This window comes from Erithacus rubecula (assembly GCF_903797595.1).
Source record: "Erithacus rubecula genome assembly, chromosome: 9".
Classification (NCBI taxonomy): domain Eukaryota; kingdom Metazoa; phylum Chordata; class Aves; order Passeriformes; family Muscicapidae; genus Erithacus; species Erithacus rubecula.
The window spans coordinates 5,341,049-5,393,657 of NC_136660.1; the positions used below are offsets into that span (position 1 = coordinate 5,341,049).

The 52,609-nt window shown below is 38.9% G+C and overlaps 1 protein-coding gene across 1 annotated transcript; it reads right to left on the reverse strand.

Annotated features, from left to right (window-relative positions):
* Positions 1–23,219: 23,219 nt before the first annotated feature.
* On the reverse strand, positions 23,220–49,440 carry REEP3 (receptor accessory protein 3). Its single transcript, XM_079312735.1, has 8 exons — positions 49,327–49,440; positions 41,019–41,091; positions 36,643–36,719; positions 36,030–36,150; positions 34,601–34,714; positions 27,785–27,932; positions 25,206–25,357; positions 23,220–24,450 (listed from the first exon to the last, which is right to left on the reverse strand). The coding sequence occupies exons 1-8, from the start codon at positions 49,356–49,358 to the stop codon at positions 24,394–24,396; spliced, it is 774 nt and encodes a 257-aa protein (XP_079168861.1). The 5' UTR covers positions 49,359–49,440; the 3' UTR covers positions 23,220–24,393.
* Positions 49,441–52,609: the final 3,169 nt, after the last annotated feature.

Consider the following 52,609-nt stretch of genomic DNA (forward strand, 5'->3'; position numbering starts at 1 on the left):
TCGCTCACCGTGTGTGTCCGGGGGATCAGCTGTGTCCGCAGAGGCAGGAGGCTGGAACGGGGCAGATGCAGGGCAGGTGATCACAGACCCTCTGGCTCTCCTGGGTTCCACAGCAGGGGCTGCAGATGGGGCGTCCTGCTCCGAGCTCACCAGAAACACGAGAGGCCCCTCTGGAAACACGAGAGGCCCCTCCGGGAGCCACTGCCACCGACCCCTTTTGTCCAGAGACATCAGAGACCCTGAGTGTAACCCAGCCAGCTCCATTGGCATGATAATGGGAAAAATTCTTTAAATTGACACAGTAATAGAAAAACACTCAACCCCCAACAACTCACACAGTGCACTCCTAGCGTACAAAAACCCATGATTAGCTATAAATCTATTACATTTTTAACATTGCTATTTTGTAGTGTTTTCTGGCAGTAGACATCTGAATAAACTTCCATTAGAGAAGGAACTGATCTCCCTTTAAGATGTACACCTCAGCACATAAAAACAAGAAAAAACATCTTTATCAGTATAAAATAAACCAGAAAATTTAAAAGCCTCATTAAAAATTACACATATATATATATATGTTCATTTTATTTCATTAATAATGATTAAATGAATGCTCACTGATGACTAAGGAGGAAAGGACATCATTTCTTACCCAGTATCACGATGCATTTCTAGTTGTTGCCTGATACTGCTGCAGTATTTCCAATGGGATGACCGTGAAACTGATTGCTGAGGGAAGAAATTAAGACACTTCATTTTTTAGATCCGTGCAGCCTTGACACGTGTGAATCCTCTTCTGGGCAGCAGGCTGCCACCCTGTGGGCCCGACTGCCATGTCATGCGCCCCCGGGGCACGCCGAGGGCCCGGGCCAGGGCAGCTACTCCCCGCCCTTTTAGACACAGATGGGAAAGAGGAGCAACTCGTGGTAACTCCCGCACCTCCCTTACTCAGTTCAGAGATTCTCCTTTCCTTTAGGGCACTGGCTTCGAGGGGAGAAGGTCTCTGCCCATCCCCTACCTCTGGCTGTGGCTGAAAGTCATCGGTCCCCACTGCACAGCCCGCTCTCCCCGTGAGGGAAGCGCAGCAAACGCTACAAGCCAGGCTGGCAAATGGTGCCCAGAGACTACTGAGGCTCCGGGACACACCCTCTCCCTCATGGATCTCCTGAGGAACCGCTCTTACAAACCACCTGCAGCTCCCCATAAACAGTGACCCCCACGGCGCTAAAACCCAGAGGAATTTAAGCACCAAACGACCACCAGCTGTTGCCAATCCACACAAGACTTACACCATTTGCTTAAAAACGTGGCACATGTGTAAGAATAAAGTAGTTTCTTACTAAGAGCAGACTTAGAAAATCTTATAAAACATTTTAAATACCACATCTATCTTGCATGCTGTGTACCATAAAGCCACTATGTGTAATTGCATATAATTAGTTGCATTTTTGTAAACTCAGTAGCTTAATCACGTTTTATTAACCAGACTGTAATAGGAACATTTGATAGTTAAATCTTGTCTTGCTAAACTAAGAACACCTGTAGCACACAATTAGCCTCACCATCAATAAATTAACTCAAATCTGCCATTAGTGATTACTTTCCTTCCTTACTTGTAGACCATTAGGATTAGCAATAATAGCCAAATCAGACCCTTAGCAATTTGTTAAAACCACAACTGCAGGATCCCTCTTGCTGATGCTTTTACTTTTCTCTGATGCATTCTTCAGCAGAGATTACCAGCTGTTGCAGAGGTCTTTGTTTTTCCTTCGTTTATTTCCAAACAAAAATTTTACCTGTGTTTGGGTGCTTTTGGTTTTGTTAAAGGCTTTTTAGGCCCCTTTGTTTTTGGTTTTGGGTTTTTTTGTTTGTTTTTTGTTGAGGGCTTTTTTTTTTTTTTGTGGGGTTTTTGGTTTTGTTTGTTTGTTTTGGGATTTTATGGGGGGAACAGAGGACAGAGGGGTGTGGCCTGGTATTTTTTAATAGCTACCATGTTTAATGTGGCAGAGGCCATGGCTGCTCTTTTATCAGCACAAGTGAAAAGTGTCCACATGTTGAGGGACTAACTCCACACAGGCACCTGGAACCACCTGCTTGCCTGTCTCAAGGCACACAGATATAATAGTGACAGACCTTGGAAAAGTGACCACTCAGAAAAATAACTGGTGCATTTTCAGAAAATGTACCAGCCAATACAAAATATATAGCACTAACTGCTGGGTGTATCTGTAGGTCAAGCACTCCTATCCACTGTCATTATTCCCCATCATTGACACCTGCTGTGGAGCCAAGAGGTAGGCAATCTAAAAGGATAAAATGGAAATAAACACAATGAAATGACAGACTGCTGGACTGTCACCATAGCCTTGAAATCATGGGATCAGGCAGCCTTAAAACAGGACCAGGCATCTGTATAAACAATACTGTTGTAAGGCTTTTTAAAATGGTTTGAAACAGATGCCACAACTCTGGAGTTGCAGCAGAAAGCTGGGAGAGGGAGCTAAATGTAACATCGCTGCTGCCAGGCTCCTTGCAGCAGCATTCTATTGACACCAGCACTTACAAACCTGGCCAGTCATGAGACACATCATGGTGAAAAGAGCATTTTCTTTCAACCCAGATATAATATATGGAGCAGTTCCGTTTTGTCTACAGAAGTTCCAGTTTCCTTAGCTGAGCTAGAAATAGAAACTGCAGTCCCTTTCTTTTTCTTCACACATTGGTATGCAGGAATGAGAATTCAATCAGGTTCTACATCACTATGGATAGGACAATAGTGAAAAAAAGTACAGGGAGGTAGGAAATTAGGTGAGTGAGGCTAAAGACAAAGACATGAGCTCCTGCAAATGCAGAATCCCTTTGAGTTTAAAAAAACCTGCATACTCACCAGTTTTTCCTTTTCAACATGCTGGCAGCACTCAAATGTTGGCAATACTGCTTCCTAGCAGACAGAGAGCAGTAGAGGAATTTTCAGCCCAAGTGACTGAAGTTGCTGAAAAAGTTACTTGCAGTCAGCCAAGCTATTCAACCTTCCTGTTATTACCATGACAGAGTTGCTATTCCATGCCTAAGTATTGTTTCACACACTCCTTCCTAACATGAAAAACCATAAGCTATACACTTTCAAGAGTCTTTGGACACTGTATGAACCCACCCTGTCAAACTGGACCAGGCAGAGCCATACTGTGCTTCCTAAATCTATCAAAATTGCTGCAACATCTCTGTCTTCTGGTTTATTCATCCGAATACTACCTACTCAGGGTGTACCAAGTAAAGAAAGGACTGTTGCTGCTCAATATCGAGTTAAAAGGAGCCTGACATAATTCAGGATCATAACACACATATACAGGAGTTTGATTCCCAAATCTCCTCTGCTACTCTTCAACTACATTCTTTTTCTCTCACAAACATCTGCAGCTACTGTGACCTATTAGTCTTGGTGCAAAGCAAAAGGGCTACTACAAGATTATCCCAGATTTACATACAGTTGGCCTGTAGCAGTGCCCACTATTTTCACAGATTTAACTCTAATGAAAGGATGGCTTCTCCCAAAACCATCTCTAGGAAATTTTACATCTCCTGTAGCAAGTGATACAACAAAAGACAACCTTTCCAGTGAGCTGCTGGTAATTCACTGCATGAAAAAGTTAGATCTCTTGCAAATAACTACACAAGAGTTATTTGCCCCAAGCAAACTGAAAACTGAATGTCAGAACTAGCTGATTACAGAAAAGTTTGCCTCCTCCTTTCTATACTGCATAGCTGCGAGAGCATGAATCAACTAAGCAAAAGATTATTTGTACTTCACTCAGATTTAAAAGGATAAAAGCTAAATATGACTCCACGGCCTTCACTTCAAGCAATAACCAAGTGCTCCAACAAAAGGAGAAACAATTCTGAGGAAACATCAATGGGATAATGAAAAAAATCACTGAGATGAGCTTGACATGAATATTGGGCAATGTTTGCTTTCCAGAAAAAGGAACTCAAGCTCTGCCTTTATACCTGAGCTGTTTTTCACCAAGGTGTATCATTGAAGATAAAAGCAAGCAGAGGATGGATTTGCCAGATGGTACATGGCAGATTCAGCTGCACTCCTGTTGCCTCTCCATGCTGAGTCAGTCACCAGGAGGGCTGTGGAATGACAGGCTGTGAGACAAAACAAAATAATGCAATGAACTGCAGGAGTAATAGAAACTGGGGCTTAAGCAAACCTAACCAAGAGTCAAAGGATAAATATTGCCCAATGACAGCCAAGTGACACTAAAAAGTAGGTGGCATTAATGAATGTTTGAAGCTTCACCTCTGCTCAGCACCCAAGTTAGGAAAAAGCCAGCCCAGCACACCTAAGGGAAAAGGACAGCAATATTAGAGATTAAATACAGCAAGTAAAAAAGCTGGAATCAGTTCTAACTTCCGTTCTGGACAATCTCTGAGCACCACAGATGTATTTAATGTAGTCAGATTTTTTTTTTTTTTTTTTTTTAATAACTAGATTTTCAGCTGAAACATAAAATCCAGAAAGCAGCAGAATTCTCTCAAATGCTGAAATAAAGACTTCAAATCAGTTTTAAAACAGATTAGGAAAGAAAGGCAGTTTCACAACCAAGTGCTAAAACACTGAAGACATTGTTCTAACAGAAACAGATGAACAGGGCAGGTGAAACGATACAATCAAATTTCTACACACAAATAAAGCATGGGGAAAGAGCAAGAAGTGATACCTAAGGATGGAGACTATGACCTAATATGTATACTTAGCCATGTGAATCAATTCAGCTCCCTTTGTTCTTTTTACAGAAAAAAGGAAAGCAACAGGTAATGGTCCCACAGTGAGTAAAGAATTTATTAGGACATTGCTTTGTCTTCATTAAACCCAGGGGAAGAAGAAGTGGCTCTACATGAAGAATTTCCAATTCTACAAAGTCAAAGCTTTAACAGAAGACACATACTCTGAAAAGCTATTTTTTGACCAAATATGCTGCCTCTTCTGATTTTTCTGTAACAGACAGTTATGAATGACATCCAGTTGTTTTTTAGGTTTAGGACCTTTTAAAATTTAATGCATTGATGGCATTACTTCAACTGAAAATATTCCTAATAAAGCTGCAAATAACTTCCTTATTTCCAAACTGGAAAAATACGTTCCTCCCCCCAAATACTATTATTTTATACAGCAAGTGCAGCAAGCATATCTAAAGTAAAATGCTAAATAATGTGTTAAATTGAACGGAAATCTTAAGAAGCAATAAAGGGAAGTCAATGTTTCTGTCTGTATTTTATTTTTTGTATCTCAGAGATGAAAAAAACAGCTTTCATGCTGGCCTAGGTTTATGAAAATAGCTCCAGGTAGCATTAGTCATGCCAGGGCTGCTGGGGAGATTAACTTCTCTCAGGACTCTCAGGACAGAGCTTTCTGGTCATCAATCCACCAAACTCACAAAGTCACCTCAGGCACAGAATTCATTCATTCCAGGTCAACATAAGCATGTTCAAAATACCAATTATATTTATTTCCCATTTTTCAGATATTTTTGAGTTAAAGGAAGAGGGAAAATGCACTCCCACTACACAGCAGTATCTTTATGATCCTTCTATCCCAGAGTCTTGTCTCTGCTTTGGGAACACAGCTTTATATCGTTCTATTTGTTATTAGACTTTATTTCCTGTAATAAAAACCTCGAGTCTACAGTAACAAAACTCAATCATATCCCTGCTGACCCAATTAAACATTTGAAGAGGTGTAATAGTTACTATGGTTACAAATGTCAATGCAAGAGAAGACATTAATATTAATCAGGAAAAAATGTATCTCAAACTCAGTTCTAATCCTCATGAAACAATAAATGATCAGAAGATAAAAGCTTGCAGCACATTCTATTGGGTGTCTGTGATCCAGCTTTACTGCTGGAGGTTAAGGCAATGCACATATGTAAGAAATGTAAGTGTAAGAAAACAGAACCTTTTTTTACCAGTACATTAAAGGGCCAAAATCTAAACAATACACAAATTGTTCAAAAACACCTGGGCAAACATCCTAGAAAAAAGCAGAATTCATAACACAGATGTTAAAATTGGAGGCTTTTTTTAAAAATAAAATTGTTTGGCCATCAATAAAACTTGTAACCTTTGTGATGCATCTACTCTAACAAAACTTCATTAACTGTTAGTCAACCACTATTCTCTTTGCAAGAATTTCCAATAGATTATGTGAACTATATTGGGTGATACATCACTACATATATCACACAATATATAATTAATCTTCAATTCTTTCTCACTGCAGATGTACGTGCAGAACTTAATAACCTTTCTCTGAAAGGTTACTCATCGTCTCCTTTACATGTACCTCTTCAAGTCCTGCCAGTTTTTCCAATACAGTATTATCTCCTGCTCAGGTTTCTTGTGCTAAACACAGTAATGCAAACAATCCCTACAAATCTTTGATCTCTTTGCAGCATGAGGCATATACTGTAATTTTGAGGCAAAAAACTTGTAGAGAAAATCAGCATATACAGGGCACTGTTCCTTTTCACAATCCCAGCTCGACAGAATATATAAGGCATCTAAATTTTAAACTGTACACATCACTTCAATTACAACATTTTAGCTTCATCTGAAGCTAGCAATTACATCTCGTGAAATAATACCTCACTTCAAGAAACTGTAGAGAAGTACAAATGTTTGAAGTATGCTTTTAAGTCATTAATGCACAGATTGTCAGCTCTTTTCTCACAAACTTTGATCAACTTATTCAATCTTTTCCATTTGATTCCACACAAAAAAATGTTGAGCATGCTACAAACAGCATTATGCATGAGTCTTCAAACGTTTCACATACCTGGGACAGGATTCTGCCCTTCTGTTTCTCAGCACAGGCTTCATTTTCCAGACAGGCATCCTCATATTCCAGTATTTCCTTCTAACTGGTTTGCCTGCCAGACAGAGGAGAAACAATTACTAAGCAATGCATTGCATATCATAATTTTATTGTCCTATTTTATAGCATAATATTAAATGTGAAAACCAGAAATCGTTGATTCTTTAAGAAATTATAAGTATAATATTATTTGAAGAAGCTCTGGGGTTTTTTTCTGTTTCAGCTGAATGGAGATCTGCTCTGTATTAGACAGAAAAAGAGAGCAGAATAGTGTGTGTAACATGATTAAACTGATTAAGCACAATAATTACCAGATAATTAACAAGACAGCATACCAAGAAAAAACATAAGGAAACCATATATTCTTTTACTTCTACACTAAGCCTGCTTAATTCGAAGCTAACAATTCCTTTCTTATATAAATCCTCTCCCTGTTCCTCCTTTTGAATAGAAATTCTTCTGGGAAAGCATTCCCAAACTTACAGGATATGCTTTACATTTTCCATTCTGTTACCGGTTGAATCAAACAAATATTTCATTTCCCATTTCCCACTTCAGAAGTTGAATTTAGTGGCTGTCAACAACAGGAAAATACTTTAAATGGCTTAAACCCACCTGCCAGCAATCCACTGATTCCAAACACCACAAATGGTACAGAGGGACTATAAGACTTCTAAATTCAAAATATATAGCAAAAGCACAGCAGTTTTTCCTGCTCTTAAAATACACAAACTGTAATCAAAACCAAAATACTCCAACTTGTCACTCCAGAAGTTTGTGCAATTTCCCATATGCTGGTAGAGCAAAGGATACTAGACGAGAGCAGCCCGGTCACTGTTGGACTGCCCTTCCAAAGATGGCAGGAAAAGGGCGGGAAATGAAGGACCCTTCAATTGAGCCGCTGCCTGTCAGCGCCTGCCGGACTCCAGCGTGCCCGCGGTACCGCTGAGCCTGCAGCCCGTGTCCACACGCCTGGGAATGCCGCGGAAAATCCCGCCGGGTGGGGCGGGGGGTGTCGGCATCGGGGTGGCAGGCAGGCAGGCAGGCAGCCTACAATACGGACCGCGGGCCTTCACTGCCCGCCATCTTTGAAAGGTCAGTCGAGCAGTGACCGGGCTGCCATCATGGGAGTGGCATCGCGTGACTCCTGCCCTTCCTCGCCGCCATCTTTGTTGTGGCCTACGTCACTTCCAGTCGGCCGGCGTCTTTGTTGTGGCCCCCCCACAACAGGCTCCCGCCTCACAATGGCATCTCACTAGTCTGATGCCCGAACACGACCCCGACACCGGCTGATGCCGCGCTCTCAGTGCGGTATTCCGCCGCCATTCCCGGCGCTCATCCTTCTCAGCCATGGCGTCCCTTTGCACCGCTGCCCTCTGTGTACAGACACCGCCCCGCCCGCCCCCGTTCCTCGCTCCCTTCCCACGCTCAGTAGCGACGGAGCGCCCCCTCCGCCATCATCCAGCAGCGGCACCCTTCGGATATGAGTAAATATGTATATTCATAACTGTATTTATATTCATATTAATAATTTATACATAATGTCTTATTATGTATAAAGTACATCGTAAAATGTAATTTATTATTACCTTTTTTCCAGACTACAGCAAAAAAATCTAAGTATACTTACACCTCCCAGATGATTGATTGATTGATTGCCCACTGGAAAAAAAGTGCTTATCTAGATCTTTGTTATTTAATTAAATATTCGTGGTGCAGCTCATTTTAATAGTGTCTCTGTGACAGTAATTTGCTCTGTAGCGTTTAATTTATGAATAACTGGGCTGGAAATTTATTTTTCCTAGTTCATACCAACTCTCTGTGAGGTTACTCTGTTATTCCAAGATAAATCTGAGATAGGAAAATATAACACGTAGTCCTGCTCTTCTCACCCCTATCTATAGTATTAAAAAAAAAAAAAAAAAAAAAAAAAGCATGTGACTTTGGGTTGCTTGGGGTTTTTTTTCTGTTGGATGGCCAATGCAGCTTTTGCAGTAACACTGGTGTGGATGAATGTTTGGTTTCTGGATATTGAGCTTGAGACTCCTGGCACAGGTTTGGGTTGAACATGCAAGTCCCAAGTACAGTGACTGCAACTGGATCTGGATTTTTTTAATTATTTACAATTACACAGTTGTTTATATTTCACCATCCAAACTTTTGTATCCTTTAAAAATTAATGATTTTCCCTTTTGTTTGTTTTTGTTTGTTTGTTTTCGTTTGTCTAAATGGCTGTGTTTGATTTTTTTGTTTTGCTTTCCCATCCCCTTTGCTTTTCTGGAGTAATAATCAAGAAAATGAAACTTGAAAATGGTTTAATTTATTGGCTTCTGCTTTTTTTTTTTTTCTGTTTTCATGTTCCACTGTTTTCTGAATACCTGTTGGTGTTTGGTGCCAAGGATGTGACAGCTCATACCTAGCAAGAATTATAGAACTGCTCCAGGGGGTTTGAAACTAAGCATTTGTAATTAGGAATTGTTTAAAAAAAAAATCATCAAGTAAAATGCTGCTTCATTTGAGAATCTGCAGTAATATTCTGGGAAATAAAGTGCTTTGTTTGTCAAATTCACAGACCACCAGTGGAGAACATGGAAGAATAAAGGTGGTTTAAAAAATTAGCAACCTTATTAGGCAAGTAATGTTTAATAATGTGGCAAATTATTGCATTAAAGCATATGAACATTTCTGTCGTGACAATTTATACATTTAACAACGTTCAACACCTCCCTGGTACTTTTAATTGCAAATATAGTTTCTGCAAAAGAAGTGGTGATGGGTATTAAATTTAAAGCAAAGCAATAGGACCACCTGGTGGTCTCTACAAAGCTTTGCAGTGCTCCTGGCACCACTGTGCACATCATGGCACGAGGCATGTACCTTCAAAGGCACAGGAAGTAGGAGAACTCTTTTGTTTGTTTTTATTTTTTTTCCCAGTTGGATATTCTGCAGAAAAAATAAGTATTTAGTCTTACTGCATTTTATTTAAACCTAATTATTACTTCAGGTGTGAGGGCTGTTAGGCACTGGGTCATGCAGCACTGACAAATCCATCTCAAGCTAGAAATGGAGCAGTGCTGTAGGCTGGTGAGTGTTTGTGCTTTGGAATTCTTTCCTTTTTGATGCATCATTAAAATACTGTTGGGGGAAAAGAACATGAAAAATAGAAAACTTCACTGCTCTTGCATTTTGGACAAAGAGTAAAGTTATCTTTGTTGGGGGGGGATGTAATCATAGCTCTAGTAATACACCTATCAGAACATATTCTTTTTTTTTTTTTTTTTTTTTTTTTAACAAGAAAATGGTTTCAAAATTATTCCCTTGTATGTGATAGGTGAAATCAGTGTGGGCATTGGACTACCTAGGATAGCCTTTTTTGCTCATGTCCAGCAATTGATAAGCTATTTGTTTTTTCTCTTGCACATCATTCTGTAAAATCCCAACCCTGCTGAATTCTGAATTAAAACTGTCATTTTATATAGATATATATATATATATACAAGTCCAGTCTAGGTGAGATTCTTTTAAACTTGTCCAAAAATGGATGGGAGCACAGAATTCAGCAGTTTATGAACACATGTGGCCAGATGTTTTCCAGCTCCATGTTGACAAATAGTGACTTTCTGTTTGGAGGTGAGCACTGTCTTTTCAGCTGTGCACCCTGAGGCTGCTACCTGAGCTGAGACTGCTTCAGCCTGAGCTGCACACAGCATTCAGCTTCTCTCTGAAAATCCTGTCACATTTTGAAATAATTCCCCATTCAGCACAGGGATATCCAGTTAAATTGCCCTGTGTGGCATCTTGGAAAACCTCTTTGTTCAAACTGCTTTGAAGGGTGGTTTTGTGAGGGTTTGAGCAATTGTGATTTTTATCTGACCTGCAATCAGTTCAGGAAAACCTTTGGAGGTCTTTAAAACTTCATTTACTTTAAAGACTACTGGTAATTTATCAGTAAGTTGGCTCTGACAGTGCCACCACATGTTCATGCATGATTCAGGTTTTGTGTATTCTGGGAGTACAAATCTTTTTTCCTTTGCTCAAAACTGAGGAGAAGATACTTTAAATAGCACAATACTAGGAATCTGTTAGGTATCTGGTAATTGCACTTGAGTCAGTATGGGATCTGTGTCAGGAAAAAAGGCTCAGGACTGCAGGTAGTAGACAGAGCCCCTGTGGGGTGGTCATGTCTTGTGGCATTGCTTATAAATTCCAGAAAAGAAGCAGCTGAGGAGTGGAGATGTTCCCTTGTTGCACAGCCTGCTGCAGGGGCCTTCTGAGAAGATTGCCAAGTTCTTTCTCATGGATGGGGACATGGAAGAGATCAGCAGTGATGTACGTGTATCTTCACTTGTTAGAGTTCATAGAATTTTTCTCAATGCCCACAGTTGGTAGTGCCTTTGTTGTCTTCTCCTTGTTAGGTTGCTCAGTACATTTCATTTCATCTTCCCTTTTTTGGAGTCGATTTTGCACAGAATAAAAAGGAGAAGCAGGAGATTGAACAGACATTGTCAAGGTAAACAGACACAAAATGAGGTGTCACAGAGTCCAGGGCAATCTGTACAATTGTGGCCTGGCTCATGAAGAGAACACACGAATATGCAGAGTGCAGGTAGAACACTGTGATGGGAAGGCTGAAGGGATTGGGAGAGTTTACAATCCTGTTGCTCTTAAAGCTTCCAGAATTAATACTGACTATACACAGAGTGGGCTCTTCAGAAAATTTGGACCTTCAGGGTAACTTCTCTTTATTTTGTTTCCCGCTTGCTTTCTGAGCCTTTGACTGGCTCAGTTTGTACTTGCTGCTATGTATACCCTTGGAAAGGATAAATGCAGTACACACATGGTACTATTTCAGCTCTGTAGCATTTAAGCCACATCAGTGCCAGTTGTCCCTTTAGAACTTGAGGTGAATGACAGGATAGATGCTCCTGGCAGCAGCTCAGAATGCCCCCAGGTACAAGCCAGAGGGACTCCCATATTTGTGAGCCTCAAAGTCCAAGAGCACTAAGAGGTTTCAGCAACCACAGATGTGTTAGAGGATGTGATGAGAAAATATGCAAATTAAGAATATGGTTTTCCCTCTGTTAGAGAAATATTGTATTATATTAGCAGAAAGTTTTTCAGTAGAGCCAAGTGGCAGAAGATATTTATGTATTTAAGATTGCAGGTGGAAATTTTCATTTAAGTTATAAAAAATCCATGCAAGATGTCTGAAATCCCCTGCCTTCAGGCTGGTGGATGCTGAAAACTGCTTAAGCTTTGAGCTTCTGTTAGAAAAATGTAACTGGAAACCCTCCCACTTAGGAGCTGCTCAACTCTTAGCAATGACAGGGAATTTATCACTAAAATACCTTGAGAACAGCAAAGTAAGAACTGACTAAACACTCTCGGGTCCTGAAAAGGCATCTCAGTGGTTTTTGTAGTTTGAATAAATGATGGCATGTTTTCCTGTGCTTTCTGTTTGCCAGGGAATTGAGAAGTGCTCAGTGAGAGGCTGCATGTTACAGCCACGCAGGGTTGGACTTATGGACTCCCCAGGGATGCAGTTTGGGTCCAGCCCAGCCCCACCAGGGCACAGCAGCCAACTGCCAGGTCCTTTCTGGCTGGGTTGTGTTCAGTGTTAGAGCTAAGGTTATAGAGATGTAAATAAAATAAAACTGTGCACAGTTCACTGTCCTCCTGCAGTAGTTGGTGGTTTTTACCTGGAACTTGTGACTTAGCTCAGCTGCCTTTGTCTTATGCAGGTAACAAATACTTGTGAGGGAGGAAAGGAATGTGCAGAATACGTTGCCTAGAAATTATATGGAGTAAATCAAATTGTAAAAGTTTAGACTGCCCAAAGTTTCTGGGATGTGAATTCAGAAAGTAAAGGCCAAGGTGCTGATTGAAGCTCCTCAGGTTGGAGCAAGTGTGTTATTTCCGAGTACAGTTTATAATCTTGCCTAGGAAAATGGTTAGGGACAAGGCACTACAGAGGGCAGAAATAAAAATAATTCCAGCTTAAGAGGTAGGAATTAAATGACAGTTGCCTTGCAGCTGCAAATGAAAGCTGCTTGAAACAGCAGGGTGTGCCTCCAAATGGAAGTATTGGAATATTAAATAATTGCTTGCACAGCCCATGTGGAAAAGAGGTGTTACCAAGCAGGTTCTCCAATCCCCTGTGTATGTCCACTCTTCCTAAGATAAGCCTTTTTTGCCACAATCTGATGTTCAAGACTTGAATCCTTTCCATTTCTTTTGTCTTGCCAATTTGGGGCTGCAAACTGCTGGAAGACAACTCTGGGATAGAACACGGACCTGATGCCATTGGCCAGGATTTTAGGATGAGTGAAATGATGCTGTGACTCTTGTGGAGTTGGTTCTCTGTGAGTGCTGTGCTGTCTAAATGAACCATTTCTGGCATATACAGACAAGAACAGGGGAAGAATTTATTCCAAAGCATTACAAGACATTCAAGGAAACACCGCAAGGACACAGAGGTGAAAGAGGAAATGGGGGTACTTGAGTTTGGACCTGAAGCCACTAATCACAGAAACAGTGATTACAGTCTATATCTTACTAGAATCTGTATATTTCCCTGCTGCCCAGATGCTTTAGCAGTCACTGTCCTGTCCTTTTTGTGACATTTTATTTTTATTTTTTCTTTCTCACCTAACTTGGGGTGCCCAAGATAATATTTCTCTGTTTAAAGGCTACATGAGAACAAGCCAGAGCAGCCCAGATTGGTGAGTTCACACTCTGTAGTTCAAGGCCATCATTACAAAAAAAATTATTATTCAGTGATTGAAAAGTAATTTACAAGTGGCTGCAGGCAGCTTTTCTCTAATTTGATCTCATTTGCACTTACACTTCATAAGCTTGGGATTTAAAATCTTTCTTTGTTTTGGTCTATGACTATTTGGGATAATAAAATAACATTGCATACCAGAAGATGGTGGCCACAGCCAAACCCTGAATTTCTGTCACTTTGTTTCAGTGGGTTTCCTTAGAGGGGGTTCAGCCTCTCTCTGACCTAAATGTGGCTTATTGTCACTTGGTTTGGTTCAAATGCTTCCTGTGCCATTTGTGTCACTTGTCCAGCGAGGACTGTAAAAAATGGAATAATGATACAAAATTTAAAAAAAACAAAAAAGTTTAATAGGGAATAAAGTGACAAAAGTCCAGCGCTGGGGTGCTCCTTGCAGCAGCTTAGTGTTACCTTTATACTGTTACATTACTGAGGTGCATGCATATTCATACAGTCCATACATTACTGAAACATTCCTGTGAACTCTGATGCTCCAGGAATTCTTCTGTTTGGTTTCTTTATACTCTGGTTTATCTGCATGACATCCTGTGTATCAAATTAATATATTTTATTCCTCCTTCTGTCTCCATCCTGTTATTTTACATCCTCTGATAAGGATTTAGTATGTCCTCTTCAAATTTAACATGGTATTTTCTAACTGTCCTGGTTTGTGTCACAGTTATCTTCTCACTTGGAGAATTCAGTCAGTGGTGAAGGGGAGTAACATGATTGCCTTACACCATTTGTTTTGATCACATAGAGGTATTTAACACCCAGTGTTTAGTTAAGGCCAATAATAGTGTATATTCACCACATTACTATTTCTCTAAGCTATACAGTACATAAACTGGTAGATTGTGTTATACTAACAAACAACTATTTAAAGGTATATATGATACTATATCTAAATACTTAAGATCAATGCAGAAAATAATATATAAATGTGAAAGCCCATCTCATACTGCAGTTTTTTTTTAACAGGACTTTCCCATGAACTGTGCAGCTCCTTATGCCACAGCATTTTCTCTCCTTTGATAAGTTCTGGAGCCTGGAAAAAGGAAAATCTCTTGCTTTATTTTATATAGACAGAGCAATGCAGCACTGGGGAAAATGTGAGTTGTCACAGCTCACTCCATGCTCCACTGAACCTCAGCTTTGCAGCTTCTTTTATAGTCTGGGGTTTTTTTTAGTAATCAATAATTGTTATTTTTTTGTTGTCAGAATTTTGCCAGGTAAGCAGTGATGGTCAAAAAACATCCGTGGGAGTCTCAGATAACCATCTGGTCTTGGTAGATAAAGAACAACAGAAGTCATGAAGTCTGGTCTTGGTAGATAGGCAGCAATTGATTACACAAAGACAGGAAATCTGAGTTTGCAAAATCTTTCAGGTTGTGTGAAAGCCTTAGTTTGCAAATTGTTATTAGATACAATTTACTTAGAAAACTTAATATTCATAATAGAGGGATTTAAAACAGAATGATTTAATCATATATTTTCCTTTCTTTAGTGCCATGCTTCATTTTAGACCTAAGTATTCTGATTTATACAAACCCCAATACTTTTATGATTAACAGAAATATTTTATCAATTATCACATCAGTAAAACATTACAGTGAAATCTGCTTAGCTTTTCCAAGCACCATGTCATGCACCAGTGACACAAATCCCAAGAGAAGGAGAACTGATTACGAATGAGAGAAGTGCTTGCCTCAGTTACAACGGATGTGAAATTCCTAGCAAAACAAACATTCTTGGCAAGCTCAGCTCTGCTCACCAGAATTCCTACTTGGTCTCCATGCTTGCAGGGCACAGCTCCTACAAGCACAATAAGCATCGACTGACAAGCCACCTATACCTTAAAGTAAAACATGATCATTTACCCTGAACAATCCCACGAGACCTGACAGAATACTGCAAGTTTTTCATTAAACCAACAATGAACAAATTCCCTTTACCCAGCATCACAAAGAAACACAGTCAGTGTTTAAATAGTTGGGTGTGGCCATGGATTGGGAGCAGCAAGTATCATTTCAAAGAGGCTGGTGCACCTCAGTGAATGCTCCTACCTGTTGTAGAGTTGTTCAGTTTATTCTTGCAGTTCTGTAGCCAGACGTGGGAAGGGAAGGAATGAAAAACGTCATTATGGTTTCATAGGTGAGATCTAAGACTAAAACTTTTTATATAATAAGGTTTTGCTTACTATATTCTGAAGAATAAAAACTGCAGTAAAAAGTTAAAAAAAAATTCCAGGATTTTTTTTAGTCTTTGCTAGTTTTTCCTTTTCAAAGATTGAATTATTAAACTGATTATCAGGAAAACTAGAATGTGCAGGAATAAAATATATTTTCATAAAGAAACCCATATGACAACATTGATTCATTGAGATGGGTCTCAAGATGTTCTGAACATCTCCCAGGCTTTGGATGCTATTTTATCTTTTCTAATCTAAAATAACATCATTCTTAAGCCTATCCATGTAGTAGTGATTTTTTTTGAGGTTACCACTGATGGAAATGTTTTGGCTCTAGAATGGCTCTCTTCATTAGGCTACAGTGCACTTGGCAGAATGTTGTTTTAAACTACCATTTAAACCTGTGTTTACTGTGGACACTCTTGCAGAAACAAGCTGCAAACAAAAACCTGCAATCAGCCCAAGCATCCAACAGTTTTGAATTCAAAATACACAACTACACTAATAGGAGGAAGACTGATACGAGAAAATTAAGGGAGTGAAATGTAAATGTTTGCATGCTGGGGTGTGGACACTTTAAGGAGAGCACCCTGCATTCCACTTTCACAAGAGATTAATAAGAAGAAGGGAAAAAAAAGAAACAGAAAAAAAAATTGGTAGGGTCAGACAGTAGGTGTAGAAGAAGAGATTACAGCTGCCCTTGCCCCTAAGTCATAGTTGTACTAATTACCAAAGAAGAGGAACAGCCTTGCATATATTGGGTCACAGCTGTGACTAATAAAGATAAAGTGATAAAAGGGGTGGGTTGGTTGGTTGAGAGGATCTTGGAGGCAGAGGACCTTGAGGATGTAGAGGAGCCCTGAGGAAGAAGGAACAATCCAGAGAGACGCAAAGAAGGGCAAAACAAGGAAGAGAGTTGCTGCTATCAAAAATTTACTATGAGGTCAGTCTAGGTGTGATGGAGTTAGAGTTGCTGTTGGAGCATGTAGTCATAGTCGAGCTAGGTGAAAGCCTGTGTTCGGAGTCTGCAAGTCAATACTTGCAGTCATAATCCAGCAAGAAATAAAGCAGTCAGAATCTGCAGTTGCACCCTATAGTAGGAGTTTACTGTAGTCAGTCTGTAAGAAGAATAAACCGGGACCCTTGGCATGTTGAATAAGAGTCTATCTTGGCTCGTTTCTACCCCTAACGAGAGGTCTGCTGCAACAAGACTCCATTTCCCTCCAGTCAGCAGAAGTTTAAAAGCCACTCTCCAGGAAAGATGTGCATACGAATAGGAAAAGTAGATGATAAATTTGAACAAGTTAAGCATATAAGACATCACTGAGGTAAACAAGATGCTTGACAGGCAATTTAGCAAAGAAACAAATCCGTTTTGGAACGCCCATTAATCCAATCGGTGCTCCAAGAGACCGTTTGCCGCCACGGAGTGGCGAGGGGAGGGCTCCTGTGCTAGCCCCCGGAGGAGTCAGCGGGGCAGCCCATGGGCAAAACCCAGCGGCTGGGACCAGCAGGCGAAAGGTCCTCAGAAGCGTAGGAACGAATGAGGGGGGCGGCGGGGCAGGACCTCGGGCTCCTGCGAATCCGACCCCTTTTTCCCAATGGAATGACCGAGCTACCAGCAGCTACCTGCGGAGAGGGGGTGCGCGGGAGGGCGGGAAGCAGACGCGAAACATCTCTGCAGAGCGGGGCCGGGCGGCCGCGCCAGCAGCGAGCAGCCTGTGCCCAGGAGCGGCACAGCCGCCGCGCCTCTGCCTGCGGCTGAAAGGGAAACTAAAACCGCGCCCCAGCTCCCCAAACGCCGAGAATACGGGCGGCCTCACTTGCAGCAGCAAAAACAGAGGCGCCGCACGTCACCGCCACTACGAAGGCCTCCCCTAGCACCATGTCCAACCCCAGCGACAGGACCCGCCCGCAGCCGAGCCGCGCTGGTAAAGCACTCACACACGGTGGGCAGAACCAGCCCCTGCATGGCCTGAAGCACTCGTTTCTTTACAAGCAAGCCCGAACAGCTGCGGGGTGAGGGGCATCAGTCGATGGGGAAAGCGTCGCCTCTGCTCCAGAAAAAAAGGGCTGCCAAGAGAGGAGCAGGATGCACGGGGATGTGGCCACATCTCTCCAGCAGACAGACACTCAGAGGGGAGCTGCGAGAGCCATCCCAGAGAAAAGCACAACAGCGTGGCAGTTGTTCCAACGTGGTTTGAAAAGGTAGCAGCTTTTTTTTTTTTTTCATGACCTTGATTTTAAGAGAAGTACTGTTTTTCATCAAGATTTAATCTAGACTAGGTAGTTGCAGGTCTCTACCAAACGTTTATTTTGCTTCTCCAAAGGCCAGGAGATTGCCTTGCCAATTCAGTGATCCATTTGAACTACTATAAATGCTCTTTTCACTCAGGGGCTTGAGGAGTAACACCTTAAAAGGTCCACATCCTATGAACAGCACAAGAAACTCCCTTCAAGTTGAGAGGAATGTTACATGTAGATCTAGTAGTAGATAAAGTTAGCACCTAGAGATAAAAGAAACAATGGAGGGGTTGCACTGATTGATGAATGGAAAAAGAGATTTGTCTTTACAAACAAACTGTAGGTTTTCTAGTAAATGAAATTGGGTAACAGAAGATGAAAGAAGCAACGGGGGGGGGGGGGGGGGGGAACTATGAATTCTACAAGAATTAAAAATGAAAAGGAAGGGTTATACATTAGAGGGGAATGTCAGGTGTCAGGCGTTCCGGGAAGTCTGTGCCTCTCGAGTACCTCAGCCAATGGGGAAAGAGAGAGGGAAAAGCGGCCGGGAAATTGGGATAAAAAGGAGGCTGCGTCCTCCAAAAATCCGAGAGATCCCAGGGGAATGCCCCATGGCCTCTCCCTTTATTCAAATAAAGCAAAAAGGACTCCTCTGTCTCCTTTTTGGACATAAACCTTTGGCGTTTGTGGACTAATTTTCCTTACAAAGTTAGCAAGAATAAAGACATTAACTATCATTAAACCTGGAAAAGAGGGGTTTGGCTGAAGTACAGTGCGTTGCCTTTCCTACATTTCCTTCAAGACTAGCGTGGTTATGGCTGCATTTTTCCTAGTATTACATTTGTTTATAATCACACTAACTTTATACAGGTTTTAGGTTTGCTTTGGGGCTTTTTAAAAAACGCTTACTCCTCAGCCATATAAAGAAATTCTATTGTTTAAGGCAGTAAGGGTAGGATGAGCTTCTCTCAGTACTCTTAGTTCAGGAGAAGTAAAATTAATAGAAAGATTGGTTGTGATGGTGCAACTCCCTGAGGAAGCAGTGACTGTCATGCAACATAGTGAGTGTGGTACACTGGAAGAGCTAAGTGAGAGTCAAAGTGCTGTTTACCTTGGAACTGCTACAGCCTGGAAAAAAACAACTTTCTAAATAATTTCTAAGCTTCCCCATCCATGGTAGTCACCATATGTTAGGAGACAGTAGTGAAATCATACATTTTTAACTCCTTGTACTCTCTGTTCCAGCTGCTTTCATGATTTGTATGCTAATACAGACAGAGCAATTTGTTGCTGAACTTTGGCAAAGGCAGGCATACATAAGACAGGCTCCAATTCAGTTCCTGAATGCACCTACAGAAGAAGGAAAATAATTTTGGAAGTCTACAGCTTCCACAATACATATTAGATTTCCCCTCATATTCCAGCATTTGTTTTCCCATACTACTGAGGAAAATACACAATGCCCCAGAATTAAAAAAAAAAAAAAAAAAAATTAACAACAAAACCCCCCCAAAACACCTGTCACCATTGCTGCTGCTGAATATTTAACATTTTAGCCTAAGATGTATGTACCAATACTTGTTTTGAATTATCAGATTATTAGTCCCTGACTGGATCTTACCAGCATCATGTTAAATAGCAGAATGACAGCTTTTAGCTCACATTTGGGCATGTTCCCACTACCTGCTAAACATAGGAGAAATAAAGGAAAAAAATCAGCATTGCTTTCTGACATCCACAGTTTCCTGGTGGGGTGCTTGTACTGCATGAACTTTTCTGACATCAGAAACTGTATCACAGCAAGGCCCCTTAAGAGTCAGTCTGTGTTTTTGAGATTTTCACACTGCTTAAAAACAATTTATTGCTACTGTCTTTTAAATCTTTCTCCTCAACGATATCAAGAAATCATTTTATTTTCAGGCAGTAAGCCAGGAAATCTTGCAAACAAGGCCCAGAAAATGTGGTTACTGAGGCTTTTGCTTAGATTTTGGTAATGGTGTAAACAGATGACTCGAAGGGAGGTTTGAAAAAGGAAAGGGCCAAATTCATCTATGCATCTCTTCTGGATTACTGGAAGAATCCCGACTAGGGAATACAAGACAAAACCAGTTTGATCTCCAGCAGTTCCCCAAGAAGTTACACTCCTTTGAGACACTGAACATCTCAATTTTTATTGACTCTGAAACAAACACCTAATCAAACCAAGTGACACTATAGCATGTTCAAGTTGCCTTTAGCAGGGTACATTTTATTTCAGCCTAAATCAGCTTCAAACTTCATGGCAGAACCTCAAGGGCAGTTTAGCCACACTTCAAAGTTTTAAAGATCTCTCCAAAGTTCAGATAGGTCGTTTTTGTGCTTGAGCCATTATAATAAGTAACAGAATACAGATTGCATAGTGCCTAGTTTGTTAATAGCAATTCAGGTAATAAAGTATTCACTGCATCTTGCTCAAAGTAGCATTTATTTAAGATAGCAACAAGACAAGTCAATGCATAATGAAGTTTCCATTCTACAAATGTGTAAACAAGTTGACAGCAAGTTATTATTACAATATAAAAATTAAAGCTTACATTGCATTTTTTTAAAGCTACTACCTTCAGTCCAAATGTATATTCTCTGGTTTGTAGCATTTAAAAATACAAATTGTTGAAAAATATTAAAGTATTGCTTTTGCATACACATTTTTGTAGAAAAAATATTAACTTCCCATTAATAAAACCAACACCAAAAATAAAATACATTTTTGTCATGAACAGCACATTGCATGCGTCCAGCATTTTCTCCACCATTTTCTTTTACCAAGTTATTGTCTATTTCAAAATTAATTATAGTTTGCAAAATATATGTTGGATAGTATTTGGTTACTTTTCCATACCAAAGGAATTAGCAATATTGGCAATTACACTGTAATCAAGGTCCAGCCTAAGGTTATTTGCAGCTGAGGCCACCAATTTAATCTTTATCTCAGACTGGGTATTTTAACAAGTAGAGTAGGTTCTTGCTGAGAAAGTTGAATTACTTCAGATATATTTTGGAAAGGCTTGAAAGCTTGATATTATTTCAGCAGAAATACATATTCTCTTTTAAAACACTTTTAAACTTAAAGTCTTTGTTCAACTGCATTAGCAGTCCTGTTTGTGGCAGTCAATCAATTCTCAGGAAACACTCTGTTCAGAAAATTAGATAATTTGACATGAACTAAATTTTACATTCTAAATCCAAAAATAATATTAAACATAGATTTTTAGTGTTTTTTTTCAAAAGGTTTCCTGGCAAGAGTTAAACAGATGATTTCTGCAGTTGCTAAGGCAAGAAAAGTTTGAAAATTCCCTGTAACCAAAGGTAAAAGATTGTAATGTTTCAAAACCAAACTAAACTCAACAAGGAGAGAGAACTACGTATCATTGGGATGAAAGCTAATCATGCCATTGTGCCCTGACAAGCATCAACTATCAATGAACAGTAAGAGGAAAAAAATGAAGATAATCCAGTGAACGAATTTGAAGATGAATTTAAAGATCAAAATCGGGCTAGCAAGACAATATTTTTATAGCTGGCTATTAGACTGAAGAAAGCAGCTATGAAAACATTGAAGGTTTGATCATGTAAGACAGTTATCTGAAAGAACAGGAGTACATTTATATGCAAACAGTAATGAATTTGAATAATACTGCCAGCCTTCTTAATTCCATACAAGTTCCATAAAGGGGAGGATTTACTTAGCCTTTATCACTACTGAGTTAGCAAGTTAAGTCTGCTAGAAGTTACAGCCTCAGGCACATAGAGCAGCTTCCTGACAGGAGTGTGGTAGAAAATTTTCAGTGACCTCTAACCATAGAAATCTGTTAAAAACACAATCCCCAAAACTGGATCTACATTAATCCGTAACAGGAATTGTAATTCTGAAAAAAAACAGCTTACTCTACTCCTTCATGCAGGATTATGATTTGTAGAAAGATGATCTTTTTTATTTTTGCCATGCTTGCTGGTAAAACAAGCTAGATTAGTTACAGCAATATGTGTCAGCAAGTGTTCAAGTGTACACTAAGAGTTAGAGATTCCATCCATCCCAAGCCCAGGTTAGCCTACTATTCAGAGAGAGGTCATATGCAAATACAAGAGCTTCAGGTTCCTTCATGTCCTATATACCTTAACACAGACAAGCCTCAGGGAAACAGGCAAGAACCACAGACATTTCTGGGGCAGAAGTCCCACACTCCTGGGGAGGTTGCTTTTGTGATCACTCCTTGCCCACAGCTCCTTGAAAAGCTGCATAACAAGGTACAGTTTTGGTAAGGGGATGGGATTTTTGCACTGTACTAATTTGGGAGAGAGCAGCCTTCCTTTCTTCTGGTATCAAACTGTGTTTCTGAGTTAAGTATTAGAAGCTTTAGTCTTTTAATCACACATGGCATGCTGGGACTTCTTACTAAAGCATTGAGGCTCCTCAAAGATGGTGAAAGTGCTTTTGCATTTGAGCACAGCTTTGCACAGGGCTTGCAGACACTTCCCGCAGCCAGGGAGGAACAACACCAACACAGACCAGCTGCATTCGTACCCACAGAATTCAAACCCTGGCCTAAGTGTACAGAAGACTGCTTTGAATGCCAGTCTATGCTGCAGACAATCAAGTGCCTACCAGCAGTGAATTGCTATGGCTGTAACAGAAAAAGAACTGCAGCAGGTCCAAGCCTCAGGAATATATCTAAAATCTCTGCAGTTGACTTGAAGATGACTGTCAATACCTGGGAGAAGGTCTAAGGATTGAAGTCAGAGTTCCAAGGATCAGAGGAATCCATGCCATTTTCTCTTTGAGGGAATTAACAAGGTCTGTCACAAAGATAGATAATAATATACTGCAAAAAGTATGTGGTTTCTCCCTGAATCCACAGTAGAAATACAGTCACACAGAAAACTAAAATCAGCCTAATTCTCAGAACTGCAGAAAATAGTACAAAAGGTGACCTAAAAAAGTAATTTTGACAAGTCACTGCATTGAAAGGCATTTTGAAATTAATCTCTGTGCAGATATGCCATGGGACTCTAGGTTATAAAATGACTGACTAAATCAATTAGACTTTTAGAAGAAGCTATTTATATGCAAATATTTTAGTAATAACTACACAGTCCATTTCAGAATCCACATATGGTATGAAATATACACTCACACATGTTCTAAAGTACATATATATATAAATATACTTGTTGTTAAAGTGGAGTAGAGCAAAACTAAACCAGGGCCTGATTAACCTATCATCCATGCCTTTATGGTAGCATGACTTTCACACGCAGCTCATGACCTGATCAGATCCCTGAGGCGTATCACCAGAATTGCTACAAGTTTTATTACCACAATTTTAACCAGAAACTGACTTAAATCATGTTAAGTCTCTTTAGATGAAGACAGACACAAACAAAACAACTCCACCAAAAAAAAAAAAAAAAAAAAAAAACCCAAGCCCCCCAAAAAACACACAAACAAACAAAACCCACACAACCCTGTAATACACAGAAAGGCACCTGATAATATCGTTAGTAGCAAATATCTACAGCATCCTAAGTGTACTTAGGGAATCAAGATAAATTTTTAAAAGATCATGAAATACAAGAATTGCTAGCATTCAAAATGTAACTCTAATCTATCTAGGAAGTCACTAAAATGACACGTGCAGTTGTAAATCATCATGAGTGTGCAAAACTATGCAGTTTTGCATAAAGTGCTATGTGTACTCCCAGTTTGCTAAGCTTGGCAATATGATGCAAGATGATGATGTTATGGATATATCCTACCTACCTCATCTTTCCTTTTTCTTTCCCACCATCACCAACTGTCCTTTAAACTGTACATTTAAAAGTTACACAAAGGCCTTTTCAGGAACTGTAGTTCAGAAAAATATTTCAAGTATATGTATATTTCAATGTAAACTTGGGGACACTAATTTTCACAAGCTCTAGATACTTATAGCTTCAGCTAATTCAATTTGAGTTGCAATTATTTCAATCTGTTCAATACCTCTGGCAAAAGAGTATTTCCTATTATTCATTTAACTCCTATTTAAGGAGTGCTGAAATTCATGCTCTAACTTGTCCAGATTTAAATCTAAACAATAAGCAATATAGAAAAACAGACTAACACTTTATCTGATCACTTAGGTTCACAAAACCAAGTCCTATCTGTCTGTATGAATCTGTTCATACAGACTCATTCTAGGAATTGTACACAGATCTTTAACACTTGAATTCAAGTTATTATAGTACAGCAGTTTCTCTTGCATGCATTGTGCAGTACACTTAGAAGTATACAACAGGTCTCTTCTTTACTCTGTATTTCAGTGATCCGTATCGTATCTGAGGAGAAAAATAAAATTATAACAAAGAACTGAGTCACACCAACCAGAAATATGATTCACCTCCTCACTAAACCTATTTAGCAAATGTCTTTCAATGTGCTTTGGACACCCCAATTTTACTACGATAATCTACCTATGACTGACTATGATAAAATTTCAACAGAATTGGGCAAGAAGAGTAAGTATCAATTGTTTTCTGGGAATGACCCAAAAACTTTTATGAGACTCCACAGAGATTTACCCCGAAGTATCTTTAAGTTTTGTGATGCATGCACATGTAAAGTGCATTGAACAGTAACTAGGATCTTCTCTTTGTAGATCACAGAGAGTCAGGCCATGTGTCTGTGGGAACTAAAAAATTCTGAATATTCTTTATCTATTAAACATCAGATGTTTAAGTGTGTACAACATGCAGTGATAGTATTGCTATCCACACCCCTTTCAAGGTGAGCAGTTCCTGAAATTGGGCTTGGAGATGCCAGAATTAGCATTACAAGCACAGAATCTGTTTCATCTCCTTTCCCTTGGTCCTTGCTTAGTTCATTTCATTCATGTATTTCCCCTGAACACTCCAAACTACAAAAGCTCCAAACTTAGATATTGTTATCACATACTTCCTTCCCCATTTAGCATCTAGAATCCACTTATTGTTGACAACCACTCCAAGATTAAAAAAAAAAATAAATTTCTGCACTATGAAAAATGCTAGTATACACTGAGAAACCAAACTCAATTAACCAGGACTATACTTGCCTCTTTACGGCCTTTAATAGTTTTCACAGATTTCATACTCTGAGTTCTTCGAAGGCCTCTCTGAGTCAACATTTCATCCTCTGAATGTGTCCCCTCCATCTCTTCATCTGTTTTGTCATCTCCAGGATTTTTTTCCAGTGGAATTTTGTAACCTTAAAAGAAAAAAAAAAAGTAGCTATACTTTTTGACTTATAAGAAAGCCATGATTTTCATCTTTAACACACATATACTTTATGGTTTTAAATTATGTGCTCATTTCAAAACAGAAACAACTATTCTGCCACAAGTTTGTTACTTCTAATCCTGCCACTTGGTTCCATAGGTATGTAAAGCAGTGATTCTTCAGTTGTCAAAACTGAAACCACAAATCTGCTGACATCTTCTTGACACTGAACTGCAATAACCTTAGTGGTCATCTTTGGAAGTACAAGATTTTTTAAACACAATTCACATGAGAAGGAGTTTACACTTGTATAAACCTTTAAAAGGTCCCTTCCAATACAAACCATTCCACAACTCTCATTCATAGGATCTTCCTTCATACTCTCAGCCTCCTGCATTTTTAATACCAAAGCTTCTTTCAGATCGGTAACACACCAAAGTACTGTTAAGTGTTGTTAACATCCTGCAAAACCAGGACCAGGTTTATTACCTAAGACTCTCACTAGAGGGCACAAACTGCTTAAAAACACACCCCAAAAACCAACCTCGGGGTCCACTAGCCCTGAACCCCCATCACAGACATATCACAAAGTTCCCAAATCCAGTCTGGATCCTTCCTCTGCCAAACTCCTCTTTTTATCCTGGAATCTACAGCCTATAACACTCAGGAACACCTTTTCAAACCAAACTTTATTAATGACCTGTGTACATTTCATCTTAGACCAGTATTTTATTTAGGCTTAGTTAATTTTTTTCCTCAATTTTTTTCCTAGAAATTAGAATCACAATCTATTCCACAGCTACTTGAGGCAGACGTTCTGTCATTCTCTTTGCCATTTTAGAGGCAATATGTCTCCCCTTCCAGTACAGTTTCAATTTATCTTTTTTGATATGAAAGATTTGAATCATACCTGTTTCTCTGCTTCGGACTAGCAGTGTTTGCAGTGACACCAATGCTTCCTCATGTCTGTTTGCAACACCTGATGCATCAGCATCTCATCCCCCTTTTTTCACAGCAAGCACACTGCCAGCTTAGCATTCATTCTGTGACCCATGTCCTACAACTAGGCCTTTTCAACCAATTTGCACAGAACTCCCAGCTCAGACCACAAAAAAAAAGATCCTGCTAAGCACAACAGAATATTGCTACACAGTGTTCCTAAATTTATGTATACTTTTTTAAAATATATTTTTGAAGTTCCTAATGCTGAAGAAAATTTAAACAAAACATGAGAGGTGTATGCTAGATATGAGATCAGGAGCAGAAACAAGTTCACCTAGCTGTAAGAAAGCTTTCTGACATTTGAGATTGAATCTCACAATCAGTGGTTATTTATACAGTATAAACTAGAGGATTATTTAAAAAAAAATTTAGAGCATTTTTAAGCTATTTCAGATAGGTAAGTAATGCTCTTACTGAGGAACAGACCCTGCACAACAGCTGCAGTGACATCATGTCTAGTGCATCTCTTCATGAATTCTTGGCTTTCCCTCCAGCTAGAAGCTCCAGTTAACACTGTCTTAGACAGAGTAATTTCTGGAAACAACGTGGAATTCAGCTTAGGTCCCTTCAGCTGGCCATCCATTCCATAGAAACATCACGGACTACCATTTTATCTGGAATTCATGGAATTCCCTGGACCCTACAAATGTTAGTCTGCCCTAAAATGGAGGGATGAGAAGGAATGACAGGCTTAGGTGAAAAGAAATAGCCCAGATCTACTTCCTTTGTGGGAAACATCAGCTCCTTTATATTGTAGCCTTGCCATTTAAAAAGGTGTAGTTACCAGACTTCCAGCAAAACCTTCCTTCAAGCATCACATACTCAAGAGCAAAGGGATGATGACAATACCAGTACATGTATACAATAATGAAATAATAGTATCTCTAAACAAAACCATGTATTGGTCACCACACACCATCTTCTGAGTGCTGATGGGCATCAGTCCATTATGACAACTTGATGCCTTTACTATTCCTATCACCCTGTACAATTTTATATTTTGATCTATTACTACAAACTTGGTGAATTAATTTCAATTAATTTTCTGTTCTATTTACTGAGCTTCCATATGCTTTCATGTTTAACTTCTTGCACATTTGTCACAGAAACACCACTTAATCACATAACGTTTGACTTCCAAATAAGTTTCACTTTGGTAATAAATTCATGTTGCCAATTGGCAAGGACACGAGTAATGAATACACTATGATTAAACTGAGAGTGGTTGTGAGAAGAAAGTAATACAGCAAGGATTTCTTAACTGTCATAATTCACTTGGCTTGAGTGTACAGTCTTTAAGTGTACTGGAATTCTTTGAGGCCTTTCCCATTTAGAAACAGGATAAATGTATTTCTGCTCTTCAGCTTTTGCTTTGGGTGAATTGTTCTTTTAGGCAGGGAAAAAAAATACATACCTGAAGATTCACTTGCAGAAGCTCTGGTTTTCTTTTTGGCTTCTGGCAATGTCTGATAAGGTCTCTGTCCTACAGGCTCATCTCCTTGAATAGTAGTCAAATCATGCATACTGAAACTTCTCAGTTTCTCAGTTATTGCACCTTGGCTCTGAAATACAACAACAGTATATTTGAAAACCAGGAAGAGGTTTAACTTTGCTGCTCAGCTTGGGTTAGATGTTTAAGCCCATGCTTCCTTGCTGCACAACAAAAACACATTGAACATATGCATGCAGTTGCTTTACATTTGATTTAGGTATTGCTTTCAACCATGCTTAACTATATGTTGCTCCCAGATGACAAAGTTACACAAACTAGAAGCTTAATTACAAATGCTGCATTTCACTCCTTTAATTTGAGCAAATAAAGACATCTTGGGTGAGGGCAAGTGTTTAAAAGAGACACACATCAGAAATGTTCACTTCAAACATGGCAGTTCAAGGTAGCATGACAGTAACACTTCTGCTATTTTGTATTTTATCCTCCACAAATTTGAATAAGGTTAAGGAGAAGAGTGTTAAAAATACACTCCATAACATTAACTCAAATAACTGAGAAACTGGCAGCACTACAAAAGCACTCCAGTTGACAGAAACAAACCAAAGAGGTCCTGACTGGACTATAGGCTAGCAGGTTCTCTTACTAATATAACTTTACTGCCCTAATATCAACCCAAAATCTAATGCTACACAGGAGAAGAGTTAAACACATATGAACATTACATATTACTTCTCCAATTGTCTTCACTTCTTTTTTATATGGAACATATGAAAATTTCCCTGTTGGAAAGAAAGGTCATACAGCAGCTCTTTCATCTCACATCAGATGATGTTACTATTAAAGCATTAAAGATTAATTTATTGCATAAGCAACTAAAAGAGTAAGACCATGACAACAAGTACTTAAAGTCATGTTAAATTAACATTTAATTCTTCCCTCTCTGGAGTAAGACAAAAGATAACCAGTTCAGGAAAAGGCTGACAAGCCTGTGAATGAATTCCACTTCAAGCAAGTGTTAAAGACTTTGTCTGAATGAAGCTTTTATCTTCATTTGATCAGTATGTTAGCAAGCAGGAGCAGATACTTGAGTACAATTCCATATACCTTCTCTGCACCAGCAGAAGGCAATTCTGGCACTGCTGGCCACAGCCATTTGTTCCCACTCTCATGACCACAATTGTTCGCAATTGGTAGACCAGTACATTGAATTATTCCACATTAAAAATAGCCATGTAAAATGAAGAGACAGTTGAATTAAAGCTCTTTATGTTTGTGTGGATACCAAAGGGCAGGGGAAAAGAGGCTGAAACCTAATATTAATTTTCTACTGACTAGTTATTATTACAGAATATAAAACGAAGACAGTAGACAGTGTGCTACTAAAGCAGGACAAACCTATTATAATTCTTACTCCACCATTCATATATTATCACCAAACAATAACAAAGAAAAGGATTCTTGTGAGAGAAGTAGAAGCCTTAACTTTTCTATCTCTTCCTACATACTTGTAGGATGACTCAGTTCTCAAATCATAAGTACAGCTTGCCTTTGAATCAAAATGCACTATGAACACTGTACAGTGTCTGTATTAAAGATTGTAGAAATCCTGAAGTCAATTTTATTCACCAAAATAGCTTTACTTAAAGCAGATCTCCTAAGGTTCCTCCTAAGGCAGGAGAAATACTACAAAAAAAACCATTTGGGCATGGCATAGAATAATGCAATTAAGATTATAACAACTAACATACTAAGAAGTCACATAACAAGTCTGTATTTCTTACTCCACTGTAGACAGAGGATTAGATCCAAGCTGGAAACATTCAGCCCTATTTTCCAATGCAGCTTTTGGATTTTGTTTTTCAAAGGGGGAAAAAAAGTCAAGTATGTGCCATAAAATAACACTGTGCCCTTAACCAAACTGCACAGTTGAGCTGGAGCTCCTGTGGAGCACTGCCTCATTCACGGAGGACATAAGGGATTTATACAATGGGCCCTTCATTCCAGAACTGCTTGCTAAGATGGAAAGTTTTACTTGAGTTACACACAGAAATCACTGAGAAGTTTGAAAGGATATATACACAAATAAAGATGCAGCACACATGCCCGAGCGTCACAGTAGGAACAGGAGCTGCACAACCACTGCTGTGCTAGACAGTCCTCATCACACATTATACTAATCCTATGCAGTTACACTCTACAGTGCCCCTAGTCTCTATCCCATCCCTGGGAACATTCAGTCTAGGCAAATGAAATATTATTTCATCTTTAACTCCACTGTATAGACTGAAGGACAAATTTCAAGGTGTTGTGTGGGAGTATGCGTATCACTGTGCTTACAGTGCATTTAAGACTTCAGGAGATTCTTCCACTACCATGTCCAAAAGCAGCAGTTCATTGCTTTCTGCTAAAATAAAGCATTCTGTGAAGATCTGGATTACTATCAGCTCAGGATGAAAGTCTGGCTGAAAAATATTAGATTCCTTCCTGCTGCAGGAAATGTGAGATTAAATACCCTCTACTGCAGGAAATGTGAGTCCAACATTCACATTTAGAATAATAATGCTTTACGAGCTCTCATATTTTGGTTGAAAGGTCAAAGAGTTACAGCTTGAAAGCAACATGTTTCCCCTAAAAACTGAAAGCAAAGCAATTCAATTGTAGGTGGAGGTGAAGAGGATCTCCTGCTTCCAGTCCCAGTCATGGATGTGGCAGCAGCCATCACCTCTCCCCAGATATACACACCCCAAGATCACCCCAAGATGCTGCTCAGAAGATGATAGCAGGGTAGTTACCACTGCTACTGCTACAGCTACCTCTGTAATGGAAGCCCATTATATCAACAGTTCTTGCCAGTAAGGAAGGAATGCATCAGGCTGCATTCAGCCCAGAGTCTGGTAACTGAATTACAGCACAAAAGATTGAGATACATGCATTTACAATTAAAATGCTGGGGAAAAAAAAAATTAATCACACAACTTCACTAAAATTTCTATGTAGGCAAACATCAAAGAGAGACGAACTGATGAACTGTGAAGTCTGGGTGTTGTCTTAAACAAAATGCAAGTCTTAAAGAATGATTTTTCATCACTATTCAGTGCATTTCCTTAAACATACTAAATGTTTTTCGGAGTCCACATTCATTAGCAATGTCCAGTGTGAAACACCAATTTAAGTCATAATATGTTTCTAAATCAATTTTTAAAAATAAACATAGCCCATTTAAGGGTCTTCTTTCAAAACTACTCTGCTTCTACTAAGCTGTTAGTAAGCTATAGTATGCAGTCTCATCAGCTGACCCTCAAATATGAAATGCCATTTTCTATTCTGTTATTGAGCACGTACTTTTATAGTGTGTATGCTTAACCCAGGGAACTTGCTGCAAACAAATATCGCATTGTCTGCCTCAGGGACTGTTGTTTAAATTGGACTTGCATCCCTCCAGTGGCCAGGATCACTGACTGAAGCTGCCTGCTTTCCCTGGACAAGTTCTCAATGGACTCTGCAGCATGCAGCACCCACATTCTCAGCTGTTCTCTCCCTGATCTGATCCAAGACAGGGAATGACTTCTGTTCCCTCTCTACCTGAAGAGGGACTGCTGTCCCGTGCTTGACCTCTGCAGCACGCCAGGCAGCCCCAGCAGGGAAGAGGATGAAAGCAGTGTTGCTCCCATAGTGATACTGGCTGTGTGCCACAGACAGCTCCTTCCTCTGCCATGCCCTAAGTGGGGATAAGGGGAAGTGTGAGCAAGGTCAGGAGAATAATACTCAATCAGCAAAAAGGCAGCATATTCAGGATGACTAGAAGGCATGCAGAAAACACAGTCCACAAAACATATTATAACAACCAACACCACTTTACAAATAAACACTATTTGGTTGTGACCTCATAAAGAGGGACAGAATATTTCACAGCTTAATTAGCAGTCCCCCTGCTCATAGTGATAAAGATACCAGTTTTCACTAGTAGCTCAAGAAATCTGAATTTATGGGCTGGCAGAAATTGAAACATAAACATAATTTCAGAAGACTTGAAAAGCAGATGCATCAAAGTATGAGATGTATCATTGGAACTTAAGTGTTGTGGATATAATTTCCCCAAATCTATAACCTACAGAGCTATTGAGGCACCTTGTTTCTGATTCTTTTACTACTAAAAATTTCTTTCAGTATATAAAAATTCAGCACAGACTATTTTTCATCTCTAAACCTCCTGAAATCAGGATTTTACAAGAATTGTTTTCTGACATGCTAATTTAACAAAATTAATTTTGCTAATGTATGCTACTTAGCAGGTATGAAACTACTTTTTATAAGAACAGTGGCTACCTAGTACCAGCTAAAAAAATTCAGTATGAGAATGTAAGCTATAAGCCACTACTCCTGCCAAATACATTTAAATTTGACTATAGGGGAGCAGGTTTAAATCTATGTCAAACTCAGAAGACTGACCTGGCTGGCTGCTCTAACCTCCCCAAGAGAGTCAACAAGCCTTTTAATGGTAATCACCTATTCCTTTGACAATCCTTGAAGAAAATCACTCTCTCTCACATTTGATATTCAAAATATTTTAGCAAGTTTCCAAGCCATTTTTAACACCCTCCTAAAGTCAGCATAAGCAGTCTTCTGGAACACTTTAGTGTCTTTTGACATAGGTTTAATCTTGCACAATTTTTTAGTCTCTCCCCCTCTCCTAATTTCAGATCTGCTATGTCAGAATAAGCATATGTGCTCTATTTAAAAAAGAAAAGGTACAAAGAAGAGTGATGAAAGTGTGTCCTCTGTCCTATTGAAACTGATCACACTACTACAATTCCATTCCTGGAATCCTTATAAGCATGCTCCACCAGCCCTTGGTGAAGGGATAATCTTTTTAAATGCTGGAAGCAGCAGTCAACTCTTGAAAAACCGGGAACAAAATCAAGAACACATGCAGTGTGTCCATTTGCTTGCATGGGGCAGGCATGCTCAGTATTTTGGAATGACAAACCAAAGAGGCTTACCATGTCAAACTAAAGATTTTTTTCAGTGAGTCTTCTCTTTTATACTGTTCAAAAATCATGCCTATTTTAGGTCTTTGGTATTGCAGTGGTTGTTTTTCCCAAGCATCTGATCTGCACTGAATTAATTCTGTACAAATATTCATGAGCATTTTTAACGAGTTTTAACAAATACAGCAGGCATCTTGCCAGTCACAGCTGAATAGCAATGAAATCTAAACAGAGACATTTCAGAAAAAGTTATTCAATATTTCAGAAGTGGGAGGAGATATTGGTGTTATTTATTTTACAATATTGTTGTTACCCCCTAAAAATAAACAAGGAAATATCTAGTCATAGCCACACATGAGGAACACACACAAAGCATAAGTATCCTCACAGATGCTTATTGTAATAAATTTGTAATGCAAAGAATTTGCACTTTTGCATTTAGCAATTAAACTTTTTTACCCAGTAGAGCAATTGGGCTGTTTGTTAGATTTGTTTAAATGATCTATTTTCACTCTGGATACTTCCATTCCTTTGGATGTGCACTCTATCACATCCCAAATTATTTCACATCTCAAGGCAATATTAAGAATTTGAATAACAAAACCAAAAAAAAAAAACCCCACAGTGATCAAATGTAATCACTCTCTCAATATTTCAAGCTCATTATGACCATATTTAAAACCAGAAAGTTATAATGCTACCACCCACATGCATCTTTAGAAATAGAGAAAATGAATAAACAAGATACACATGACTACTTTTCCAAAGCTTTTTGAGATAGCATGTGAAAATGTAGTTTTTAGGAATGTCTTTTATTTATAATGCAGGAAGTTCACATAGAAGCCCAGACATTTAAGCTAAATACCAGCTGTACATACTCAACTTTGACAGCCAGGGATCTCTACACTGTTTCCTGTTATCTACTGACAGTTTTGAGGTTTTCAGTGCTGTTACTTTCAGCACAATGGTTCCATTTATTCCCTAGAAGAAATTAATTCTGATTGTCTTAAACCAGTGATTTCACTTGGACATACACCTTTTTCTCTCTCTACTTTTCTGGTGTGTTTTGATTTAAATTCCTGTTAGGTAGGATACACATTGTCTGAAGTATATTCCTTTCAGTGGTGCACAAATTGCTTAGAATCTTACATATAAGATTGTATTTTGTCTTCCTATACCCAGAGTTCTCTGAAATACTGAAGGTGATGAGTTTTTGTAGGAAGGTAATCTGGGAAAAACAACAGATTACTTCATAATTTAATGGAAAATACATGACAAAGCAAGTGTATGCTAAACACCAATAGGCAAGTTTATGCTTAGTATATTAATTTAATAGTTCACTCAACAGGTTGCAAACGGGTTAATTGTGTCAAGATAATTTTTACCCATGGTAGTAGTCTTCCATGACTTAATTAATATGTGTCATTACCTCAGGTTGATTGGAGAAAAACAGCAGAAAAGCCAGAAATCCTTTAAAAAGTTTGTTTATCAACAAGGAAACACAACAGAGACAGAAAAGAAACAATGGTCATCTTTATTAAAAGCCTGCACAGAAAACAGAATGGTTTTGAATCAGAATAAACTGATCTGATGATCCAAGAAATAACTACAAGCCATCTTAAACAAACCACCAAACACAGTATGAGGAAGAAGGGCTGCAAACTTTTGTGTCCCAGGTTTTCAACACACTTGCAGAATGTATCTTTTTATATAAGAGTGGTAAATCCTCAGTAATATTACACTGTTCTATATCAAGCCTCAAAAGCAATTAATGCAAGCAGAAACTTACCTTTACAGCTGCTGTCACTGCAGCAGTTGCTGCCAAATTTAACCCTTGCCTTCCAAAATTCACCATGGTCTCATAGCCTCTTTCTTTGGCTTGGACAATGTACTCATCAATCTCCTAAAAGAAAAACATATTTAAATTTTAGAAGGCTGTTCATAAGAGAGCAAAGTTACCCCACAGTATTATTTTTCCATCAGTAAATGAAGACAGAAGAAATATTTAAGAAAATATTTAATAGGATTTATCTTCATATACAAATGTTTTGCTCATTATTACTCATTTAAAAAAAGGATTATATGTGGTCAAACAAGAAGATAGAGTAGATCACTTTTGTACAGCTCAGAAACATAGCAATAAGTTCCTTACAGAGAATAAGCCTAACTTGTTGGACAGAAGATTTTCAAGAAATAACATCATCTAACATGAAGAAGTCAGCAAGCTCCCTAGAGAGGCAGAGCCAACATACAAAGAACTTCCAAAGTCACAGCTTTGAAATAGTTAAAGTAGCAAGGACAATACAGACATGACATTTATCTCCAGCTCTGGCAAATGCCTGGAGTTGAAGTCAAAAGTCTGCATGGTACTTCCCAAGAGCTTGCAGACTACAAGAAATATCCCTTTAGCTTTACAAAATGGCAAAATGTTTATAGCACAACATTCAGAAGATCAAGATGAGCTTACTTGCACCTATTAGTGGCCATCTCGTTAGCTACCTGCTTTGCCAAATGAAGGCCAAGCCTGTAACGACCTCTGGGAATGCTATTTTCTGTAGTGTGAGGTTTCTCAGTGCTTGTCTTCATGCCTTTGCTAATTGCTTTTTCCATACATCCAAACAGGATGCTAAAAAAGAGTTAAGCACAGCTGTGTCCCTGTCATACTTTGACTAAAGCTAACCATCTTCTAGCTATTTTTATATTTGGGTATTTACTGTTGCAGACTGGTCTGCCTTTAAAACTCAGTAACAAGTTGCTCCTCTTATCTTGTCAGTTTACAAACCAAAAAAAGTCATCAATATCAATCATTCTGAGAAGTGTTATTACTAGTTTATGCTAGAAAAAAAAAAAAAAGGCAACATTAACAGCTTTTAGTAAAGCTGTGTTCATACTTCTGCGCATAGAATACTGTACACATGCTTGCACTATGTCAAGCTGCATCACCTACACTCAGCTGGGCTCTTCAGAGTGCATCAAGTAGAGCAGGGAACATCAAGCTCTCATGGCAATAGGAAGCAGGACCTTGTCTGCTCAGGCAAGTTAAACAGAAGCATCAACATGGACAGTCATACGAACTTGCCACTGCTAGTCCAAATTCATGCTGCCTGGCAAGACAATAACAAGCTGCTCCACTTTTATGGTGTATCTAGCAACAGCTTTTATTTCAGCATATGGTGTTTCCATATTAGGCTTTAAAAATCTGAGAAGTCAATTCTTACCCTTTCTTTAGAAGAAAGCAATGGGTGGAGGAATTTTCTGTAGATTAAACTTGCCCCTCTAGTATATGGGGAAAGGAGCCAGATAACAAAAGCTATCTTCAGTTCATAGTACAGTGGAAACCTACAGACAAGTTAAAGGTTGCACAAAATTAACAACTGCAGTAAGAAAATGCACAATAATTAATCATTATGAAGAGATCTTTTCAAAAACCACAATTATATTAGCATATAGGATTCTTCAAATACTAGAAGTTACATTAAACAAAAATTAAAGTTATGGATTTATGGACTACTGCCATTCAAGAAATGAAAACTGTCAATATACTTGCTTTTCATTATACATTTCTTCACAGAGAAATTCTAGGTCATCCTTTTAAGAGTTCCATTATCCTATTCAGTTTCTACAGTAAAAGTGGAAATGTTACTGTCCCTACTTCAAGTGACAGTGTACAGAAAACTTCAAAATAGATGCTGTTTATCTCTGCACCAAGATATTTTCCTGTAAAAAGGGCTATTCAACAAGTATAACTTCTTTATACAAAATAAATCAGTACAAATCAAAAAACAGAAAAAAATACTGTCTCCTCTAGAGTTAATAAAATGTGGGGCTTACCAAGAGACTGTTAGGTCAGTTATCGTTTCAGTAACTGTATAAAGAGCAAACACAATCCAGTACATCATCCAGCGAACCTGAAAATTAAAATACCATCTTCACTAAGAACTTTGATTTCACCTCTACATGTAATACATTATATATTGTACAGTTTGTTCAGAGTTGTCAAAGCAAGACATTCAACAGAATCTCAGTCTTCACAAACCAGGTTTCAGGTGAAATGATCAGGTGAAGATCCTGAAAAGATTTCTGTTCTTAAGTAGAACTGATGGCAGCTGCAAGAAGCTCAGTGAAATGGCTGTGTCACCAGGGTCACAACCTCACCTAGGCTGGTTTCACAGATTTGATTCTGTCTCTACAAAGTTTTAATGATATGAAAAAAGCCAGTGCAGAACTGGTAGATTCTCCTAATTATGAAGAGCAATTCCCACCATAACACTAAGGATATTTCATTCTCTTCCTCACTCAACCATATGTTCACACTATGCACATGACAGTCAGCATTAGTGAAGCAGCCACTGCTTTCATTTCACAGTATGTGTTATTCAGTTTTACATTGCCATTAAGTTCCATGTGGGTGATTACTGGGATGGCATTAATACTGAAGAAAGGCAACATAAAAAGCATTTTCATGGAGATTTTAATTCTGTTTATATGCCAAGAGCTACAAAATTCTTGTTAATAAAAAAACTCACATATTAATGCTTCAGGGGTTTACAGGTACAAACCTTTTTTTGTTTAAGGTTTATACTATATATCACTGCTTTGAAATCAGACAACGTTCTTAAAATAGGATAGTTCGTTTTGTAACAATTAAGAGAATAATTCATTTTTCTTGAACACTTGTTCAAATTTGGTTGCCTAAGCTGATTACATCTTTCAGAATAAACACTACAAAAATAGTTCACATGCATTTGTCCTCCCTAAGCTATCACATGTCAAATGCACTGCATTTCCAAAATGGGCCACTGCAAAATATCACTGGCTATTTGCACAAACTAAATATTCACATGTTCTTTAAATTCCTAGAAAAAAACCCTGCAACAGAATACCATTTGAAAACAAACACCCAAAAAATCCAAAGCAGCAAATAATCCAATAAATCACACCACCACAACTGTTAGAGACTTGTTTGAGCCCTAAATTCATGGTACTCTCATTCTAAGGGAGGATATAAATATATTCCTCCCTTTGAAGGTCCAGATATATATATATATATATACATATATACATGTATATATATATATATATATACACACACATACACACCTTCCCACAGAGGACATGGCTCAGATTTAATCTTCACTTTGAAAATAATCTTTTTTGAAGTGGATTTAAATAACTACTCAAAACCTAACGATACACTGCTGCTATTTAGTGGATGTTATAGTTTAAAACCATTTCTCCTGTCAGAACCTGAGACCCATTTATCTTAAATGCTTTTCTGTGTTTCAGTTTGAAAAGAAACTCAGTCATGTGGTAACATTCTTCACTTCCATCTCTCAGAGGATTTAGATATTTTAGGCTTGAATAAATGAAGACAAGTGTACACAACAGCTGAAGTAATTGCTGACAGGCCATGAGATATTTAGACTGGTGACCCTTCCACGAACCAGAGTCAACACCTGAGTGAAAACAGAATTAAATCCAACCTTGCCCCATCAAGTTAAGCATAATGCAGTGCAATTTTTAAGATGCCATGCAAGACTGTATTTTTCTCCAATATGATTTATCCAGGCTCTTCTTTCTTTAATCAACATTTATTTATCCAATTAAGAACAACCGGCAGTGGAATTTCTCCTGGGCCACTAGGAACAGTAAAAAATGTTCCTGCAGAGGGGCACATGAGATCTGCCAGGAGTTCTGCTGAGGACTGGGCAAAGATTCTATGAAGTACAAATCATATTCTGGTACAACTAATGCAGTAGGCACGATAAATATCCTTGACAAATGAAACTAAGTTACTTAGGGGGGTTTTCATACCAGAAAAAACAAAATAAGGATATGAAAAATTGTAGGTCAGATTTCACTCTGCCCAGAACACTATCATCTACTTTAAGTAACAGAAGCTTTGACTGAGTTTAACTTTTCATGTTAAAAGAGTGATTAGAGATTTGTTTTGTTGAGAGCACTTTTTCCTAGCATCCAAGTGTTAAGCTCATCTTTGTTGGCTCTGGCTGAATTTTGAAGGTCAGGATTTTGAAGCCAGGATTTGAAAGGCTAGTATGTTCAGACTCACAAACTACATTTCTGATGCTTATTTCAAGCTCTTTGGTGTAATACAGTGAAAAAAGATCTCAAATACCTTACTCAACTCCATTAAACCAGGGTAATTACAAGAACAAATAAATCTCTTCGAAGGCTGAGATTACATTTTTTATCATTGATGTCCATAAGTCTTTTAAATTACCATAATCAGCACAACACTTTTCTCCCCCAGAAATAATCTTTGACCAATTTGCTGCATCATGACATACACAAAAAGTCAAGATGTGTATTATTTAGTTTGATTGGTTTTCAGCAATGGAAGCAGTGGCTGAGTATTTTACTGTTACAAAGCTCTCACCAATCCAGCAACAAACACAGATGGCTCCTGAGCCACACAAAACCCTGGAAAGGAAATTGTGCTTGGGCCATAATGTCAGTGGCAGCAGACCTGTGCCACTTGGAAAGCTTCATTTAAAACTAGAACCTTTATTGTGAAAGAAAATGACCCAGTTGGGAAAATGGCAGCCATGGATCATCCCTAAGACCTATCTGACAGTTAATCACCAGCAAAGGAGTGATAATTCCTGATGAATCATTGTCATGCCCTGCTAATGAAAAAGTCACTTCGATGGGTCTTATTCATCTGGGCCCCAGGAATATTTTGTATGCAGCTGCAAGTTCTGGGCCTATTCAGAGACCACAGGTTTGCACAAAAAGTTGAAAAAATATAATTCCAGGCCCTACTATCAGGAGTCCTGCATAAGGACACCCAAGAAAGACAGTTAGGTCATAGCTAACTGGACAGCTGAGGTGAGAAAAATATCTCAGCATTCTAAAATATTACTTCTCTTTTACTAGAACACATAGTACAAGAGGCAATGGTAACCTCTTAAATTAAAGTGATTTCCTTTATTATAGTTGAAAACTGCTCTGCCCTACTTAACCTGTGGATCTCTTTTGAAGGAGCAGGGAGGAAAAGCAGACTATAAATTCCTTGTATTATAGACTTTCCTTACAGAGTAATATGAGCATGAGAAAGAAAATTCTCCTCTTAGTTTTGATGACTTTTTTCTCCTATGACTTTAGCTCTGGCAGGCACCAGCTCTGTCACAAATAAGCTCTAATGAGTTTGTACACAGAAATCAGAAGAAATACAAATATTATGTCCTTTGAGGCCTTGATAGGGTGATCAGCCTAAATTAAGACATTCAAGGGGAGGAACAACAGCTACCACATTCTACAACTATAACCAAATAAAAAGTGGAGACATCATACATTACTCAACAGCCTTAGGTCACAGCTATGGCTGCTGAGTTAAAAGTAACTGATGGCCCTGACTCTACCCTGAGTCAGGCAGCCAAGTTAAGAACAAGATCCAGGACAGGTTGCTGAAATCAAGTCAGGCTGTCTATTAAAAAAGGGAAGTAGCTCAGTGACTAAAGTTCCTTGTGACTGCAACTAGTTAACATTCTCGTGATTATCATCATTGCTCACACTGACAAGTAAAAAATTAAATAGCTTAATTAAAAACGGATGTACCTGTAATTATCTCTCTCTTCTCTTCTATCTGACATCTCTTCTTCCATCTTGTCTGTTTCTTTTCTCCACACCACCTTAACCAAATCTTTTCCTTCCCTGGTTATTTTTTTTCTCCTCCTTGAGGAACAATAGATTAACAAGAACTACCCTTTGCTTAGGTAGATTTTGAGTCCCCTATTGAGCTCCATGCAATGATATTAAGCTGCTGCTGCTCTTCTAGTGGTCATTGTGAATCAGTTTGTTAATACTTATACTTCAGGTGTCAGTAGAACTAGGAAACTTTCATTATGTCCCCTGTCTAAGAGTGCATTATTTCTTGTACTTTGCTGAAATGGAACCAAGACTTTGCAAGATTTACATTAAAAATACTCATAAACTCACCCCCAAAACCTCTATATACAGCATAGTGTGTTCAACATGTTTCAGCATAAAACCATGTAAAGCATGAGATACCCTAACTTTAGCCCTCCAAACAAAATCATAGGTTTACCACTAGGTTCACACAAGTGTTATATCTAACAGTATGACAGTAAATTCAAGCTTTCACATGATTTATTACACAAAGAAATTGTCACAGATCTATGACGGCAGAGGCATGTAATTAAACAATTAAAAGGAATGTGACTTACATATTCCTTCACGTTTTTTGTCTTCACAGCTTTGTAAGAGTAATATGCAGGATATAACATTCCAAACACCAGCCTATTGGAAAACAGAAAGAACCTTCAAGATCTGTTACACCATATATGACAAAACAGTGACAATATATCATCAGAACAAAGCAGCCAACTTAATAGAAAAAATCCGGTTCTCTAGCATTAAAGGGCGGAAAAAAAATAAAAAATCAGTGTTAATAGGTTCCTTGGAGGAAGTTTTATGATAGGTAAAACTAGAACAACATGAACAGAAAAGGTTGTATGCCCTAAAGACAACAAAGTGTTTTGTAAGACTGCTTCTAATACATAATATAAAACCGGTTGTTCTGGTTCATTTGCAAGTAAAACCAGTCCTGCAGCCTGCCCACACTAGAAGATAGCACTGGCAATGCTATCCTACTTGAAGAGACTCTGAACCTATCAGTAGCTAAGCACAATCATCTACTTTTATCAGATTACCAGAAGTTTATCTCCAAAGGAATTTTAAGAGAACACTGACTTTAAAAATTTCATCTCCTTTTGATAGAACTCTGCAACACCAGCATTTAGAAATGGAGGAAAAGTGGGAATTAATCCACTTTTGCTCAGACAGCCAATTACTGCTGAAATTCATCAAAAGAAAGGTGCAGAGCAAGGTGAGAGGGTGCCAAGCAATCCATGCTGAGAGCAGGGTCAGAAGGAAGATCTGCTCTAACTCAACTTTGTTACAACACAACACTTACTAGTAAAAGTCTTGGCCACATATTAGAACAGTCCTTTATGAAAAATGGAACAGCACTAGTTACCATTTCCTTGATAAATGCAAGAGCTCCATATTTCAACACGGGAAATAAGAAAAGCCTTACAGAATAATGACCTTTTAAAACTTTGTTAAATCCTGGTCACTTCTGTTCAAAAAGCACTCTGAGAAGGGTTCAGCTGCTGGTCCCTACAATTTACACTTGTAGGGATATCCAAAGATCTTCAAAGTTCAGAACTTGCAAGTAATTTAACACGTCATAGTTAGGCAAAGGAAAATGCATCACGTATTTTGGTTTTGTTGATTTTTTTGTTGGTTTTTTTGTTGTTGTTGTTGTTGTTGTTGTTGTTGTTGTTGTTTGTTTGTTTGGGTTTTTTTTAACAAGTCCAGACAGACTTGGGGCAGGCTTGGCATATGAGATTTTAATCCAAATTAATTTATCAAAGTAAATAACTGAAATTTCATATTTTATTGTTGTCCTAGGCAGCTCTAAGTAAGTACCTACCTACACAGCTGGAAAACTGCATAATACTACCACAGAACTCTGTGAGTATACAAGACAACAATGTAAGCTGGAATTCAACCAGTTTGATATACACCATTTTCCAGGCATCATGCTAGTATTTATGCAGAAGTCATTTGCTTGGTAGCAGATGATGAAACTGCTTGCAATTTAGAGTACAAAAGTCATCTCTGTGGTAACTGTAAATGAGACTGACAGTACTGTAGATTTAATTAGCATATACAGTTTGATAGCCAAGATGCCTTGACAAGAGCAAACAGAGCTTTGAAGATTACAAGATGACTGGATCAAGTCTGGCTAACAGAAGATTTAACTAAGTAGAAATGTAAAGTTTGTCTGTGTGATGTTTAACTAAATGATTGTAGTAAAAATTACTAGCCTTCCTGAAAACAGTATAGAAGCATATGTAGCTCACAGTAAACTTTGGATTCTGATCACAAATCAGTAGTCCCAGTCTCTCTCAATTGCTGATACATCTTCAACACATAGTACATAAGTGGGGGAAAATGGACTTGCTAACAACAAAGATGAAATACTTTCTTCAGCATCAGACACCACAGAGAGAATGTTTCTCTACCCCTAGTGCACACCAGTTATCCCTGGAAGGAAGACTCTGGCAGAGGTTCTAAAGTTAAGCTGTAAATGCTTCAAGTGAGAGAGGTTGATAAAATTATGGAAGCATAATTGCAGAACCTTTCATATTTGGAAGGGTCTTGTGAAGTCATCTAGTCCAACTTCCTGCTCAAATCAAAATCAACATCAGATTTGGACCAGGCTTCCTAATGTTCCAGCCAGTCAGGTCCTGGAAGCTTCCAGAGAGATTCTTAGTACAAAGACTCAGTTGTATTCAGCCAGAAGCAAAAGTTTGTAAACATTGTCTCTCTTGACTATACAGTATGGCAAGAGAATGGGCTTGGCTCTCATAACCACCAAAAATCTACATGAAAAGGCTACAAGTTCTCCTCAAAGTCTTCACTTTTACATCTGAACAAGTCCAAGTTATTCAGGTACTCATCACAAGTCATGTGCTGTGGTCACCTTGATGGCCTTCACTGAATTAAATAAATTAACACCTTACTTGTATTAAGAAGCCCAAAGTTAAGTACCTAAACTCCAGCTCAGCATATCAACCTGTAGAAGCCCATTCAAATACAGCTCTGCTGCAATCCTCAGACCTTTTAACCTAAAGCCAAAGCAACCAACGGTAATAAAAAAAAAACAAACAAACAAAAAAAAAAAACCAAAAAAACCAAAAACCAAACCCTGAATGGTTTTATTCCCAGCTATGAGAAAAACCTGACAACACAAGTTAAAAATCTCACTTCACCCTAATAATGTGATATCCAGAAATAGAAGGAATAGGAGACAAACATCTTTCATTTAGCTGAAATTCTGTAGACAACAGCTGTTCCTTTGATTTTTGTCCCTGTAGAAAACCCTGTTCAGTAACACAACAACTCTAGCATCTCTCACTTTCCCTTGTTCTGGCTGAAATTATAACCATTAAGTATCATAGATAAGAAAAGTCTTTGTTAATCCTTTAACCCATAAGGCAGACTTTAAAAGGGTGGAAAACATTCATCCAAAGAGAAGATACAAAAGAAGTTCCTGAACACCATAACCACCACCAACTGTCAGACATGCATAATAACTCCACCAGATACTGGCCATCTCTCTCTCCCTAATTCTAAAACTACCACTCAAAAGTTATTTAAATAACTATTAGTACCCTGCTCATGTAAGTGTCTTGTAATGAAGCATATGAAAGTGAAACACCTTGAGTCTTTTACTTTACAGATTTTTCAGCTACACTTTTTCACTCTAATGTCAAGTAGTATCACTTCTATGCAGAAGATAAAACAATGTATTTTTAAATTTAAGCAGCACTTTATCCTGTGAACATATCATTCTCAAACTGCTATAAACATGAACTGGGAGAAACAGAATTTTAAGAACACTTCTTCAGAAACAACTCATCTTAAGCAGAAAGCTTATTACAGCAACAGTGAGACAATCATAAAACAAAAGATGACCTCAGGTTAAATAAGAGCACTAGCATAAGACAAACACAATAAAGGCAGCTAATTTTTCCCATCTAGAAAATCTGTTACTCAATACTAGTCAAAGCAGAAGTTTAAAAAATACCTATTTTAGTAACCACTTGTTCTTTCAATGATTTTTTTCTAGAAATCACTTTAAAACTACAGAGTGCAGAGTGGTTAACAGAACAGTATATCATAATTATATTATTCCATAATATTACCATTATTATAATATTCCACAATATTTTTATTATATTAGATACACCAATATATAATAATTTAGTAGGGTTTTCAGGACTGCTGTAAAATGGAAGTGTTACAAAAGCTTCTGTTTGTTCACTAGAAGTTGGTAGATAGGATTACAACAAAACATCAGCACATTTAGTCAGTAATAATAGGAACCACTACCATGAAGTTTTTATCTCCTTACAGCCAGAGCTGACATCAAAAGTACAGCATGATGCTGCTGCCAACTCTGGCACTACAAACTTCTTAACACAAAGTCCTCTGACTTCAGTTAAACCTATCAAGCAATTTTGCAGTCCAAAAGCCAACTTGTCAGCAGTGAGTGTAGCTGAAGGCCAGTAAATTCCCTTTTACCTTCCATCTATGCATGATGGATCAGTGTAGTGGCAAAAGAAAGATCACTGCAGCTGACTGAGGCAGAAACACCTATAACAGGAGCAGCAGGGAGCCTGGGCACACAGATGGCTAGAAAAGCCCCACATGATGAAGACATCCTAAAAAGCTTAAAGCTGTTCAGCAACACCTACTGTAACACATTAGAAGCATGCAATGACTTGAAGGATGTTCTCAGTTAATCTGTGGCTTTTCAAGTGTAAAAGTTCAAATGTTATTTTTAAAAGTGTGGTTTGCATTTCACACTGAATATCAGCACACTGCACAAATGTAGTAGACAAGGCATTTTCCACAGATGGAAACAGATTTCAGCTGAGCATGACGTCATTTACTTTATTTTACTAGTAGATAGATGGATAATCCAGTTTACCAATGTTATTTCACTGCCAGTTGTAGCCCAGCTATTTCAGGTTTTCAGCTAGACTCAGTAAGCTATCACAGCATTCTGTTTTTGGCACAGCCACCTCCTCTACAGACATTTTGCTCATGTAAAGAGAAATATTTCTCAAATATATTAGAAGATTAAAATATTTTGTAGTTCATGCTATTAATCTTTTAAAAAATCATATTCCAAGAACAAGACAAAATCTAGGTTTACAGTCAGAGTACACAGTTACATAAAACATCACCTACATGCTAAACCAGGTATTCCTGAAAACAATCCAATCAACACAGAAGCTATGGCTTCAGCCACCCATTCTTAGATATGTAGTGTAGTAAAGGCAGCTGGACATCTGGAAATGTTGAACAGCAAAAGTATTAAAAGTAGAGTAAGATAATGCCTTGGAAACTACCATTAAAGAAACAGCTCCAACCTGTAAAGCAGCAAAGGCTGAAAGAGATTAATACTACACCTAGCCTCAGGTCATCACCTGTGTCCCCCAGACAGTCTTTGCCTGGCTTAAATTATTTAGTTATAATCTAATATCAGAATCAAGAAATATTTGCAAGACTCTAAAACTGAGGTGGGGAAGACAAACATTATAAATACAGACAAACAGAAAGCTAACTACTAGTACCCAAGACAAATACAACATTCTGTGGAGCACTGCAACCTTTCCTTTCAACACTCTTTGAGGCTGACCTACTTAACTGGAAATAAACCATGTACTTAAACATGAAGGGAGAGACTGTGTTGCAAAGCAACACAGATGGGGGAACTTTCATTTTTAAGTCAGAAAGGAAAAAAGTTAACAGATTACAGCAGACAGTCTGCTTTAACAGATTGCAAGAACAAAATGGCCATCTACTTTGTATTTAGGATGCTTTCACATCTTTGCTTGGCACAAGAGGATGGCCTGACCTCATCCATACCAGGCTGTGACTGACAAGTATTAAGTGTGTTTACTATTAAATACTGTCACAGCAACTGATTTGTACACAATCAATCAGACCTTACAAATGAGAAGAATGACCAATCCAAGTGGACTAAAAGGCAGGCACAAGCTCTATTTGAAGTTAAGATGAGCAGTCACAAATTTAAAATATTATTTCCACCATTAAAAACTAAGAACAAGATGAGCCACTCTAAGAAGTTTTCTGGGACTCTGAATGGTTGGTTTTGTTATGAAAAATAAAAGGAGAACTCCTGCAGTAAACACTCCAAAAATCGTTGCAACAGCCAGTGTGTTTTAAAAATAATAATGAGCTATACTTACTACAACAGCGCCCAACAGACACAGAATTTAAAAACTGAAAGATATTTTAATTATGAACTTTAAGTCTTCTGCTTCTTGACACACAGACACGCAATTTGTACAAGGTATTTCCAAAGTTTAAATGCTTAAGAATAATAGCATTGATAGAGCAAAGGAAAAAAATATTTCATTAAAACAAAGTTCTGCTGCAGATTATTATGTGGAACAGTGAATTTGAACCATGACTCTGCAAGACAATTTATATATAAGATAATAAGATACTATATATATATATATATGTAAGAATTCAAATTCTCTGTTAGCTCCATTCCCTAGGTCCTTAAAGCATTAACCAAACTATTTCAGTGGAGTTAATGAATCCCAAATCACAAAGTCTCAAAATTGAATCAGAAGGCAGTTTGCTTGGGACACGTGTGTCAGGACAAGCCCACCATGTCAGAAGTCAGCAGGGGTCACTGCAACACACCTACAAATGAATACTTCACTGCTTTTTCAGCCCTGAAACATAGGAGGTCAGGCAGGAGTGGTGAACTCTGCCACAGACAGAAAAACTGCTGCTTTTTTCCATCACCAGTCAAGATGACAGGTATTCTTCATGGCTGCACACACAGAACAGGGCTTCATGGGCCTGCTATGGACCTACACACCAGGAAGTCACCACACCAGGATCAAAATGCTACTTAAGAGAGAGCCTCAGGTCTTCACAGCTACATAGTATTTAAAAATATGTTTCTTAGGGCTTCTAATGGAAAGTATACACCTTCCAAACTTCAAAAACACCATTCAGAGATCCAAAGTCACTGAAATGGTTACCTCTGAGAAGAGACCAGGAAGGAAAACAGATTAAAAAAGGAAGATCAAAGGGACACTGAGAAAACAGGACAAGAAGGACGTTCTCAAGACCATTGAAATGAAGACCTCTCATGTCACAGCACATCTTCTGTGCTACTTCTCACCTTCTGTTTCCACATGAATTTTGCTTTATTGGCAAAGTCAAACAATAATCTCAAAGCTGTCCAAGTTCTCATTGAACACTTTTACCTTCCTAAGAAATTGAACACAGTCAAACTATTTAAATCCCACATCTAGGAAACAAGGACACAAGAAGGTGGAAAGGATTTATAAATAATATTTAGGACTCCCTTTTTAACAAAAATAATTTGGGCACACAGGTGAGTGACCAGTGGTGACAAGGAAACCAAACTACACACAACTGCACAGTTCATTATCCTTTACTGCCTTTTGCAATAAATCTATGGAGAACAGTAGCTGTTCTCTTCATTCCCTGTGCTATTGGGTTAGGCTCATAGAGGACTTTAATTTATGCAAATACAACCCTTAGAAATTCAGGGGGAAAAAAAACCCCAACTACACAAGAATTTGGTCATTAGAAATTAAGGTGCTCAGCAATGCTGCCATTTCCCTTGAAACCAACACAGTCTAAATAGACAAAAAATTCTCTGGTTGGTGCTCCTACATAACAAAGCAGAAACAGCTCCATCTGATGTACAGAAAGAAAGAGTATGTCTCTTGCCTACATAGCACCATGTACAGCTTATGAGAAAACCACACAGGCAAAGTGACCAACAGCAACTCCTCCCACAGACTCTCTTCCAAACCTCTGTTGTCCTTTGCCACTTCTGGAACATGATGTTCTACTTTACAAGTTGCAATTATGTGACAAGTCTCAGGGAGGGCTGCAAGAGGGAAAAGGACTGCTACTTATCTAGGTGGTTGGACTGCAGCAGGAAAATATACGTGGCAGTATAAGAAAGCTTCCTGGCAAAAGTTCTCAGATGAAATGACACCAGACAGCTTAAGAGGTATATCTGTCATCAACAAAACAGAAAAATCCTATTATGCCCTGCTGTGGGTCACACACTCCTGCTGCATACTTTATGCTAATTCGGATGTTTGTTGGACTGCTTTGTGAGCAGATTCACTTCATTTGCCTGGCAAAAACTCACACACAGCAAATCTCAGCTCAAGCACTGGGGATCCCAGAGGCACACAGCTACCAGCAAAGAGCATGAGGAAAACTCTTCAACTTTAACAGGTAGTATTATTCAAATGAGCACAATAACTCATCAGTTTCAGGAAGGAACAGTACAATGCCTATGAAAAAAATCAGGTTGCACTGCAGTTTATTCTTTCTCAAACAGAACTTACACAACACGGAACATGATGCTTCTCACCTAAGAAAGTTTGTCTCTTTGGCTTTCAAAAACTCAAGTTTATAAAGTCCAGTATACAACACTAACAATCTATCTCTTGAGCTGATAACCTATATTCAGCATAGACTGCCATCTCACGCTTGCAAGCATTCTTTTTTTCCTCTCAACTCTGCTACAAGTTAAAAAGGAAAAATTACCAGATTTCATATGTCACTTTGGATCAATTTACAAGTAACAGCTACAATCTGTACGTGACAGGTACACTCCCTAAGCCCGGGAAACAAGCACTTAGAACAGGAGACACACCGAGTAATCATAAGTCCGGGCCTTGCGGGAATTTCTGGGAGCGCAAAGCCACTTTGAAGCACACAGATCCCCAAGGGGAGCGCAGAGCACCCGGCTCAGGAGGGAGGGAGAAGGAGAAAAGGGACGCCACCCCCCGCTCATCGCGACCACCTCCGCCCCGGGAAATAAGCCGCCTCCTGCAGCCCCAGCCTGGCACTCACACGACCGCTCGGGAAATCATCCAGGACACCATCGCGGCGGCGGCGACGCTTCTCCTGAACCGGCCGGGCCGCAATGGCCGCAGCCCAGCCCCGCCCCGCCCCACCCTGCCCGCCCCATTGGCTCAAGGGCTGCGCGCCTGCGCCTTGGGGCCGCGCGGGCGGGGCCGGGGCTCTGTGGAGACTTCGGCTGGCCGTGAGGGGGGTCGGGTCAGACAGGCCTGGGCGAGGTGTCTTACTCCTACTTCTTCACCCAGGACCTGTCTAAGTAGCGGTGGCGTTGATCCTAGACCCCCACATGGACACAGCCTTTGCAAATGACTCGGAAGAGAGAGGAACAGATAGAAGTCGTTAAGATTGCAGTAAGGCACTTTTCTGCACTTCTCCCCTCCCCTCTTTGAGACAGTAAAGAGGAGTGGGACACTCACCCCTTGCCTTGGTGTTTGCCCTGTGCTCCCCATGTTTTGTCGCAATGCTATAGGATGTTTAGTAAGCCAAAACATCCGTGTCATACACTGAAGTCACCTCAGGTTGGCCTGCTGCCCCGGAGTATGCTGGAGGGGTTAGGTAAGGGTTCTGTACATCACCCAGGGACACCGGCTGGAGCACTGCATTCTGAGCAGAGTTTGGGTCAGCCTGCTCCCTGGGCTCCTGCACTCCTCTCAGGCACTACGAGAAGCTGCTTCTCTTCTGCACTTACTGACAAGCACTCAGACCCAAAGACAGTATAAGATCACGTCCTTAGGTGAGTGACACAAGTTGCTACATGCAGTTAATCCAAAAGTGTAGATGACCAGGAAGGATTAGTGTCTGTCTGTCTTGTTACTTTTGTTTCTTCCCCTATACATCTTGAGCTGTTGCCCAAGGCCCGACAGCAAGCAAGGCAGTCAACAGAGTAACCCAGTCCAAGTACTCTTGCCAAGGTCATGGTCTGGCAGGTTGAGACACACAGGAGAAGCTGATTGCTCCCTGATACCTTATTTAATCCATTGCAATCTATCTCTGCGTATTAGTTTTACTCTTCCTGCAGAACTGTTTGCACGCATAAAAGGACAATATTTTGCTGAGACTGACTGCTTTATTGTTTCTCAGAAGACTATGTATGAACTGTATGAAGATCTGCCCAAGCCTTCACTGAAAACATTCCATTGTACTCTTCTGATTTCAAGAGATGTAACAGAGCAATATCCAAAGTGATGGATGTCAATGCTACTGATTATGCCACACAGAAGCTAAGGTAGGGAAAGAGTAGATTACAGTTTCAGCATCATTCACGCTGCCTCTCACAGTACCACATGCCAAAATCAGTGTCTCAATCACTAAAAGAAATTAGTTCTTTAATGTATCTTTAAGTGGGGATTATACAGTTTCTCTGCCTACCATACAGAAAGAAGAAAGAGCTTAATCTGCATAAGCTTCTATGTTATTCAGATGAGAGGTACCAGGTAAATGCAGGATGGTTTCTGTTCCACAGGCAAGCACCATTAATCCTCACTACTTACCTCCTACCACTAAAATCCAGTCATGGGCTTCCTCACTCCCCTGCAGCCTTCAAACACACCACGCACAGTCAAAAGGCCAAAAGGAGGGAAAGAAAGAGGGTAAATAAAGAATTGTTGAACATTTAAACAATGACATTGTTTGAAAACTGTTTTTACAGTTGTATACTGTGAAATTTGAAGTCTGAAATGGGAAAGTAGACAATGTAAAAAGAAATTATTTTTAACCATGCAGAAATTCTTACAGACGATATTGTCCATCTTGGGTATCTCCTCACACTGACCTTTGTAGGGGCTTACTGATGCAGGAAGAGAAAAATTTGTTTGTGAACTGTTTAAAGTACAACAGTCATCAATCTTACTTTTGAAACAGGCCTAACCTGAAAGCATTCTTCCTTTCATTCAATGAAAGGACAAATCCAAACCACTACTGTGCTCTTTGAATAACAAACCTCTCCAATAGTAGACTGTGCAGAGGAAATTCACACATCAAAGTATTTGCAATACAAATTACCTGGCAGAGATTAGATTTCAGGCTCCAGTTCTGTAAACTCCTGCTGCCTGCCTGATGTTCCACTGAAGTTTGTAGCATTCCAGTCCATTTAGAGCAAGCTGAAGGATGAGAGCTCTAGTTCACAGCATATGAAATTAAGTATACAATGTATTTCTTTAATGCAAGCAATTATGTTTGGTACAAACTCAGAGAACTATTCCAGGAAAAGACTGATACCCTTTTTTGCTGTCTGAGATGGTATATACAATATTTCCGTAGCTGCCTAATTTATTTTATATTGAATATGTTTGCACAAAATAAAAAGTGCTTTTTTCTCTAAGAGATATTTATTTTTCTTCCATTTGCTACCATGGCAATACTGTCTGTATTAGAAAGCTAAATTTACATTTTTTTAAAGGGTCAAGGCAGATGGCTCCTGAGAGTAATTTATCTTGCTCAGAAGATTACATTTAATTTCACAGAATGTTTTAAGACTTAATTTAGTGCAACAAGCTGGGTGATGGTTGCTGGGCTCTCAGCAGACAGGCACAGGGATGCCCCATGAACTTCCCTGTATCCTAGTTCCCATGTAATGCTAATTGGAGCTCCTGCATGGCAGAAACACAGGGAGCAGCATAGGGATTAAATCCATGCCATGTACTTACTCAAACTTGGCGTGTCTTACTCATACGTCTATTTCTGTGTAAGGAAGAGACTTACAGATATCTCATTATAAGATATTTTTAACACCCCTTCCAAAAGTCACTTAATGTAGTTAAAAGTTGCTTTAAATAGTTTTAACAGTGTTTGGGAATCAATTTGTAAAGGCCTCCTAACTTTGTCCATGTAATACAATGTATGTATGCAAACATCAATGTTTAGCTTTCACCTTTTGCAAAGGTAAACAAACATTTTAATTACATTGCAGCTGTACAATCAGTGAATGATCAACATTTAGGAAGACACAAGCTAGTCTGTGACAGAGCCATTCAGTTTCCTGCATTACAAGGATATGCTCCCCAAAGACAGCAACATGTTAAAAATATGTTGCATCACATATGTTAAAAATACACATAGGTTGATCACAGGGATGGGTTTTTCTTCACTTCACTCTTTTCTATTAATCTATCCTAGATGAGTCTCAAATGAGTTTCCAAATGTAGAATAATTAGGAAAAAATAAAGATTTCTTTCAGTCCTGAGTCATACTGCATACATTTGTAATTTTGAGATCAGAACACAGAACACATGATGCCAGTTTATCTGTTAGAACAGCAGTACAGAATGGGTGAAGA

What these genes read in the sequence shown, in the direction of transcription:
- REEP3 (XM_079312735.1), bottom strand. Translation starts at nt 49,358, where the DNA reads ATGGTGTCCTGGATGATTTCCCGAGCGGTCGT. An exon ending in CAGTGACAGCAGCTGTAAAG is followed by an intron (nt 27,933 to 34,600) that starts GTAAGTTTCTGC and finishes GTTGTATTTCAG; the next exon opens with AGCCAAGGTGCAATAACTGA. An exon ending in CTATTAAAGGCCGTAAAGAG is followed by an intron (nt 24,451 to 25,205) that starts GCAAGTATAGTC and finishes TTTTCTCCTCAG; the next exon opens with ATACGATACGGATCACTGAA.